The following is a 72,089-nucleotide window of genomic DNA, read 5'->3' on the forward strand; positions in this document are numbered from 1 at the left end:
TCGCACTTCATTAGTCTCACAGGAGGAGTGCAACAGTCTCAGAAGCAGCAGATCCTAACTGCAGTAATTTGATGCCACCTAGTGTCATCAGGAAATTACACAGGAAATTACCTGATATACTTGATTTATGTGGCTTTAGGAGATAAATCTACCATATTTCCAATTAACTGTCCTCAACTTGCATGTTATTTAACTTTTTCATCAAACATATATTGTCATTATGTTTAACTCACTTCTCCACTCACCTCTCTCTTGCAGTATATCAACCATAACTGTACTTTTATTTGTTTAATTGGACTTTTCTCAGTATGTTTAAAACAAATGTTCTACATCCTTTTATAGGGTTTTCATAACATTTCCTTTTAGAATAACTGACCACAAGTGAAGCCACTCAAACTGTGACCTGTCAGTTAAGAGGGGAGAAATAATATATTTGTCTCTGTTGGTCAATTTGTTGGTCTGATTAATAAGGTTAATACGTTTTTTGTGTTTTATATTAAGGATGTAATTGGAACATAGTCCAGTTTTCATTTTGCATGTAAAATATTATATTTCACAATGTGTAGATGAATTTAAAAATCTGAAAAAGAGATACGTCAATGGGACCTTCCTGGCTAAATGAAGGATAGAAAAAAAAAAAAAAAAACCCACACATTTTACATCTACTTAAAAAAGAACAAAAAAAAACAACTTCTGCAGGATATTGTGTTATTGTTTTGCCTCTACTACAGTTAAAAAGATTTTGATAATCCCCAAATAAAGACCAACAATAATCAATGTTTTGCATTTTCACGTGTTGTACAATCAATATGAAATCCAAACATCAGTCTGATTTGATCCATAATCTAGTTTAATAATATAGACAGTATAACACAACTGTACCAACTTACATATGCAACCTAATGCACGTCACAATACATGATGTCCAGTGTTGTCCTCTAGTGCCATCTGTGTCACACTGTGCTACTTATAGCTCCTGATGTGTTTCTGCATCAGTGTCGCTAAGGTTGATTCCTGTCCATTTTTCTCTATTCAGATGTGATTAAATTATCTCAATGTTCATGGTGGCTCTTGGAAGCAAGTCATCGCCATGTGAAAATGTCTCCCCGGCCATCTCACTGTTGACTCATGCTCCATGAGTCCCGAGGCCGAGTGTGCCGGCCCGTTGTTCCAGACGGCCAGCTTTGCAGTCATCCAGTGACTGCTCAGACACAAAACAAGCTCTGCTCTGACTGTTAACAAAACACACGGCTGACGTCCAAGACTAATCAACAGTGGAAGGTCAAGGCTAAAGGCTGATGCATTCCTCCATGTTTAATTCACTGAACTCTCCCCTATGTAGTGACAAGTCCGGTTAACATTAATCACAGATTTGGGTGTTTAAAGATGATAAACCCCCCTTGTTTTTGGTGATCCGGTGCCCTCTATGACTTAGCACATGCAGGGAGCTGAAAGCTAGCCAATTGGAGACAAATTGCGGGAGAGTATGGCCAGGAGAGACCTGCTGTGTGTGCAAAACCACCAGGATGTGACTGTTGACAGCACAGTGGGATGGAGCGGCTGGCTAGCTGCTCAGAGATCTGCAGCATTTTTTTAGATTTCAAGGTGGCTACGTAAATAAAATTCGTTGAATTACAGCTCTCAGCTAAACTCTTTACCTCCTCTAACCTATGGCACTGTATGGTTATCTTTTAAATCCACCAGGTGTAAACGGTAGTACGACAGGTCTGCTCAATGTGGGCGAGATAGGGCAATGATGATGTCTTCTAGGAAAATGCAGTATTACCCTTGGCATTTCGAGTCAATTGGTGTAATGTAAGCTCATTATGCTAATGAGATAAATGGTTGTGATCTAAAAGTACACCTCAGTGAGCTTGCAGATCAGGGAATGTCACAACCCGGCTTGCAGGCCACAACAACAGCATGTGAATATATGTAATGGTTATTGATTGTAGTATTTATTTATAGATTTGTGAATATTCTGTGTTGTATAGTGTAAAACCATTAACCAGCACCAAATGTGTAGAGCATGGTTCTTCAACAAGGGGTGCTTGACCCCTAGGGGGTCCTCAGAATTACTGTAGGGGGGCAGCCAAATTATTGTTTGATAATGTTTAGGTTGTTTAAAAAATTAAAAAATTATACATAATATGTCTGAAAATTCAAATGTCATACAAAACGTCATACTATACTATGCCATTAAAACGTTCAATAAAAATGTCATAGTATAGTATATCATAAAAAGTTCATAGTATAGTAGTTTGTGAAAAATGTCATAGTATAGTAGTTTGTGAAAAATGTCATAGTATAGTAGTTTGTGAAAAATGTCATAGTATAGTAAGCTATTAAACCTTTCATAAAGAAAGTCATAAAACAATTAGTATGTCATAAAATCTCATAAAATCATAGTATAGTATGTAATGAAAAATGTCAAAAGAAAGTCATTGTTTGCCACAGAAAAGTATTTAAAAAAGTCCTAATATATTACGCCAACTTTCATAATATGGTGTCTTACCTGGTAGAGTGGGTGCTCTCTCTCCCCCTGTCCTGCCTATCTTCAGTTGGCCTATCAAATAAATGCAAAAAATGCCCAAAAAAGTATGTTATAAAAAATGTCATAGACTAGTAACTTATAAAAAAGTATTGCACAGTCTGGTCATGTAGGTCCAAAAATTATAGTATGTCATAAAAAAGTCATCAAAAATGTACAACACACACAAGCACACAACCTACAGTCTGAGCAAAGCCAGTTTCAGATACCCCTTGAAAACAGGATGGGAAACCCCAAAACCTACTTAGGGTAAGTTTATCAAATAAGATCATACTAGTTAAGATAAAATAAATAAACAATTGGCTTTCGAAAGTGATGATAACTAAGTTAAATAGAGTCACTTGTTGGTTGTTCAAAATGCTTCACGGCCCAAACCATTAAAAGACAAATGACACTCAGAATCATCACAGATGACGTTAATAAATGTTTGACATTAAATTGTGGGATTGAGTTCTAACAATGATAATCTCTTTCACCCCACAGACATACATCTAAGTATTTAAGTTTGTATTCATTAATTTTTTTATTTGTTTATAGTGTAATGCAAGTGGCCAACAAGAATACACATGAGATACATATACCCATAGTGTAATACGTGTGAAGATCAGTTTATGTGTGTTTATGTGTTCTGTAAAAGACATAGAGGGGAGAGGTAGTGCAAAGGGAGAAAGAAGGAAAGAACAGGAGTAAAATAAATCATAGCTACAATCCTCTCTGAGTTGCATCTTTGGATGGGCCCTAAGGACAGTGTGCATTTCCTGTTTCAGTGCAGGTCAGGTTTTTTAAATATCCCTATATTTAGAACATTATCACACTACACACACACACACACACACACACACACACACACACACACACACACACACACACACACACACACACACACACACACACACACACACACACACAGACTACAAATTGTAGAGTCGTTCTCATACAATGTTTACAAGCTGTGATCGTTTTTCGGAGCAGAATGCAGGAAAATATATTAAAACGGAAAAGTAGTGTGACCATGCTTAAACAGAGTGAGCTTTCCTGCTCTAACAGGTGCATCAAAACGAACAGGAGAGTGAGGAAGAGTCAATCAGCTGTTGTTTGTTGCCGTCCACACGGTCCTACAGGTAAGATCAGGCAAGATAAGTGAAAACATACTATGGGCTTTAAGATTACAGCTAATTTTGAAAGTTATAGTTTGATATCAAAGAGATTAATGTTTTATATGTGGAAAGTAATTAAGCAGTACTGTATTTAAGAACAATGTAGAGCTACTTTTGACTTCTACTCCTCTATGAGGCAAATACTGTTCTTTGTACTCCACTACATTTATTCAACAGCTTTAGTTCATTTTCAGAAGTAGATTATTAATACAAAATATAAATCGACTGATCAATTCTAATATAATACATTACAATACAAAATTACTAATACAAACCAATGATTATTACAGTAATTAAAACCCAGTGATATACGTGATATATGAATCTAAAATGTGCCATACCCCATAACGAATACTTTTTTGGTACTTTAAGTATGTTGTGACGCTAATACTTTTGTACTTTTACTAATGCAGGACTTGTACATTGAACAGAGTATTTTTACAGTTACAACTTTTGTTTAAGTACTTCCTTCTCCTCTGATGTAGAGTAATAGTGACGTTAAACAAAATGTCATTTGAAATGAACGTAACAACAGACTCTATAATCTAAAATCTGACAATACATGCTGTACAGTACGCAGAGCAGTTAGATTGTTTCATTGCAATTGTTTTCATTAACCTTAGCAGATATTGAAACAAAGCTGGGATCTCTTAGGCTGCTCAATAGGGTCATGCCAACAATAACTTGTCTGTTAGATTACCGCACTTCAGCCGCTGCTTCACCTGTGACCGCTAGACCGCCTCTCTCCGTTCATTAACCCCCGACCGCTGACCTCTGACTCCTCCAGGGCCGCTGCACCATTCACCATGAGGTGGATTACATGCCTGATAGGCACATTGTGCTACAGGTCAGTGTCCAATGATATCACAACGCCAACGGCCTTCACAGTTGTGAGCGCAGCCATCCTGACGAAGAGCAGGGATCCTTCATCATGACTTGTACAAAGCCCTACTTAAACTTTGACCTCACCCAGACCAGAACATTATCTGGCACAAGATTAACCCACATAGCTGAGTACATTATCAAAAAACATACAACGCAACTCTGAACTGAGACACAATCTTGACAGTGAAATAAACTAGAATCTTAATGACAAAGACTTGTTGCTTTCTAATGAAGCAGCTTCAGTACTTATAATATGTTTTGCTAATTTTAACAGCTGAACAAAGTTCTGGAGTGTTGCATGCATGAATACAATACTGTGGAAAGTGTGTTAAATGTATCTATGATACGAGTGTTTTGGTAGTGTGTTGTATTGTGTGCTCTTTTGCTGACTGATATAGACATTAACAGCTTTACATTTCTTTAACCTTTCGATGCACTAGTGGATACCCACTTTTTTTGGGGGGATGAATTTTCTCAGGAAATTGATAAGAAACTTTCCTTATTAGTTGCTTTTGTCAGGAATATACAGTGTTTGCTTATGATTTATAACTTATTATTACCTCAGAAAGAAATACCACTAAGTTGATAGATGCTTCACACAACATTTACAGTTATGGGAACAAGTATCTGCTATTAAATTCAAACTTACAACTAACTAGCATTAGCTTACCTGCTCATATTACTGTAGATTTGGATGAATTGTTTCCATAACTAAGTAGTTTAGTAGCTTAGTTTAGCTAGCTTAGTAGCTAAGTAGCACTAAAAGATAGACCCAAGCTAAATAGATATATTGAACTTTATATTATGCTGGTGCCAAATTCAAAAAAGTTATTCTGATTAATCATATAATATATTATAATATAATACGTGTCATTTTTGAGCAACCTAATGAAGAGTGGAGGTTCCATTGATCGGTGCATCTTGAGGTTAATGCAGTGTTTCCACAATACTAAGTGATATTTATTCAAGTGTTTTTTCTTGGCCTGGTTGTTGAGCAACAGTGAAACAAAGTGAGGAGGGCAGCATTTGGTGCTCCCAGGAAGTTACCTTGTCCCTGAGCTGCTGTTCTGTGGCCACCGCAGGGAGGTGATGCTGGGACGTTGTGATGTACTGGATGCTACATCGGTTCAGACGGCTGTGTGAAGGCCAGGAGGGACACAGACAGTTGGAGACTCGTCTGAATGACACAGAATCTCTAAAAACACAAGTTTTTCCTGGTAGTTTTCAAGGTCAGGTGGCATAAATGACTGTAATTCAAAGAAACTGTCCCTTTGCATCTCACTGCAATTGGAAAACAGTTTTGGTTTTCTAAGTCAATGGGAGGCAGACTGCATACTCCTTTAAAACAGGCATTGTGCACGGAACATTGGAGTATAATGGTTTTAATTTGGCATTTAAAGGATGAAATGGTGAGATTTTTCAACCACTTTTATCTCTGAGCACTGACTTGCTTCTACATTTTCGCAGCCAATAACACAAGAAACACACAAATCCTCCCCAAATGTCATTCAAAGCAAAGACACTTCTTTTGTCCTTCACAGTGGCACATTTCCTCAGACTGAGCACGCTGTCCGGTATTTTTGATTGATCATGTATTTGTATCTATTCATAGAGGCCAGATTCATCATTCCAATTTGTCAAGTTGCTGGAGTTAATTATGTGCAGGAGAGCCAGGGAAAGAGGACAGCCTCGTGTTTGGACTCATCTGAGGTTTCCCTTTCTCACCTCGGCTCCAAACGAGCAGCCAAAGCTTCACCGGGCGACAGGAGCTGCTTGGCACCATGGGTAATTAGTGTGATGAATGCTTTAGCGGAACAAATAGTGGCAGTCGCCTGTCTCGCTCATCGTGTGGCTGTGCTGTCTTAGCTCAGGGGCTGTGGGCTCATCAGGGTAATGGATGATTCTGCAACAGAACCATCCCTCAACCAACAGCGCCACTGCTGCTCAGCAGGAAACACAGAGTTTTACAGGTTTTCTTTCTGCCTGCAATGATGCTTCTTACTCTCCTGAAGGCATCTATGCTGGTTGTGGATGTCAAATGCATGTTTGGAAGGTTATCGTCAACAAATACATGTGGAAATATGTAATGAAGTCTTTTTTAAAGTCCTGAACACAAGAAAATGCAAAGGGATGACACATTATTATAGATATGCTTTTGTGATATTCTTTTTTTCCACACAGCCTCTCAGGACTGTATATATGGATATGCAAACATCTTCATACTAATCCTCTGTGGGATTATTTTCCATGCCTGGGGTGTAGAGCTGTCACAGCTGAAATGATGGATCACATTATTAGATTAGAGGAGAGCAGGGACAGCCAGCAGCTGGATTTGCAATTCACAGCCTCTTTTGTATATATGGACCTTTTCTGCATGAAAGCGATAATTGGGCCGTTGTCACTGAGTCAGAGATTGTTTTTTTAACAATGCAGGGAACCTTGCAATAAATCAGGTCAGCTGTCAGAGCCATATCACAAGACAAGGCATTAGTCGAATATGCAGAATATCCTTTTGCATACAATGTAAAGAGGAATACATCATCATTTATTCACAGCGAGGCATGTCCAGATATCCTCATTTGTCCAACAAATGAAGGGCATATGGTGATTTTGTCTTGTGGATGAACCTGAAGGCAGAGGCAGCCATGAAGGTCTGGCTCTTTGAGCTGTCATTTCAGTACCAGATAATGGCCTGTGCTTACTCTGTGCCTTGACTCTCGAACCCACTGTGACAGTGAATAATGTGCAGCATGTAAGGCTGAATTCTCAGCCATGTCATCCGTGTAGCGGAAGCTGAATAGGTTGACTGCCACAGACAGGTAATCCATAGCTATATCAGTAAAAAAAACACAAGTTCAGTGAAATGTTTCGAGAGCACGCCAGAGTCACGGCTAACAGAGCGTGAAAGACAGGCAAGGTTGTGGAAAGGTTACTTCTGGGTCCAGGAGGTGAGACTTTGGGGATGCGGACACGTCAGTTCAGCAGAGTCCTCGGGTCAATGTGAAGACAAGTGGAAGACACATTTCTCTGTCAGCACGCAGAGAGCCCGCATGGGTTCAGGCTTTCGACGTGAAGTCCTAAGTCATTGAGTCAATAGCCAAGGAACATGACACAACCTCTCACAGTCACTCGGCATCAAGCGGAACAGGGAATGGCATGCTTTCCATTTCACCGCACCGTGGCCTCGGCAAGACCCCGTCTGCACTCGTGAAACAGGAGCGCTCTGAGCCCTGGCTCTCGCATAAAAGCAACGCTGAGACCTGGCCCCGAACACGTACATCGCTCCCTCAAAGCAGCGGTACAAGGTGATCCACTGGTCAATCCATAACCCCGGTTTTTATCTCCACTGGCTGCCGTATAGCGCTGTAGGGAGGCCCGTAGATAACCACAGGGCTTGGATGACAGGGAATTAGATCATGGCAAAGCACAAGCACATTTCAAATAAACTGATGTCAGGGTTTATCTTCTTCTGTTAGTGCGTTTAGACGAGAAAATAAAATAACCTTTCATCCTATCTGACCAAGCATTAGCAGCCCTTTATCACAAGCATGTCTCGACATGTTATACATTAAACTACAACTCATTGTTTCGGCATGGAAAAAATGTTTAAACAAATAATAATGTAGGGGTTCCGAAACCTTTTGCTCGTGACTCCTGTAGGCAACAAATTTGTACGGATGATCAATGCCAAAGATGAATGTTCCCTTTTTGAATTTTTTTGTTGAAAACATTTTTAGTGTTCCGAGGAGGTAAAACTGGTGTTTCACTGGATAAAAGCAGATTTGAAAAGGCTTGTTAATCATCAGACCCCTCAGATAATTCAATTCAATAAAAAAGTGTAAGAAACAAACAGAGGGAGGCAAATTCATTAGCCTCAGGCTAAATACTGTTTTTTGGCTCACATGCTTTTAGCCATGGTGGCTGGTTGGTCCACCACTTTTGTCCAGATTGAAACATCTCAACAACTATTAGATGGATGGCCATTACATTTTGTTCAGACATTCAAAGTGCCCAGAGGATCAATTCCAATGATTTTGGTGATCCCCTGACTTTTCCTCTAGCACTGCCATGAGGTTCACATCATGGTTTTGAACAACTATGGGATGGATTGTCATGAAATTTGGTACAAATATTCATGCCCCCCTCAGGATGAATTGAAAACACTTTGACCAACCCTTAACTTTCCATCTGGCACCATTATAAGGTGTATTACCTGTGCTAATCCTCTTCCTGTTTTACTTGCACAATGGTTTACGCACTTCATACAGGCCTTCATTTTCCTGGGAGATCGTACCTGGTGGCACACAGAATTGCAATGTAAAAGCGAATGCTTATAAGGAACCATTCTAAACGCTGATGGTGTCATTATTCTGTAGCCTTGTGCAATCAACATTTACTTCGTAATAAGTTGAAGCAAAAATTGTCTACTGCCACTTTACCATAAGCATGTTAACTGTCACTGTGTAAATAGAGCCTCAAAGAACCGCTAGCATGGCTGCAGACTCTTGTTCTGCACAGCTAACCATTTTGTTGTGTAAACATCAGGATCTTTCACATGTGGTGAAAGATATTTCTGGCTGGTTTAACGGTGCAGGTACTCGGTGAACAGTTGATATGATTATTGCATATTCAATATGAAAACTGATATTTCAATAGTTTGATCTGATAGATCTGATGAACCAGGAAAACATCATTGGTTTGTTGATAGCCAAAAAAGGTCATAGTAAAAACAAAAATAGTATATTTAATGTATTTACAATAAACATACAATCATGTAATCTTTTCCAAGAAATATACAGAACAAAAAGCTTTTAAATATAAATTCATATAATCTAAAGAAAAAAGAAAAAAGAATCCAAAGAAGCAAAAGAGCATATCTAAAAATCTTTAGTGATGCTTTGAAAATATAGGTGATATTTTCTTATTTCAATGCCCTTTTCTTTTCAAAGGTCACCTGCAAAGAGCCATGAAATTCACACATTGAATACCACCCACAACATAAGCAAACACATCACTCTAAAACCGTCACTAACATGGTTAGCACATGGTTTCACTTTAATCAAAGGCAACATGCTGCCTAAAGGCTCAAACCAAAGGATTATCTATCTGCATATGAAGAGTTTGCTTCCAAATCATGATCATTTACAAAAAGTGACTAATAATTAATCGCAGCAAAAACAAATTATTGGCCTATTTACAGGATAACTGTCCATTGATGTTAAAATGTCTCTTGAATGATAAACCTCAGGACTTTTTTGCCCAGAAATGTCGTATTTTGGAAGTAAACTCTTCATATGTCCATACTTCTGTCACTAAAGATTCCGCTATAAAAGTCAACCTGTTACCATAAGGCAAGGTCATCAAAGGAGAATAATGAGAAAAATAGGATGTAAAAAAACATTTATGCTCCAAAGTTATTTTCTCATCACAAGGCAAAACAGTCCTGTCGCCGCAGGTGAATACAAGGTCAAGCGAGCGCTGTCACACTGGCCAGCGCATTAGACAGACCTAGAATATGTTGGCTTCTTCTTTGCGAGTGTTGAATGTTACAGTGCACAGGTTGATATGGCACAACATCAGGAAGTCTCAGAGTAGAACTTACTATCCAGGCACAGGTGCAAGACTGCTATCAGTGAAGTTTGGCTGATTTTCTACAGTCAACCTCATCTACTGTTAAATGTCAGGCAGTAGCTCAACATTGGTGCCACTTGTTTCAAGCAAAGTATTGTTTTTATTTGGACCAAAGCAACAAACAGTTATCAGCTTTGCCACTGATGGAAAGAGAGATTAATCTAAATTAGACAATACCTTCACTAGTAGAAAAGTCCTACATATTAACAGTTATTACATCCTAAATAATACTGTTTTCTAGACCCATATACAATATTTTATAGGCAATATGTTTTTGGGACACTTTTGTATGATATGGTGAAAGTAAGTGGAGGGATATCACAGAAAGGCTACATACAGCTGGAGGATCTGCTCTGAGCTCCAGCGTGGTGAGACAAAGTTCTCTGCAGGACATTACAGAAACACTTCTATGGTGTCACTTTGGCACTTGTATGGCACTATTATATACAGAGGAGTCAGCACTATGACACACTGGACGTTACGGATATCAAAGACAGCGCCACCTGTTGGGGTTTACTGAGGAGGAAATGGTGGCCAGCTGGTAATGTTAACACCCCCCTCCTCGTTAGAAACTTCCTTTTCAATTGTTTGTACATCTTAGCATAATGTCCGGCTGTCCTGTATGTCCTGCTAGGAGCCAATCTTCCCATCAGTCAAATTTTGAGCTGGGTTTCAAACACTAATCAGTGCCCAAAGATTCTTCCATGATAAGAATTGAAGTCTCACTGCTGTGCTAAAAATCTGTACGTATACTCTCTTAGTTCACATGAAACCAGGCAGACATTAGTCTGGTCTGGCATAGCACTGTGTTGAATGTAGGTCCATTGTTGATCTCCAACATTCTCTAACAACTGTCTGTTTGCCCCCATTTGATATAATATTTATTATTTATGATGCTGAAGCATCATCAACTTATAGTTTAAATCTTATACTATTAGTTCATTGAAGTGCTAAACTAAATACAGCATACAACTAGTGTGGATCCAAGATAAATTCCACCATTTGCAAAATAATGTACTCATAAAACTTGAGCGCCAGCATAAAATGAGTATGAATCATGGAACTTTAAATTGAAAGAATAGTTTGACATTTGAGCAATTATGCCCTTTAGCTTTCTTGCTGAGAGCTATATACAAAGATTGACACCACTCTCGTGTCTGTACGGTAAATATGAAGCTACAACCAGCAGCTGGTTAGCTTAGCTTAGCACAAAGACAAAAAAACAGTAGCTTGCTTGACTATTGTAACAAAATCCACCAACGAGCATATTTAAAGCTAATCTATTAACATCTTATGTCTAATTTGTTTAACCTGTACAAAAAACAACTGACAAGTTTCATTTTAACGAGGGGTTATGTGCATGACTTAATGGAGGCTTGTCGTCATGTGAGGTTGCCCCCCAAGGCAACAACTTGTTTTTACACTTTTTGTATGGATTAAAGAAACAAGATATAATACGTTAATAAATTTGCTTTTGAGGTGGTTAGTATGTGGATTTTCTAACTTTTAAACAAAGCAGGCTAGCAGTTTCCCCTTATTCCAGTCGTTATGCTAACCTAAGCTAACCTGCACTAGGTTCTAGCTTACCGTAATTTCTACCGTACAAACATGAGATTGGTATCAATGTTCTTGTCTTATTCTCTGCAAAAAGGTGACTAATCTTATTTCCCAAAATGTTGAACTACTCCTTTAACCCCCATCTTAACGTCAAAGGGATGAAATCTCTTGTGATGGTGAGTGGCTGGACAAAGGTCCATATTTTTGATGCAAAACATATTAAATACTTACAAAGTAAGCCAAGAAAACCAATATATTCTCTATATAAACTGGATATGTCAGAAATCAGAATCCCATAGAATTCCTCCAAAAGAAATTATCATTTGAAAAAAAGAATCTGTGTTTAGACAATCACTTCAGTGTGAGTGATTATGAGTCAGCTGAGGTTTGCTAAAAATTGTCAACATCACAATGCAGTATGCATTATAAAGCTTTTCCATGGTCTAAAATAGATTTTGGAGGCCATTGGAGTTAAATGTATATTTAACCATAACCATGGCCGCCAAACCACAGAGTCTGTGCAGCTTAGTGCCATACTGAATATTTATTTTGTATCATTGCATGCATTACCAGCATGCTTTAAATGAACTAATTCTGGCTGGACACTGTGCGTCATGCTATGCTGTGTCTGCTGACAGCTAGCCCATCACAATCATCACGTCTCAGTGCCTTGACTTGGCGTTCTCCTTAAATGCCTTCACACTCTCAGTCTGTACGCTCGTGTGAGCTCTGCTGCTGTTACTGATTCTATTAGTGAAGGCCTCCTCCCCCACAGCCTCCACCTGCTTTGACCCTACTACATCCATGTACCCTGGAGAATCTTATATGCAATGTTCCCTGCTTGTTATTTATCATGTTGCTGTGTATTCCATGCATTGCTGCTGCAGGGGGCACCACCAAGTCAAACTGTATTTCTGTGTCTCCATTTGACATGAGTGTTCCTGGCAGAATTATAAATCAGATCAAATCAGTTAGAGAGATAGTTGTGTAACTGAAATGTCACAGGTTCAGTCACTGAATCAGCTCATATGTCTTTTCCAACTATTCATAGGTGGGCCACCAAACTCCTTCATCCTCTCTCATAGTCCGTTGCTTTTTAGATCATCAGCTAAACACCTAGAATACCTTTTTTATTAATTATTCATTTTTGGACGTTGCACCTAATTTCTATTAATGTCAAATAGAAAAGACTGACTATCAATAAAATGGTGTGAAGTAAAAGGAAAAAACTGTGTCAGAGTCTCGTCCAGCATTCATAGCAAAACTCCACACACATACCAGCTCTGCTCTACCTTCAACAAATGTCTAAGAATACCCTCTAGAACAATACGGCCAATTACATTGAAAGCTATTGAAAAAGACTCAGTTCCTTCATAATTTTCTTTTTTTTTTATCTGAACAATATGTGCAACTTTAACTCAAACTGAAGAGTTTTGTTTCAAAATGGGATATCCACCCTTCGAGGCACAGTGACCTCTCCCCTTTCAAAATGACTGGTGGAACAAAACAAAAAAAGGTTTCTGTAACAAATGTTGTTGTAATCTTCATTTATGGGCAATTTAAGATATGTTACCCATTACTTTATTCCCTTTATTAATATTTTCAATAACTGGGATTATGCCTGTTTCTGTACTACTAGTTCTTGTTGTTGCTGATGTGTTGGTTTTCCTTTGCTTCTTGTGTGCTGTGCCTACATGGGCCTCTGTAGTCAATGCATATCTGTTTTCCCCTATTTCTTATGTTAGAATTGAGTGAGTTCTGTATGTGTGGAAAAAGTACTCCAACCATGACCTAAAATATGCATCAGCTAAAGATGAACAACCATGCTAACTGTCATCCTGTATATCTGGCATCCGGACCTGAGAAGTACTTCCTTCTGAAAGGAAAATAAACTGTCTAATAAAGACAGATTTCAGATTTCTGCTTCTCAAAGAGCTCTGGTCTCCTAATAAATCTAAACCTATTATGAGCTGTTAATGAAGTCGAACAAAGAAGTTCGTTTGAGGGGCGTCCTGGCGGATGAGTGGTATGATGCATTAACTGCTGAGTCATTCCTTGTTTCTATTCCCCATGTCAATCTCTATTCTGCTGTCAAATTAACGAAATGTCAAAAACAAAACAAAAATTTGAATGTCAGCTTATGATTTTGTCTGACAAAAATGGACCAGATCGTCTGTATTTTAGTAAAAAGTGCAATGTGGATATAGAGCATTTTGGGAAACATCTCTTCAAATTTTTTCATTATGTCTGATGTTTTAGGTGAGAAGAAGATAAGACCCTTACTGAGAACATTCTTCTACACTGATACGACACCAAAGAAACATCAGATCAGTTGCACATTAACAGCCTCAGCTCCAGTCTGCAGTCCCGGTGCAGACCACCACTATAAAACTGACTCCATGTTGTCACACATGTCTTGGTCCTCCAGGTTGTAAATGAACTTTGTCCTGTTGGCTGGGTTCTGGGTGATCTCCTTGCCCAAATTGTCCAGAGTCACATTGGAGGCAAAGAGTTCGGTGGGTGTGAGGTAGCCCTCGCTGTTCTTGATGTATTTCCTGTAGTTCTTTCTCAAACACTGCCACGTGGTGGCGTACAGGATGAAGGCAGACGACTTGAGGACGATGGCGATGCTGACGTACAGATGCCTGTAGGCCACGTTGTCGTACAGCATGCAGGCGCCCTTCTCGCCGCAGACGGAGCTCCAGAACAGACATGTGGAGTCGATGCCCATGCCGAAAATCAGAGGGGGTGGGATGAAGCCTGGAGCAGGAGGGGATTATAGACAGACATCAGGTCAGAAGTTCAACAAGCATACCAATTAGATTCCTTTTTATCTGCAGACAGATAAGGTTCAGTTCAACCAAGGTGAACAATTGCAGAATGAAGAATAGTTTTTCTGTGGATATAAATGCATGACTGATGATGATTATTTTCTTTTTACACACAAAGCTTATATTGAGGTTTCCGAATGAAGCTTCTCGTTTTCTGTCTCATGACGTCAACACCATGAAAAATAATCCTCAATTTGATGAAATCATTCATCGGATTCAACTTTTGTTTTTATTATTTCAACTTTCTTTAATGAATATAATTCATCAGTACGTGCCTCCCTTTTTGTGCGGCAAGAGGGAAATCAAAAATGTATTTGGACGGTAGTAAAAATGTTGATTTGAAAGGCTAAACACCAACAAATATGGACTAAAGCAGAATATTTTGTGCGATAAAAACATGTTGTGAATTTTTGAAAACGATTACATCCATCCTTTTTCAATACATTTTTACTTTTTGACTTAACAACACTCTGAAGTTATTTGAAACTCGGATCAGACAAATGGGAAAGAATCCGAGGCAGCCACCACTGGAATCTGATTCTACAAAGAGTATAATACTAATAGTATTAGTGTAGCCTCATCTTCATCTACAACTGTGAACTGTAACTAAACCGAAAGAACAGACGTGAAAACAAAGTACAAAGTGAACATATTAAATGTCTTACCTATCAGTCTCAGGAGGAGGAACAGAACTCCAAGGGCATAAGACTTCAGCTCTGGACTTACAGTTCTGAAAATAGAGACAGAGTTGGCATAAACGCTTCATACTGATTCGTCTTCTTATTCTGCTTGAGTATCTTAACCTATAATAATATATCATTATTTATTAGTTGATTATATATGTATTTTAGAAATGTAATCTACATGGCAAAGAAACTAGTAACTAAAGTTATCAAATGAATGTAGTGGAGTAAAAAGTATCATATTTGCCTCTGAGATATAGTGGAGTAGAAATAGAAAGTATCATACAATGGAAATACTCAAGTACCTCAAATGTGTACTTAAGTGCAGTACTTGAGTAAATGTATGTTACTTTCCACAACTAGATGATTGAAGTGATTCAGTCAGTTTGCCTCTGAGCAGCCATAAATGTCAACAGCTCCCTCTTGTGGGCAGTCTATATCTAGCAACAGGTCTCCTCACCTGATGAGGATGATGACAGAGGGGGTCTGGGCCATAGCACCGATCATGCTGCACACACAGATAACACACAGGAAGGTGAGGAAGGCCTGCTGACAGCCTGGACTGGGACACTTCCCTGGTATAGCCACCGCCTCTTCACTGGTGCTGGATATACACGTGCAGCTGGTCAGGTTCTGACACAAAGACAAGAAAAGAGATAGAAATGTTGTCATCCCACTCTCAATATGCATATCTGCCGCACTGTGTGTGTATGCTTCTTGTCTCTGCCATTTAGTTTGAGCTCTCCAGTGTCCAAGGTGGTCGTGACACAGCTCATTTCAGTTAGTGTTGACTTCTTCACTCACCGGTTTGGTGCAGCCAGCGAAGCAGGCTGAGAGGTAGGTGATTCCATTGGAACCACAGACGGGGCTCACTGACGCTGTATAGCAGTTACAGTTATTGATGCACGCTGACTCAGGTCGCTGCCAGGACCGCAACGTCCTACGGAGGAGATCAAAGGTCACGTTAGAGAGCATATATATGTAAGATGATGTTAACATCAAATGGAAACAACCACAGGAAGTTTCTGTCAGCTGTCAAATGCATAACACTCCTTCAACGTTTCAACCCTGTAAGTGCAGTGCAGAAACAGTTTAATGCCGTGGGGTTCAGTGTGGATTTATATTCTATTGCACAGTAAACACTGAGAATGCATTGGCCTGTTAGCTGTCATTTGAGACATCATATTAAAGATACAAAGCATTGCTGTCATCTTACTGTTTGTACACAGTTATGGAGAGAAGCTCCCAGCTTGATCATCATGTCTCTCATAGTGACAATATTGGCAGTTTTTGGCTAACTTGAAGTCTCTCACTCAAAACTTGAATTCTACATTAAGACATAAAAGGTATTAACGTAAACGGAAATAAGAAAAGTAGAAATCCATCGCATTATGTTTAATATTTTAACATATTTTTAGCATCTAGCATGTCATCTAGTTGTTGTAACACTCATTTCGGCCACTACCCCATATCCTAAATAGGACTAAAAATAAGTTTTCTTCCAGGTGATTTTAAATGTGTCCATGCATTTACATGACAGTAATGCTTCTCACTTGCCTCTCAGGGTTTCTGTATACAAGTCATGCGTAACTAGAATATATTTCTTGAAAAAAATGTATGAGTAGGTTTCCCCTGCTTACTCGTTTCCGTAGGCTACCGTAACCCCAGCGACAGGTCCGGTGTCACAGCCCAAGAAGAGAAAAGAGACGTAGCAGGCAGTGGACACCAGGTTGACCAGCATGGCCATGCGGACAGCGCCCAGAGCCGACAGGTTCAGCTTCTTCACCAGCAGCCCCCCGAGGAAGATACCCAGACAGGCACAGGGGATGGCTGTCATACCTGGGGAGGAAGAGACAGGGATGTCAAGGTTTCTGCACAGCACAAATGTAGTCTATATATTTATATCTTAATTCTTTCTGTTTGATTGTAAAGATTATGACCTACCTAGCAGCTGATTGGCTGAGGAGGTGGTAAGGTTAAACTGCTGCTCAAGGTATTTTCCCAGGAAGGCAGCAAAGCCAGCAACCACGGCGATCTCCATGCAGGCCGCCAGCGTGATGCAGCTGAACACCGGATTGGAGAGAAGGTGCCTGGTCACCCGGGGGATTACTGGGTCCATTGAGAAGAAAAGGGAGAAAAGGGAGAGGAAGGAGAAAATTGATCATTTCTGAGATTTTGCATCTCATTTTAAATCTAATGTTATATTGTGCCTTAGTCCTTCCTCCCACTTACCTCTCAGATGCTCACAAACTGAAAGTCCGCTGTTCATGTCAAAGCCATGAATAGCGCCATTGGGTTTGGAGCCCTGGTACTCCAGGGTCAGGGAAGAAGGCAGCATGGCCTGCTCACTCTCCCCTCCACCATCCATGTCCTGCTCGCCCAGCGCCTGGGGGAAGCCGAACATGAAGAGGGCCGACAGGAAGAGTAAGGCACCGCAGAGGAGGAAGCCACCCCACCACGCCCCGATCCAGCGAGGGTCATCTGGGGTGATGTCCAGTTTACCTGGACAAGAGGTTTGGAAATGTACCATAATGGATGGATGTTGAATGATGAAGAGTTTTACAAATGTTACAGATAAATGCTCAAGATGCAATACATTTATTTTGTAATGTTTCTATTGTGGTATTCTTCATTTCCCCAGTAGGGTCAACAGAAATATAACTATTGCAATTAAATTGAACACAATTCAAGGATGCATCTAAAGAAATACAAAAAAAAGCAAGTGCCCACTCACTGGTGTCGATGAAGACAGCATCAACGTAGACTTTGGTACAGACAGAACCTAAGATGAAGCCGCAGGCCGGGCCGAACACTAATGTTGAAAATAAAATACCTGCAGGACAAAGACAGAATTATTTATTTAGTTAATTTGAGCTTAGATTAGTTGTTTATTGATAAGGATACTTCTAAAATAAAACCAGTTTAGTTTCCTTTATTTGTCTCATTAGTTTTGAAATAGTGACAAACCAAAGCAAGTGTATACTGACTGAAAAGGTGTAGGCTGAGGCCTTAGCTTATGACACCTTCCCTTTATACATTCATTATTTTGTACAATTCTCATTGAATTTTCACACTGACAAATGAAAAAGAGAAATACAATATTATATATTATATATTCCCAAAAAGAACATGTACACATTTGTACATGTTCATAGTTCAGTTTTAAATGTGTTAATCATATTAACTTGAAATACTTTATTCTTTGTTTTGCATTGTTTTAATCTTTGTTTTTGTAAGAAATACTGAGTCACTGTAACGTGATACAGTCTGGAAGCGTCTGATTTACTTACTATACATTAATTGTGCAGTTTTAACGTCTACTGATCTCTACATTTGAGAGCATGTACATAATATGTTGGTTTGGTTATAATAATTCTTAAAGCTCTCTTTTGTTGATTGTTTTGTATGTATTTCCCCTCCACACAGTTGGTAATGTATGGAACTATACAAGATTGGTACAATATATGTAACCAGAAGCTAAAAGCCAAGAAATAGGCTTCAGAATAAATACAGTCAGCATTTCCCCTCATCTTTCAGCAGAGGGCAGCATTGCATCACACCTGTGAAGAGTCTTTACTGTCTCCTTTTTATTAAATGTGTGGAAACATGCTTCCTACCACCCTTCTGTTGTTAAAACCACTGACGAGAATGAAATTAATTCTGCTCAAGGAAAGATGGAATTCATGCCAAGGGACTTTAAATTTCATCAGATGTCTCCCCCTGACAGATTTATTCACTGACAGCGTAATATGCAGCTCATAGGTTGCACAGCGTAATTGATCTAAGACTAGATTATCCAGCAGCGGGATCATAAATAATCAGGCAGGAAATGGGTTCTTTGTGTAAGAGAAGCGGGGAACCAGAGGCTGAGAGCTTTCCAGTAAGCAACGGCCGACTGTGCAGAACTGTGTGTGCGTGTGTGTGTGTGTGTGTGTGTGTGTGTGTGTGTGTGTGTGTGTGTGTGTGTGCGCGCGCGCGTGTGTGTGTGTGTGTGTATCCAAGCTGGTGGTAAGTGGAACAATAGAAGCCTGACTGCTAATAAAAGAGCCCAGAGCAGAAGAGGCCGCTCCCTGCTGATAGAATAAGAAGGACAGTCATTTTTTGAGGGATGTAATGATTGGAGCTATGGTTATCACCAGTGATAAATCTGAGAGCGGAACGGAAGCTCAACTGTGTTATCAATGCATTTCCATGCTAACATTTGATAATCAGCTCTAAACACAGTACAGCTGAAGCCGATTGAAATGTCTTTAGTTTTGCAGATATTTGGTCATAAATCAAATTATGGGACAAATTGAAAGTTTAAAATTGATGATGGCGCAAGATGAAAAGTTATTACAATTCCTCCTCTGGGGAACATTAGTGTCTGTATAGAATTCCATGTCAATTCATCCAATACTTAGTAGTTATATTATAGTAGTTGAGCTATTGCAGTCTGGAATAAAGAGGTGGTCAGCCACTTCCAGCAGAGCTACAGACAATAGTTTCCAAACAGAACAGCAGTAGATACTGACACAAAAGGTATAGAGCAGGGTGAAGAGACAATTCTTATAATCAAAAATAATAAATCAATAAATATATATATATGGATATATATACTGTATATATGCTTTACATTGTATTCCCATTGAGCTGTGCTGTACTAAGTTAAAGTAAACGGTGACACCAGACTGGTACACCCTCTCTCTCTCTGTCGGACTTTCTGGCGGCTGGATGCATTATGTCCATTTCAACAGAGTCACAGATGCCAGCAAGGCTGAAGTCAGGTGACAGAGGAGGTCTGGGGTTACAGCAGCTCAACTCCACAATGAACAACCTCCCATCTCCAACTCTGCCTTCCACTGGGATGAAATCACAGACAAACACAGGACAATACCACTAATCCATAATATATGTGATGCAGGGAGGCTGGCAAATACACAAAAACAAACACAAAACAATGTTGAATCCCATTCAACCAGGCTCTTTATCCTCTAAACCTCCCTGTGACCCCTATACATGGGAATAAGGTTAGAGCCTGGAGTGGCCTTCAGAGTAAAACAGCTGATGACAATAGTAGCAATAAGCTAATGACGGAGAATTACCGGTAAGCTTTTTTATGGCGTGAGAAAAGACAGAGAGCTCATGATCGTGTAGCAACAGCTGCTCGATACCATCAGGAGAAGCATTCAGGACTGATGCCAGTCTGTTGTCTGCACTTAGCGGTCAGAACATCTAAGACCATTTCCTAAGAGACAGCACTGAAGGATCATGGGAGTCAAATAATGTAGTGAGGTACTGGAGCCGTACAGCACAAATTCTATTACTATATAGTACAAACTATACTATTTACACTGTTCCAATATTGGAAGTGTGTTTAACTTTTGCACGTCTCCTGCTCAATATGTTGCACATTCCTTCACAAAACTGTACAGTTCCACCTTTCAAAAAATAGATATGTTTTTATGTATTTCTGTTTTCAGGTTTTTTGTAAATGTTTCTATCTCGAGTTTATTGTTATTCACCAAAACTCCAAGATAAATGTGCAATCCTGCTGGGCAATAATGATTCTGAAGTGACTTACTGCTGAAAAGAAAAAATGTATACTGTTTACAAATTAAATATTAAAAGAATGTGAAATTATAATAAAGTATGTAATTTAAATGATTATACTGGACTGGTGGAATAGAATTATAGAAATTATAAATTAATAAATTGTAATACATTTTAGAGATTGTGATTTTAGAGATTAAAATGTACAAATTGGATGGTAGTACATTCTTTATGTGATTTTACAGTGGTAGGTTCATGTAGAAGGTATCATCTCTTTACTGAAATTGTCTGGTAAAATGATAGAACATTTTAACAAACCGATAAAGAAAAAAGTCTTAAGTATGAGTTTAAGACAGAAAATATAATCTGTATTGTGCTGTTGAAATCATTTGACAAAAATTGTGCAAACAACAACAACCACTCCAACAATTTGGGAATTATGATGAACAAACATTTTTAAATACATTAATTATAAAAATCAATTGTTAATTTTCAAAGGATTGGTTTAACATTTGATTGTTCATTAGAGGCAGAATGTAAATCCTTCTGGATTTATTGACTTTGCAATAATTGCAGCTCTGCTTCAGTGTAGCCGTGCTGGATGAGAGCTGTAGATGGAGGAAAGAACACCTAAATATATATATATATATATATATATATATATACTGTATATATATATATATATGTATATGTATACTGTATATATATATATATATATATATATGTATATATATATATATATATATATATATATGTATATATATATATATATATATATATATATATATATATATATATATATAAGACATTTCTAAATTTTCTTTTAATTTTAAACTACAAGATGGATTTTGAGAACAAAAAACATTATTCCATTATTCTCGTCTAGTCTGTAAAACACATATTTTTAATTATCCTTTCAAAATCCTGTATCAGTTGAAACATAGTGCTGTCAATATAGTCATTTTTAAACCAAATTCCTAACTTGTGATTGCAAGTAGTTCAAATCCCCAAAGCCAATAAAACACGAGGAAAATCTATTTCAAAATGTACTTTCTAAAGGTCTAAAAGGGTGAGATGAGTGTTGGTTGACATGTAGGAATTAAATCTCACACCCAACTCAAACACACGCTGTGGGCTGTTTTATCCCTGGAGACGCCGGGCACTATGAAATATTTCCAGACAGAACCTTAATGGATTTCCAGTGTTTCTATGCAACAACAAAAAAATAACAGTATGCGGTTGTATCCTTTTTGACACTATTTTCTACCTGCTGTGTCTGGGGCTGTGGCAATGAGCACGCACAAGATAAAGGTCAAGATACAGTAACAGTCTTTCTGCACAACAAACTAGTGGAAGATTAGTTTAATTTGATTCCTCTGCGCCACAGTATGTTTGTGTCACATGAACCTAGATGACTGGAACTAACTGTAAGTGAAAATGAACTATTCCCAGGATCATTTATTAAAGTACAGACACTCTGGGAAGGCTTCAAGCTTTCGACTTACATATCCATGTAAAGCTCTGGCAGTTCATCTGACCCAGCCATTTGGAAATGGCAGGTAGAGACACTCCACTTAAGCTGAGAGCTTGTAGAGGATTTGACAGCTCCTCCTTGCTGTGAGATTGTATAGCTAGATGATTTTAATACTATTAGGGCTGTTGAATTAACGCGTTAATTTCTATTAATTAATCACAGAAAAAATAACGCGTTAAAATATTAACGCAGATTAATCGCACTCCTAGATGCCCCTGACTTTTGATCCGACAGCACGGAGCATGGACCCCCCCCCCACCCCCTAATTAATTAGATTCATTTTTTTAATAACAGCCATAAATACTATATATAAAATAGTCTGCAAATTGGTGGAAGAAGTCTTCAGATCCTCTACTTATGTAAAAATACTATTACTACAATGTGAAAATACTCCACTACAAGTAAAGTTCCTGCATCCAAAACCTTAAGTTAAAGTATGTAAGTATTATCAGCAACATGTACTACAAGTATTCAAAGTGAAAGTATTCATTTTGCAGTTGAATGTTCGCTGTCAGTGTTTTTTATATATGATGTTTCTGGATTAATATTACTGCTGCATTAATGTGTCTGTTGCTTTTTACTGCTGTAGATGTTTAATGTTGTGTTGTGTAGTTTACTCTACAGCAAAGCGTCATATTGTGTAAGATCATCATGTATCTGTAGCTTTGTGTCCTGTGAGAACCACGTATCTGTAAAACAGACGAGCAGCCTGCTCTCAGCTTTGTGACCAAGCTTTTTACTGCTGATACAGCAGGATTGTGGGAGAATTACCTCAACACATAAAGCAACACTTCATCCTTCAGTTCATCACAAACATTAAAAATCAACACATCTGGAGACACATGGTTTTCACTGGACAGGAAGGGGAAGAAAAACTGTAATCTGAAAAGTAACTAAAGCTGTCAGACAAATGTAGTGAAGTAAAAACTACAATGTTTACCTCTGAGATGTAGTGGAGTAGAAGTATAAAGTTGATTACCTCAAAGTTGTACTTATAGTACTTGAGTAAATGTACTTAGTTACATTCCGCCACTGATTAATATAAGTATTATTTTGTCTCAAATTGCCTGAAAATATTACTTTCAATGCCAAAAGTAAAATTATACATTACAGCACAAACACATGCGCATGTACAAACAAGCACAAGGAGTGATATCAAGCCAACAGCGATCAACAGAAATATCAATTCAACACCTCTTGGACACAGTGCAAAACAATTTAAGGTTTCACAAGTGAACAATCTATTACAGGACCGGTATATTAGATTGTATTACAACCAGGGCCGTAGAAAGACTGAGGTCATGAGTCCCCAATGCATTTTCACTAGACACCAAAAAGAAGGTCTCAATCATTTCTTAGTTTGTTCTTGTTCTTCTTGTTCTCCTCATTATTATTATTATTATTTTACATAATTTATTTCTTAGTTTAATTGATACATTATAATTCCTATCTTCTCAGTGTGAAGTTCTAAATGCTGCAATTTAAAGCCTTCTTATCACTAAAATACATTTTGGCTAATTCTTGATATTCTATAATCTTCGTTGGGCTTAAAATACTATAAACAGCCTATAAAATACTACCCTGTGTATGTTTTGATTATAGAACGTACAGTGAACTCCTCCCTATTTTTGCTCATCTCTTAGGTAAGAGAGCATTTTGGTCGAGAGTACTAAGAAAAAAACATTTCCTTTTCAAACAAGATGTTTTATTTTTAAATTGGAGAAACGTAAAAGTAACTCATGAATATCATATAATCAAATTAAGATAATTATATGTTGAATTATTACATTTGTGGGCTTGATAAATATAATTGGTCCATTGATCCTCCAAGACTATAACAACCCTTGCGTTCATCTTCTGAATGGCTTACATGCTGCTATTAGATGCTTTTTGATTTTCCTGTAACACCAGTACTGACGCTTTGGAAAATCACATGTTTACTTTGTTTAAGTTTATTTAAATATATTGCTTATCTAGTGTTTAGCTTATGCTAACAATAAACAATATAAGATATATAAGGGCAGATTTGGATGGTTATGAACATTTGGTGCATCTTGAGTTGACTGAGAAAACATAGGAATGTTGCTGCATGAGGCCCATTGTTCTTGGCTTAACATGATGGTAATGCTCTGCGTTCTGTATCCAGCTGCAATGAATGCAGCAGAAGCAAGGTCATACTGTATGAGACAGGGCTCCTCCACCTGCTCACACTGCCAACACATGAATAATTTCTCACTCAGACTCACATTATGGCACGGTTCAATCACTGGCACTTTGTATCTTGGCAAAGGTGCTCCTAAAAGGTGCACACATAAAACAACCTGCGCCGGTCTGAACAGACAGTGTGTGCTGAGTCAGCGTCCATTCCTTCCTCTGCTGTCCTACAGTAGAAGAGTAATAACTCCACTGGAGTAAAAACATTTTTGCTGCAGTGGACTCTCAGCCTCGCAGCGCTTCATTACACGCATTACAACGATGAATAGGGGCTAAGATATGAGGCAGGAAGAGAGAAGCTGACCCAGCCGCTGCAGAGCTGGACCCCTCTGGCTCCGACTTTACTGTACTGTTTACTATGTGCTATAGGTCAGTCCTGCACTGTAATATGCTGCCTTTTATCACTCTGCTGCAGACCCTAAACATGCTTGTTGTTGTCCAGCCTAGTCTGAGGTACTTCCTTTAAATCAATGTTAGAAAAGGTATGATGGTTAGTCGGACTAACTACAAACATTTGGCAAAGCAGTGCTTTGAGCAAAATACTAAAGTGAGCATGCTCACAATGACAATGCTAACATGCTGATATTTAGCTGGTAGGCTACTATGTTTAATATCTTAGTTAAGCGTGTTAGCATGCTAACAATTGTGTTTTATTGGATTTGAGCTTGTTGCAATCACATGTTAAGAATTTGGTTTCAAAATAATATTACCATTGCTTTTAAAAAGTATTATATTGACAGCACTATATTTGAACTGATAGAGGATTTTGAAAGGCTAATTAGGTTAGTCATTTCTGAGAAGCTAGCAAGAGTACGGTAGAGTTTGAGGGTATCCAACAGAAAATCCAGCCCAGTGTTGCCAACACTTTTCCAATGAAATAGCTAGTGTCATAGTGCTATAGTCCAAAAGTCGCTAAATTGGCAACACAGGCATCTCTTCAGGCTACATCCTCGGTACACCATCTGTACAAAATGTCATGGCAATCCATCATATCATGAGATATTTGGACCAAAGTGGTGGTGGAGTGACAGAGGCATGTTGCTAACAATTAATGTGTCCAAGTGTTTTTGTAAAGCTTCATTTTGACTTTATTTAAAGGAGAAAATGTGCTTTTCTGACACAGCAGTCAAATGTGAATGCATTGAAACCGAGAAAGACTGGAGACATTTGAGTCGCGTGCTGAGTCTATACACTGTAGTGTTACTGTGGTGCTCACATAGACTGACTGTATACTGTAAAAGATTTACATCTTCCATTAGCAAGGTACAAACATTTACACAGCAGCACATACTGAACCTCATAAGGATGTAAAGAAGTAACTATTTGGGGCTACATTATTGTAAAAAAAATTTTAAAGGCACAGAGCATGAACACTGTAATTGAATAGCTTCTTTTCTGTTGGAGGCTCTGTGAGCGATACAATAGATAGGAGGATTAGTTGCCTTCGTCTGGGGTATCAATCAAGCTGTAGACAGCAATCAATAATCCAATTACAATCCAGCTCGGACATTATCCTGTAGTCAACAGAGCTCAGGAGCAGTTTAGTCTTTCTGTGGGAAGCCATTTTCTGGTCATATAAGCCGCAGGTCAAGACTTTAAATATTAAATATACATGGACACACTGTAACTTTAATGTGGATGGGTACAAAATCACACAAGTGTGGCTCGAATGTTGGTCAATCAGTCGGTTCACCACTTTCATCTTCACTGAAATATCTGAACAGCTATTGGTTGGATTGCCATGAAATTTGGCACACATATCCTAATGCCCAGAGGATGAATCCCAATGACTCTGGTGATCCCCTGAGGTATCCTCCAAAGCCACCATGAGGTTGTTTTTTGTGGTTATTAGTGAAATGAGTGACACTAGTATTGGATGGACCACGAAATGTGGCTTTCATGTTCTGCACAGCATTAATCTAAATAGCTTTGGTGATCCCCTTGACCCCATTAAATATGGTGTCATCATGAGGTCACAATTTGTCCAAACCTGCATCCTCAGCTTTACTTTTAGCAAAAGGTTTTTTCATATATTGTTTTATGGTAATATCGTACACTCCATACAAACCTCTACACACGCACACATATGGACTACAGACAAAGTGTAATAACAATAGTAATGTAAAATAGGATACAAAATAGTCTCAATTCAATTTGAAAAATGTAAAAAGGCCATAGCCCATGTTATCTATAATATTAACTGGATCAAAATAAAATCCAGTCTCCCTTCTTGATATCTGTTATGTTGTTTGTATTATTTTGAATATGCTAGCATATTCCATATAGGTTTTACATCTGGAAAATGTGCACTGCTAAATCTATCCACTACAGACTTTATAATTCAGTGAAACAACCTTCATCTCTAATTAACAATATTTGACATCAGTCATTCCAGATTATGACATATATATATTGGTTTAGCAATGTTACCATGTTGTCATGCTAAACTAAGACGGTGAACGCTATAAACATTATAGCTGCTTAATATTTATAGCTGCTAAACATCAGTAAGGTGACACCGTCTTTGTGCTCATGTTAGCAAGCTGACGTTGGCATTTAGATCAAAGCACTGCTGCCTGTGCCTCACAGAGGCATGGGTGTAGACTCTGGACACACAGATCCCTCTCTTTATTGCTTGTGCTGCAGTGTATCACTGCTGCATTACTACCATCTTCAAATCTATGTTTGTCTTCCTCTCATCTGCCAGGAGGCACAATGATCTGATGGCCAGCTAACTGAAGAAAAATAAATAGTCTCTGTTTAGTTTTACCAGCCAGCTGCCGCCTCTCAGATTGATAAGGACTAACACACACAAAGAGGAAAACACAGAGAGAAGTAGCCTACTACTGGACACTAAGTGAAAGCCTACTGAGAAAGAACAGGCTGAAGATACAGGACATGGTGCATGCTGGGGGACATGTGCCATGACAACTGGGAAATGTTTCCAGGTTTTTCTTCTTAATATTCCCAGTGTCCTCAATCTCTCATTCAGGCAGTATTGATCCATGTGGGGTGAAGATGTGTCCACAATAGAGCGACCTGTCCTTCTACCATCTGGTTTGTTAGCGAGCCCCGTGGAGAGCTGCTGCTTTAATATTTAATCATTTGGTTAGATGTTTGCTAAACAACTCCTAACTGCTTCTCTGTCACGCTGCATTATTCAGGGTTTTCTTACAATGTTAGTGTCTCCACACGTCAAGCTCGTCAAACGACACCAGCGCCAGGAGACGGGGGGAAAGGAAGCAGCAGAAACACTTAAGCAGCACACAACATTCATGTACTGTATAAAGACCGGGATCCATGCAATTACCGAGCCACAACAGACGATGCAGCAGTCACATTGTAGGAGGTAACCATGGCAATCAATATGCCTGGATTGTAAAAAAAAAGACAACTGAGAACAGAGAGGAGGTGGTGTAGAGAAACGAATAATAGACTATCTGTAAGTGTCAAAGGAAGAAGCTTGGGAGATGTTATGAGAGAGACAGTTCCTGATGGAGGGGCAAAGGCCGCGCTGCAGAGACATAGAACAGTGGTGATGATACCAAATCAGAATCAAGATTTCACTCCAAAATGCAAAAGAAAAAAGCAAGGACAAGGATATCAGTTAAGAGACGTCCTTGGTTGACTGCCTGAACTGTCAGATCCCGTCCATTATAGGGCTAACATAAACAGACACAATCAGACTCAAACTTACAGGCAATTCTGACTGAAGTCATTGAGCACTTTTATAGAGTAGTCATTTTGCAATGTTGGTTGATGACAATTTGATGGATTACCATGGTTGATAGCAATGATTGTCATTTTGTGATCCCTTGATCTTGATCTAGGTTGATTTCCGTGGCTTTGAGTGAAATGTTCCGCTCAAGATGAAATTTAATATATATATGTATATATATATATATAATAACAAGCGTCATCATGAGGTCAAAATTTCAGTTGGTCCACTACTTTTTATGACAAAATACCTGCAAATCTATTGAAATTCACATCAATCTTGGCTGAATTGTATGTATAGCACAGGTTAGCATGGTGCTAGACTCTTAGTCTTGCTTTAATTTACATTTAATTTAAATATATCATATTTCTTTCTCAAAAGAGAGCAGGACATATCATTTACAAAACATGTGTGCTGTAAAAATAAAGATAAACTAATGTCGTGTTGGAAGAATAATCTCCAAATAGAGAGCATGAAGGAAATTCAAACCCAGGAACTTCCTGGTGAAGCAACACTGATAACCACTGAATCACTGTGCTCCCCAACTGATGGATTTAATGTATTCTAAAATGTTAAGGAGATCATGTTTTGAGTTCGGTTTGTTAGCTTGGGCCAAGTCAAGTAAAATACATTACATTATATTTAGCTGACGCTTTTGTCCAAAGCGACTTACAATCAGCGCAAACAACCATGAGGATACAAACTCATAACAGCAAGAATCCTGCAAGAACAGCAAGAATAAATGTATATAGTGCCAAATCACAACAGAAGTTATCTCATGGCACTTTTCATATAGAGCAGGTCTAGACAATACTCTTTAATTGGAAGAACCCATTAAATCTTGGAGCGGATCCAAATCACAGGGCGGATACACAAATTATTTTTCACTTATGGAAACAGCCTTGGCGGAGGTCTGCGCTCTTCGGGTTCCCTTCTAGTTTTACAAAAGAAAGAAACAGGAACAATTTTAGAGATGTTAAATGTGTAGTTTTGCTAATGTCTTATTATCACATTATAACTGGGCCATGTAGGATTAGCGCATCATAATTAGTAAAGTGCATGAATTCCATTCAATATTCTAATATAGCAAAGAAATGTTGGTGTAATGTCTAACATCAGGCATCTGGTATGAGTTGGGCTCTAGCCAAGCTGGGGGATAGGGTGGGTTGTTAGGTGCTCTGGTAGCCTTGTTTGCCCTCCTTCCTCTCCTCCATCCTCTGTCCCTCCCTCCCTCCCCCACTCTGAGGGCTGCTGACAGAGCCTGTACAGATCAAAGCGTGCACAGACCAAACCGCAGGCCTTCTCACCCTGCAAGAGGTCTGAAACGCAAACAGGGACACCGCAACTAGCCAAGGACTAGCAGAGAAGCCTGTGAGGAGGAGCAACTAGCCACATGGTAGCCAACAGTACTCTGTTTTTTATTTTCATTTAGTGTCTTTTTTCCTCCCATAAGGGCAAACTGATGAATCCACAACAAGAGGAGCTTAAAGTAATTCTTCATTTGTATATCAATTACTCACCCTGTTTCTCCTTGAAATCTTTGCATTTTTAGCAAAAATGCATGTGTCGGGGAAGTAATGTTCCTTCAACTGGATAAATGAGACTAGGAATTGTACTGCAGGAGTTGTGTAAGAGTTTGTAAACGGATATTTTGATATAGTATTGCTGTTGTTAAACCCCATTTAATTTAATGCATCAAGACCTTTATCCATTTTTAGATCTTCGCTCATCTTGGAGGCATGTGAGAAAAACTACGTTTTCTCCAAGAATTCAGGGTAACACAGGTGAGTGATTGATATCTAAATGATCATTTTGTGAGTGAAGAATTCCTTTAAGGACAGCACAAGAGTTCCTACACAATAACATAAACTAAAGCTGTGCTTTGACTTCTAGCTGCATCAGCACTTTTATGTGATGCTGATTTTACTAGTATAAATTATCACACAATAATTAAATGTCATTACACAGCTGTAGCAATTGGGTGTGAACCACAATAAGAAGAGATGCACGGATCTGTAATTGTATGGTCGATTACAATGACCGATATTTACCGATACAATACTAATAACGTTATTCTTGCACTGCCTTACGCAAAACTGTCTACCAACCGAATTGAAAATGCAACACAATTTGTTTTTAATAGAGGTTTTGAATCATGGCTAAAAGAGAGACAACATTGTCCTCACACCTGATACCTCTGTAGACACACCTGTATTTTGTAATTTTGTGGATGTATTTGTGTATTATATTTCTTTCTTTATATTTTACCAGCAAAGGTTTTTTCAGGTCCTTGTGCATGAATGTATGTTACAATTCTAACGCTACTGTGAAGTCCATATCAAATAAAACTAACTAACTATGTAAAATGTGAAGAGGACAATTAAGGATCACTTTTTAGATTGACCTGTGTATTTTCCCATTGCTGACAATTTTTGTAAATAAATTGTGGTTAATCCACCACAGTTGCATGTTATTTGCAAACGTTAGCAGTCTGGTATTACTTATCACAGAGGAACCAGAGCTTAAGAAACGGCTCAACATTATCAGATTAATTACTGGCTGAAATTCTATTGTTGAAACAAAAACAACAATTACATTTTTATGTTTAGATTTTCCTATTTTGGTAATAATGGGAATCTCCATCTCTTTCTGTCCATCTCCCCAGATGGAGCTCTGCTACAGCAGGTCGCTGAGCGTAGAGATGAACAGGAACGGCACACTCAGCCTCGTAGCCTGTCTCTGTACTGTTGCCTTGGCAACTTTGGCAGGCTGTAATGTGTGTTATGTCAACCTCTTGGTTTCTGCTGTAAGTTTAACTGCAGTCCTCTGCTGCTGGCCACTTAACATTTGCTGAAGTTACGCATAAAGTAATTTGCTCAAGGGCACTTAGGTAATAGAGGACAGGACCAGACAATTGGCCTGTTGACCACAGGAGAGCACATAGGGATAAAAAATGTAAACTAATAGATATCACCATACATTAAGACAAGTATTTGTTGTCTTACAAGTTTTCTGAAATGTTATGTTTGAATATGAAATTAGGCATTATGTTTCTAAATATGTGCTACTTTGCCTACATTTCCAGAACAGAAATCTGAACATTTAAAATCATTCTTTCATTATGTTGACATATTAGAGTCAAAGGTTTTTACAGAGGGGCCAGAATACAGATATTAATATAACTGGAGAGTTTGGTGTATTTAAGTGCTGCTGAAGTGGACCTTCAGGCTCAGAGTGTGAGAAAAAACTAATTTTGAGAAAATGTCCTTTAAAGATATGTATTGTAAAATGATATACATTTTGCAAGACACTAACGTTGAAAAGGGTAAAAACATTTAACTAATAGGTATCACCATAAAACATAAAACCAGATGATTACTTATATTACGACAAACTTTCTGAAATGTTATGTTTAAATATGCAAATGAGGCATTCTCTATTGCTAACTTTTTGTGAATTTAGGAGAAATCTAAAGACGCGAATGGACAAAGTTAATTAAATTAACACCTAAATGTGAATTTTGGATGTTTTCTTTTCACTGAAAGAGTAGCCCAAATTCTCAAAATCGCCCAGTGCATGAAAAAACAATGTTTTTTCAGAACCTTTTTCTGTTCACCAGCCTGCTTTTCTAACCTTAAACACACAGTTTTTGTTGTGTATTACCCACAATATCCACTAAATACTTTAAATGGTAGTGTATGACACCATTCAGTAAAGAACAGCATGCAATTGCACTCGTATTGATGGGCTTATTCATCCTCTAACACATAACTAACATGTTTAATAGCCAATTTCCAGCCACTGGCCAAACTCATTATCCCGGGCAGGACGAAGTCAATACTGTGCAGTGCAGTATCACAGAAACATTTTTCTGGGCATGTCTCATCTCATATAATGACATACGGTCATAGTATCTAAAGTTGTGTGCACTTGTAGTTGGACAATTAGAATTGAATTGTTTTAGGTCCACAAAAATGTAAATACATAATTTGGTATGTGAGATGTTTATGTGCATCACAGTGACAAGTATGTATTATGTTGCAGAGATATCTACTGAAATCCTGTCTTGTAATACCACTTGTATCTCGAGAGGCGATATTGAGTCGCTGTAGTGTCCAGTCTGCCCCCAACATGAGAGGACAAGAAGTAGATTGACTACTTCCAACTCAGGGTGCTAAACAACAATGCGCATATTGTGAACAACAAATTGTGTTGAAACTGGCAGGAGAATAGCTGATAACGTTAGCTGTTAGCAGCCGATGGGCTACACAGTCCTGCTTGGCTAAAGAAAGGAGCTAGAGGGCGTCCCGGTAGCTCACTCGGTAGCACAGGCAACCCATTTATAAAGGCTGCGTCCTTGCGTCCTTGCCACAGCAAGTTAGCCTTGAAACCCAGAATGTGATACGGTACCTAAATGCACTAAATAGGTTTAGTTTTGACGGATACTATTAATGCAATTTAAGCAATTAATACAAATGTTTACTTTTCTAATAAGGAAACCCATTAGTTGTTCAGTATAATATTTTTATTTTTATATTTCTTAATGCTCCTTTTTTAAGCAAAGGTTTTTATCCGATGACTTGATCAATCGATGGAATAATCAGTAGAACACTCGATTACTAAAACCTGGCTTAGCTCCGAACCACTGCTTTCTCTTTTGCTGCATGTGCACCTGTCATTAACTGTCTAACTTATCATGACTAATTATGATTCAGTGAAGATTATATCGGTGATAAGATTTGGTTTAACATAATATTGTAATCTGGTAATTCGAAAATGAGCCTGTGTTAATTAAGGATAGTTGATCATTTAGAGCACAGGATTAATGTCACATGTCATGTTTTAATTATGCCAACATAATCATCCCATTTACTTTGCTAGATATTGTGATTGTACAGATTTTATTATTCCATTAGCCTTTGTTTCTTATTACTTCCAGCTAACTGGAATGCAAGTCAGCCAAATGCAAGAGCTTGAGCAATCAAGCTAGTTGTTGCTTGATTCGGAAATCAAGAATTTTAGTTTATTGCTAGGCCTGGTTCTAAATAATATTCTTCATTGATTATAGTTATCTTAGCATTTTAGCTTAGCCAGAACCAGTGTTGTGGTAGTTTTGGATGTCACAGTCAATATTATTTTCTGTATCATTTACTTCACTCAACCTGTGGAAGGACATCTGGTGTCACTGAGTGTACTGGCATTTGCACCCAGCACCATATTCAACAGCCTTTGAGACATCCAAATGTGATTTCAATAACAGTAAATTGGAGCCTAATAGGTGATTCAGGCTTGGGTCACTGGCCAAACGCACATCATTAAAGAAATAGTTTGACATTTTAAATGTCAAACTATTCAAAACTCACTTCTTCACTTTCAAGCCGAGATTTAGATGAGAAGATTAATACCACAGTCATGTCTGCGCGCTAAATATGGAGCTTAATTTAGCATAAAGACTGGAAACAAGGGGAAACAGCTAGCCTTGCTTTTTCCAAAGTTTAAAAATCTTTTAACGAGTCTAAATGTGACTAATTAACACATTATATTTTCTTTGTTTAATCTTTACAATAATCTTTATTAACAGATGTCCACATATAAATGCAGAATATGTAGACAACAGACGGAAAGATTGGTATCAGAAACGTTCTGCTTTCCGTTTAAGTTGGATTGACCAATCAAGTTACAGCGGACTTTGGTTGAATGCAGATGAACAGTCCATGTGGATAGCAAAAGAGGCATTGGCCGAAATGCAATCTCGCATGGTCTAAATCCTCGTCACACCGATAGCCTATGGGTTCTAAGATTGTCCTTACATATATACATACATACATACAGAAATGTAAAATCGGCAAGTTGTGGTTTTACGGGGAGTTACATGTTGGAGCTAGGTTAGCTCTTTGCCCCTGCTTCTAGTCTTTATGCTGCTTGCTGGCTCCAGCTTCATAGGGCTTCTTAGTGTACAAACATAAGAGCGGTATCAATCTCCTCATCCTACTCTCAGCAAGAAAACCAAGCGTTTTCCCTATTTCTTTAAGCGCTTCAGTTAAACTGTTGTCACTGTTTATGATGTTGTGAAATGAAGCCGTTGTTTTAAGTCTCTGATTCTGAATTTGTTAAAGTCTTGTTTCCTTCCTATATATTGTTGAAAATGTTAATAGCTCAGCAACCACAATTTATCACATCATAATTGTTTCTGCGGCTTTCGTGGTGTTTGACTCAGCTTTTAAGCAGGAAGGAACATACTGTATATCACGGCTGAGCTGACAACAGTGTTTTCAGTCGCAACAGAGCAAAAAGCTTTTGATTTATTGGCGCTAGTGTTTCAGTATGTTCTGTTAAGGTTGAAGATTCACTGATTTGTTGAACACTTCTAAACAAGAACTACCATAAACACACACCTGTGTTACTCACCTATATACAGCGAGGAGTCCTTCCTGTGGACATGGTCGTCAATGTAGGACACTCCCAGAGGCTGGACGGGTGTGGCTCCGATGCCCAGCAGAACCTGGGCTCCGATCAGCAGAAGGTACATCATGTTGGTGTTGGCTCTGTTGCCACATTTAAACCCAGAGTCTCGGTTTTCTGACCTGGAGTTGTTGGAGCAGACGTCCCTGCCGTCCTCAGCGTGCCACGAGTCCCCGGCCTCGTACTCATACTGATGAGTCAAGAACTCTGGTAGGGCTGACAGCAATGCCCCCAACGCCATGACAATCCCGCCGCAACCAATCAGGCGGGGTCTGTGGGCCTTGGCGCCAAAGTAGCTGACAAACAGGATGAGGGCCAAGTTGCCGATTTCGAAACTGCTGGCAATGACGCCCACATCGGCACTCTGGAGGTTGAAGCGTCTCTCCAGAGTGGTCAGAACACTTACCTGGCAGAAAGAGAAAGCAAGTGTTATAGTGTTTTACAACTAGCAGCCATCTGGGACTCACGAATCATAGCCAACCCACAAACTTTTTAATACAGGTTTACACACTTAATGTTTTATTCATCATTTCTACACGATTAATTACTGTTCCAACCTGTCAGAAGCATGGGCGGATTATGATACAATTGGCCCCTGGGCACAGACACAGACTTTATAGTTGTTTAGCTTTTTCTGTTGTTGTTGCGTCTCTTTTCAGTCATTATGCATCTCTTTGTGGTTTTGTGTCTCTTTGTGGTTTTGTGGTTTTGTGTCTCTTTGTGGTTTTGTGGTTTTGTGTCTCTTTGTGGTTTTGTGGTTTTGTGTCTCTTTGTGGTTTTGTGTCTCTTTGTAGTTGTTTTGTTTGTCTTTGTAATTGTTTTGGTCTTTTTGTAATTATTCTTTGTCAGTAGTTGTTTTCCACCTTTTAGTAGTCATTTTGCATTTCTTGGTAGTTGCTTTGTGCCTCTTTGTGGTCATTTTGCATCTCATTCTGAGTCTCATACTGGTTGGTAGGTGTCTCTTTGAGTGACATTTTGTAGGTAATGTCCAGCAGGGCCCCTGACACTTTGGGCCCCTGGGCCTGTGCCTGGGTCAGAAGTATAAAATATGATATATTTTGTGTTCCATTTAAATGTTTGTGTCAAACCAAGGCATTAAGCTTCAGGTGCTATTCACTAACAGCATGTATGAACTCTGCCACTCGAACCAACAACAGCAACCTGTTGATAACACACAGAAGCTGAGCTGCTCTTCTTCCAACATCTTCATCCCCACAATCCTCCTACTCCGCTCAAAACAACCCCCTGAGGCTAGCCTGATGCCAACCTGGGAATAAGGGATACGTGCATAAGTGTGGCTTCAGGCAAAAAACCTCACGCAAGCTGTTCTAATTATGAAACGGACACAAACACATTGTACCAACTGTGTTCTGGGTGAGTACAAGTGATGAAGTGGCTTCTTGCATCAAATGTGCGCCGGATCATCTTTCAACAGGACTGATAGTAAAGGGTTGGTCACAAGTTATTTTAAACTTGTTTCAATCACTCTAACAAAGCAAAAGGTACAGTAAATGCCCCGAGACTTTCTGAAGCAAATCCAGATGAAAAGGAGAATTTAACCATGACTGTGAAGGTGAAATCAGACGGATCACGTTCATTCCATCCATTCATCTTTTTTCTATATTGCTTATCCTGTCAGGCCAAACTCCATTGCAAAATCAGACAATTTCTTGTTTTCTTTTTTATGACCAAGTAGTGCTGCAACTAGAAAAATGTTTCATTATCGATTAATCTGCCACTTAACTGATGAATTGTTTCCTCTTTAAAATGTCTGAAAATTGTGAAAAGTGTCCGTCACAATTTCCTAAAGCCCAAGATAACAACTTTAATATTCTTTTTTTCACCACCAACAGTCCAGAAAGAGCACCAATGATATTCAAATGACTGTTACATGAAAACAGAAGAACAGTTTCAAATCTACTAAGCAATGTTTGGCATTTGTATTTCAAAAATGACTTGAACAATTATTTGTTCAACAGTTGATAAAAAATAGTTTTTACGTCGATCAACTGTTTAATGAGGACCATTTCTAATATGTTTGGGTCCAGTTGACAAAAAAGGTATCTTAATCTTTCTTAATCAGACCTTCAAAGGAGTATTGTGGTAGAAGAGGACTGCTTCTGGGTAAACCACCACAACTAAATCTTTGTTGTATGTTGAAGGAGGAATAACTGTACCATGCCCTCAGTCTAGACATGTTGTACTGTGCCTGTCCTTGGTGAACCCCCATACACACACACACACACACACACACACACACACACACACACACACACACACACACACACACAAAAGGATGACAAATCTGTATGTCGCTTCTAAAACAAACTGTCACAGGTCTGTTATTTTAACTGTGGAACACTAACCTAGTTCTGTCACATACAGTACACGTGTGGAACTGACGGTACAGCTGACAGCCTGACAATAAGTTCAAATTACTTAACGTTGACTGTACATCCAGCGCACACACTGCGTCCACTGTTCACTTAAAATTATCACAAAGTTGTAATTCATAGTTCCCTGACATTACAAGCTGGGCGGACACAGTTAAGAGGTCACTGAGTCTAAACGACAGCGTTTGAGATTTACTCTTGTAGTCCTACAAGATTTATGTATGGCCTCATACTGGCTGCTGATGGAGAACAGCCGCTTTACACCTTTTATACTCCATATTTTAAAATGTTAGTCCAATCCACTCAAATGTTTACAGACAAAACTAATTGTTGTAGAGCTTTAGAGACCAGAGAAAAGAGAAAACCTGCCTATTCCAGTTTTATGAATATAGACTACGCTGTGATGCAGGTGCTGCTGTTCTGACAGTGATGATCTTCAGTCATTATAGCGTTGTCGTCTTCCAAAGGTCTAGTGTAATTTTTTTGTGAAGAAAAATGTGCTACTGAAAAAAAGAAGAGAAAATAAAGCACACTTTGAACCAAGAAAGAGGCTGAATTAAAAAGAGACAGAGAATAAAAAATGATGACAAACAATATTTTCTACATAGATCGGCAGTGTTTCTACAGTGCTTTTGTCTGCAGCGGGATTTGCTAAAGGTGCACTTTTGGTTTGGGATGCTGGTTTAAAGGAGGAAGATCCACTGCAGCCTTCAAGGTAAACACTAATGCACTTTAAATTTGTGACTGGTGCAAAACACATTAACACGCTTGTTTGTGCCAAGCTGCAGTCTTCACCAAACACCAAAACATAATGGAAGAACTTTACTTTAAGCCTCCTTTTCAACATCTCTACTGGGATCCTGGAGATCAGCTCATGTTCTTACAATACAATCGGGCCTTCTCTCAGATGTGGGACCAAGTCATTGTTTTGCAAGTCACAAGTCTCAAGTCTTTGCACTCAAGTCCCAAGTCCAGACAGGCAAGTCTAAAGTCTTTGAGTTACAAGTCCTAAACGAGTCATAATGTGCTTCTCACAAGATGTAATACCATTTTCGACATGTTGCATACTGCAATTCATTTCTTATTGACCACCTCTCAGTTTTTGTAGGCTACAGGAACAAAACTATCTTTGGTAAATAAAATTACAACTGGTGCTCAGTAACATAACCTTAGTTATTCATGGTTCTCTCGTGCAACTTGATTGGATGCTGCCAGTTCAGACAAAGTGAATCTGAGGATTTTAAGCAGACTTGCTGGAAATTAATAGCTTTAACGTTGATTCAGAAAATGAAGGGAGTTTAATTGACTTCTTAAATAACTTGCATTCTAATCTTTGGGCTTGGTAGACGGTATCAAGTATTTTCAATGTAAAAGGCTCATGTCCAAGTGAACTCATGATTCATTGGAGCTTAAGTCTAAGTTGAGTTGAAAGTCTGACTCGTGTTCAAGTCATGTGACTCGAGTCCACACCTCTGGCTTTTGTTGCTTTTCTCATCTAAACCAGACAATACTTTAATTTAAATAAATGCAACATTCCCTCATGACCAGGTATTTGGGCAACAGTGGCAAGGAAAAACTCCTCTTTAACAGGAAGAAACCTCGAGCAGAACACCGGTTGGATATACTCTATGTATGGTCTGATCTAATGAGAGTCAAGAAACTGACTTTTGACCTTGCCTCTTTTTAAAATGCCTTCCTGGACTGAGAATGAAGATGGGTAATTTATTAACTAAGGGTTCTGTCAACATGAAGAATGAAATGAACCTCCAACCGTCATGTGCAATTATTTATAGTATCAAGACTTTGTTGCTGACGTCTTTCAGGGGCTTTGGCTGTGATCAGGCAAATAATAATCCATGACTAAATTGGCAACTTTCATATTTATACAGATTTACAGTAAGTGGTTGGGCCAACTATTGTAGGTAGACCACACTATTAATGACAGCTGTGGTTGGCTTTGGCCACACAATAAACAGCCGCCATTACACATCAAAATTCATTCATCACATATGTACATTTTTAGTACTGGGTTTTTGAATTAGGGGAGTTGCACCTCTGAATCAATGATAATGCATGACATCTTTAATGTTATAATGTTTCCTTTTGGCTCCTAAATTAATTTTCTGTTCATCTATTGAATAGATCTTATCTGTTACAATGTAGACTAACGCTCATGCAATTTTGTCAATGAATCGATTTGTTGATTTAATCAACAGATCATGCAAAAGCACCACTTTAAATCTTGTGTTTACCAGAGATGTTTTTTGGGAATAAATTGTTTTACTGATTAATCGACTAAAGTAATCATAGTTAACTACGACCATTTAGTCAACTAATGGACTAAGAGGGGGCAGCCCTGGGATATTTACATCAATCTAAAGATATCGATGCATGAAATGGCACATTATTTGAATCAAACTGTCAGTGGGAATGCAGTGAGAGTAAATATCAAAGAAAGGGGAGCTTTTCTGAAAACACAATATAAGATATTGTGGCTTCTGTTGTGGTGATCACGTCATCTCCTAGGCCTAAATCCTCCAGTGTCAAAGGCCTCCTACATTACTGAGGCGTACGGCTGCAGAGTGTAGCAGAGCCGGCAGGTTGGATGGACCTCCTGACCACTGTTTTGTAACCTGCTCTCCAACAGACCGTCCATATACGCATAAGAAATTCTCCAACAACAACGTGGAGCCTATACGGCCGCTGTGACGCGCTTTGTGTCATGCAGATGGTGCATAGGCCTGATGGATAATACGCAGCAAGTCATCAATCAGTGAAAGCACCGCGGTCCCATGGCTGCTGGAGGATGTGATTATTCTAATGTGATCAGAATAATATGATTATTAGCGGAAGCGCCGCATCGTTACTCACTGTCTGTCTGCCTGTGCCGGTTTGAAGGGCGCTGCGTTAACCCGACGTTACCTGAGATACACTGACAGAGATACGACGTTCCCTCACACCAACACTTTGTCCGTGGTAGCTCACTGATCTGTGGAAACTCACCAGATAGGCGCCCACGGTTCCCTGTGCCAACATGAGCGCACATTCCGACACCAGGAAAATCTTAATGTTGGAAAAACACGAGGTCTTCTTCTTGTTGTCATCCTGCTCCGGGTCGTCGGTGCTGCTCCGCTCGGTGCAGATCTGGTTTTTAACCTGCATCCTTCGGCTCAGGCTCCGGTCGGCTTGGACGGCATGAAACTGAACGGGTCCGGTCCGGCGGAGAGCATCTGGTTACAATGACGAGCTGCACTGCAGAGCAAGTGTGAATCTCTTGTCAATAGCCCGTCTAGGCTAGAATACACAGCGAGAAATACTGCTGTCCACTCAGCATTACGCGCAGTCCGTCAGCGACCTCTCTTCTCTTCACCTCCTGTCCTGTCCAGCCAGTGCGTATCGGCTACATCATATTTAAATACGTAGGTTACGCATGTATATGTATGACGGCTTAATACACGACGTAGAACTACAGGACGCTACTTCCCCACATCCGGGAAGTTACATCTCCACCCAGGACCGGTACCGACTGGATTTTGGTTTTTCAGCCCGGTTCCGAACCGCAGCCCTGCGTCCTTCAATCGGAGTTATGATGCCCCTCCTCCCAACCATAGACCAGAGTACAACGAAGGAGGTGTAATCTCTCCGTCTCTGTTCCTCCCCCTCTCCGTCAACGTGTTTTCCCACATCATCATTTTACCTGAGCAGACTTTAATCATCGCCACATAAAATGCAACATTTCATCACAACACTCACTGAAGGGTCCCCATAAGAACACACTGATAAATCAACTGGGTGTAAAATGACACAGCATAACAAATGTTGCGTTCTGATATTACTTTAGATTGATTCATACCGTAACAATAAAGCAATATGATTGTGAGATGGGTTTACATTTAAAAGTGTACCTACATACGACATTATCTTTGTATGACTTCTTTAGATCAGAGCAGTAATTAAATCTAGAATCTAGAATTCATAATGAATTATTTTTAATTATATTTATATATATATATATATATATATATATATATATATATATATATATATATATATATATATATTTGTTTACCCTATTCACCTGTAGTGTCTTGCAAAATGTATTGAATTTTACAATACATATCTTTAATGGCCGTTTTTTCCCTCAAAATGAGTGAGAAATATCCACTTTAGCAGCTCTTACAAACACCAAACTCTCCAGTTTTATTCCTCTCGATATTATTTAAGGTTTTACCGAGGGGTTTATATATATAATTCAGAGCCTGATTTATATAACATTGTATTCCTAAAAAGATGGCAAATGTTTTTTTTTTCATGGCTTTTGATAGTATTTTCTGATTCATGGAGTGAAGAAGAGATATCTAAAATTCTCTCTGTAAAATCCTTTGACTTTAATATGACAACAAAATGAAACAGGAATTGGGAACCTGTCATTATCTAATAATCAGATTTCTGTTCCAGAAATGTATGGAAATATAATAAGTTAATGCCTCATTTGCAAAAAATAATTGTCTCAATGTAGGTAATCAACTGGAGAAGTTTCATGGTGATGTCTATTAGATTAAAATGTTAACACTATTCACCTGTAGTGTCTCCCCTTAATGTTTTCACACTCACACTATTCCAGCCTCCTGCTGCACAATTCTGCTGTTTTCTTTTTCCTCTTTTTTTTATTATAATGTAATTCACCATAAGAAAAGGTCACCACTGTCCTCTCTAATTCTTCATCAATGTCTAGTGAGGTGCAGTGAGACACTGAACCGCAGAGCTTCTCTAAAAGAGCTGCCAGGAGTAGTGGACTGAGGTTGCATGAGGCAGCTTTATAGTGTGAATGTAGAGCGGGAAGTTACTGTGACGCTCAGGGATGTTGATGAAGATGCTCAGTCACCAAGGATATGATGTCTGGAAGTAAGACGAGACCTGATTTGCTGACAGTAGAGCGCGTTTTCAGTATGACCAAGAAGATTCGCCGGAAAGAGAAAAATCAGGCAGATGGGTGGTACTACTGCTGTATTACTGCTCTGTTGTGTTACCATGGTATTCCCCTGTTATTAAAACTGTTAGTGCCTATTATGGCTTTATTATTAGAATCAGAATCAGTAAGTTTTCACATACAAATTTGTAGAAGCACATTGAATAGTACAGTAACAGTAACAGTTCATATTATGATAATGATATGAAAAAGGATCTTAGTGCAAAAAATAACTTCACACTTTATGATAATTATGATAATGGTGCATAACATAAATATAGTAAGAGAAAATAAATAAATGTAAGTATTGCAAAAATCAAGAAAGATACATATATAATAAAAGAAAATTGTTCAAATACTATTCAAACTATTCAAATACTGTATGTGCAATATATCTGAACCAAAATGAAAGGGATGTGCGTTAGTCTCTGCATATACTAAATGTTGAAGTTTTCTTTTAATTACAATATTTCTGATTGCTTTAAAGAATTTCATTTTCAAATATCCTAAATATCTTGAATGACATTTTCATGGTTCAACATTTAAACCTGTTTCTATTTTCACTCCCTGTCACTTTCACGTCATGTCCTGGTTGGGTCCAATGGAAAGAAAGTCACACTGACATGACATTAGAGAGAGCTGCAGTGGATGTTTATCATCAACACCATGTACAACATACTTAAAAGCTGTTATGAGAGCTAAAAATGTGCCCTCTATAACCATGCATGCCAAAAGTTTACAACTGCCATGATGCTCTTGTCCAGTAAATGCATTGATAGTGCTTCGTCAAAAAATAAATTGCCAGGACTGGAATTGCTGGTGCAGTGCAAGCTATCCAGCTACCAGTCACGCGGATAATGTAACACTTCATTATGCTATTTAAAGTTAATGCCTCCTGAAAATGTGGATTTGATGGTTGATTTAGAGTTAGACCAACTGCACCTCCAAAAGGGCTCCCGTCTGTAATACCTCTATCTGATGTACTATGATCTTTGGTTTTATGTTACCATATGTAATATCCTATAGACTGGTTACGATTTAAGTTTTGAGTCCTATAGTATAAAATGTCTTTTCTTTTCCTTTTTTAACTAAATATATACTGTATATAAGCGTTTGTCTGGTTTGTATCAGGGATTAGAATGATGGCGTTCATGCACAGTCAAGTTTGCCATGCAGAAGAAATTAAAAGTGACAGCAGAGTGGCAGGACAGAGTGCCACAGAGACAGTAATAAAAAGAAAAACACAGGGCAAAAATTCCTCCATCATAAACCGTGAAATAAGAGAGCGCTGAGTGCCAAGGTCACTTACCACTCACCCCGCAGCTTTTGGCTTACGATATTCCTCAGACCATTCAGATGCTCTATCAGGACCAATTCAATAGCATCTGAAGCAGCACAATCTATCAGGCAAACTGTGGACTCAGCAGGAAGAGCGTCCATTTCTCATGGAGTCACTCAGAGTACTCGGGGTGATTTAAGATCAACCACAATGCCTGCTGATGCAGTGCAAGCCAACTGAAGACATTATTTTAGGATGCCTCTTAATCACAAGGTCCACAGAAAGAAGAATGCAGTCATGCGTTTATCCTGAAACAAACAAATAAATTACCGGAACACAAATGCAAATGATGTCAGAGTTTATATAAAGCCTACAAAAATACCATATGCAATATGATGTATTGTGTATATTATGTATCTTTTCTGTGATTGTTAAATATCTGCAATGACTCCAGGAACCTCTGAAAAACCATATAGAAGCTGGACTGAAAATATATGCATTTTTCCAGTTGTCCAAAGTAATGAGGAAATTACACCATGGAGTACTACAGAAATAATATTTGTGTATTATGTTAAAATTATCCCCGAAATGGTAATAGCTAGAAGGTTGCTTGACCAAATGTCTTATCACACTATGTACTACAACAAAAGTGAACAATAATACGTCCGCCCCGTGATTTGGACTGACTCCAAATTTTGATTAGTTCTTCCTTGGCCCATGTTCTTCCTTGTTTCACCCTTTCGCCAAGTTTCATGAAAATCTGGTCAGTATTTTGTCCGTAATCCTGTTTAGAAACAGACAAACAAACTAAACCGTAAACATAACTTCCTTAGTGGAGGTAAAAATGTAAGTGATCCAAAGAAAAAGAGTCATAAAATGTAAAACACATGAGAAGTGAAATATTCACATCTGTAATACATTCTACAATGTGAAAAAAAAGATATTCATGTAAAGTAAAAGTAATTTACCCAAAAAGCAGATTTGCTATCACTTCTCTGATGGTCTTATTTCAGTATAACTAGAAAAATAAATGCAAAGTACATAGTCAGTAATACGTTGTTGGGTACATCAGAACTCTGTGAGCTGTAGAACATGGTGTAGACAGATGTTGTGTCTCTGAGTGTGACCTTCTGACTCTTGGCTGACATGTAGGTGATAAAGCGACTTTCTTCGCTTGACCTCTCTGGACATTTCAAAGATTAAAAGCATCATTAAAATGACTTCAGTGAGGTAATATTCTATGAGATAGATTTGACATTTACTACAAAATATGTATACTGAACCAGTATACATGAGATGTTTTAAACAGCTACATGATTGTCTATGAGAGCAGTGGGTTGTAAAACAACTCCCAAGAGATCCGTAGCCAAAAGCTGTTATTTTAACCATAGTGCGCACAAGTTATTGCAATATCTCTAATAAATGAAAACGATAATAGCCTTAAAATATAGTTCAGACCTCACATACAAAGTTTTTTTAATGTAATGTAACATGTCAAAAAAAATTAAATAATTAAAGGCCCAAGTAACATCCATCCATCCATCCATCCATCCATCGTCTACCGCTTATCCGGGATCGGGTCGCGGGGGCAGCAGCTCCAGTAAGGAACCCCAATCTTCCCTTCTCCGGGCCACATCCTCCAGCTCCGACTGGGGGATCCCGAGGTGTTCCCAGGCCAGTGAGGAGATATAATCTCTCCACCGAGTCCTGGGTCTTCCCCGGGGTCTCCTCCCAGCTGGACGTGCCTGGAACACCTCCCTAGGGAGGCGCCCAGGTGGCATCCTTACTAGATGCCCGAACCACCTCAACTGGCTCCTTTCAACGTAAAGGAGCAGCGGCTCTACTCCGAGTCTCTCATGGATGGCTGAGCTTCTCACCCTATCTCTAAGGGAGACGCCAGCCACCCGTCTGAGAAAACCCATTTCGGCCGCTTGTACCCGTGATCTCGTTCTTTCGGTCATGACCCAGCCTTCATGACCATAGGTGAGGGTAGGAACGAAGATCGACCGGTATATTGAGAGCTTTGCCTTCTGGCTCAGCTCTCTTTTCGTCACAACGGTGCGGTAAAGTGACTGTAATACCGCCCCCGCTGCGCCGATTCTCCGGCCAATCTCTCGCGCCATTGTCCCCTCACTCGCGAACAAGACCCCGAGGTACTTGAACTCCTTCACTTGGGGTAATGGCTCATTCCCTACCCGGAGTAGGCAATCCACCGGTTTCCTGCTGAGAGCCATGGCCTCAGATTTGGAGGTGCTGATCCTCATCCCAACCGCTGCACACTCGGCTGCGAACCGATCCAGTGAGTGTTGAAGGTCACAGACCGATGATGCCATAAGGACCACATCATCTGCAAAGAGCAGCGATGAGATCCTCAGGTCACCGAACTGCAACCCCTCTCCTCCACGACTACGCCTCGATATCCTATCCATGAAAATCACGTACAGGATTGGTGATAAAGCGCAGCCCTGGCGGAGGCCAACATTCACGGGAAACGAGTCCGACTTACTGCCGAGTATCCGGACACAACTCTCGCTTTGGGCGTACAGGGATTGGATGGCCCTCAAAAGTGACCCCCTCACCCCATACTCCCGCAGCACCTCCCACAGTATCACCCGGGGGACCCGGTCATACGCCTTCTCCAGATCCACAAAACACATGTAGACCGGATGGGCGTACTCCCAGGCCCCCTCCAGGATCCTTGCAAGAGTAAAGAGTTGGTCTGTTGTTCCACGACCAGGACGGAATCCGCATTGTTCCTCTTCAATCAGAGGTTCGACTACCGGCCGAACCCTCCTTTCCAGTACCTTGGAGTAGACTTTACCAGGGAGGCTGAGAAGTGTGATACCCCTGTAGTTGGCACACACTCTCTGGTCCCCCTTTTTAAATAGGGGAACCACCACCCCGGTCTGCCAACCCCTAGGCACTGTCCCAGACTTCCACGCAATGTTGACGAGGCGTGTCAACCAAGACAGCCCCTCAACACCCAAAGCCTTCAGCATTTCTGGACGGATCTCATCAACCCCTGCGGCTTTGCCACTGTGGAGTTGTTTGACTACCTCAGTGACTTCCATCAGGGAAATTGACGATGATCCCCCATCAGCTTCCAGCTCTGCCTCAACCATAGAGGGCGTGTTAGTCGGATTCAGGAGTTCCTCAAAGTGCTCCTTCCAGCGGCCGATAACCTTCTCAGTTGAAGTCAGCAGGGTCCCACCCTTGCTGTACACAGCTTGGATGGTTCCTCGCTTCCCCCTCCTGAGGTGCCGGATGGTTTTCCAGAAGCACCTTGGTGCCGACCGAAAGTCCTTCTCCATAGCTTCTCCGAACTTCTCCCACACCCGCTGCTTTGCCTCTGACACGGCAGAAGCTGCCGCCCTTCTAGTCCTTCGATACCCTGCAACTGTTTCCGGAGTCCTCCCGGATAACATAACCCGGAAGGACTCCTTCTTCAGTCGGACGGCTTCCCTGACCACCGGGGTCCACCACGGTGTTCGAGGGTTACCGCCCCTTGAGGCACCTAAGACCTTGAGACCACAGCTCATCACCGCAGCTTCAGCAATAGAGGTTTTGAACATCGCCCACTCAGGTTCAATGCCCCCAACCTCCACAGGGATGGCTGAAAAGCTCCGCCGGAGGTGTGAGTTAAAGATCCCCAGGACAGGGGCTTCCTCCAGACGTTCCCAGTTCACCCGCACTACCCGTTTGGGTTTACCAGGTCTGTCCAGAGTCTTCCCCCACCCCTTGATCCAACTCACCACCAGATGGTGATCAGTCGACAGCTCCGCCCCTCTCTTCACCCGAGTGTCCAAAACATGCGGCCTCAGATCAGATGATACGATTACGAAATCGATCATTGACCTTTGGCCTAGGGTGCTCTGGTACCATGTGCACTTATGAGCATCCTTATGTTCGAACATGGTGTTTGTTATGGCCATTCCATGACTAGCACAGAAGTCCAACAACAAACGACCGTTCGGGTTTAGATCAGGGAGGCCCTTCCTCCCAATCACGCCTCTCCAGGTGTCTCCATCGTTTCCCACGTGTGCGTTGAAGTCTCCCAGCATGACTACGGAGTCCCCTACTGGAGCCACCTGCAGGGCTCCATTCAGGGTCTCCAAGAAGGCCGAATACTCAGAACTGTGGTTTGGGGCATAGGCACAAACAACAGTCAGAGTTTTCCCCCCCATAACCCGAAGGCGTAGGGAGGCGACCCTCTCGTCCACCGGGATAAACTCCAACGTGGCGGCGCTCAGCCGGGGGCTAGTGAGTATCCCCACCCCGGCCCGAGGCCTCACACCTTGGGCAACTCCGGAGAAGAATAGAGTCCAACCCCTATCCAGGAGTACGGTTCCAGAGCCAAGACTGTGCGTGGAGGTAAGCCCCACCAGATCCAACTGGTAGCGATCCACCTCCCGCACTAGTTCCGGCTCCTTCCCCCACAGAGAGGTGACGTTCCACGTCCCCAGAGCCAGCCTCTGCTGCCCGGGTCTGGTCCGTCGAGGTCCCTGACCATCACTGCCACCCATGTGACAGCGCACCCGACCCCAGCGGTTTTTCCCATGAGTGGTGGGCCCACAGGATGGATGGATGGGAGGCACCACGTAGCTTCTTCGGGCTGTGCCCGACCGGGCTCCGTGGCAAACCCGGCCACCAGGCGCTCGCTGTCGGGCCCTCCCTCTGGGCCTGGCTCCAGACGGGGGCCCCGGGCTTCCTCCGGGCAGGGTCTCTCCTTTCCTTTCCCTTTCTTTCATGAAGTCGTTTTTGAACCATTCTTAGTCTGGCCCCTCGCCTGAGACCAATTTGCCTTGGGAGACCCTACCAGGAGCACTAGGCTCCAGACAACACAGCTCTCAGGTTCATAGGGACACACAAACCTCTCCACCACGATAAGGTGATGGTTCCCAGAGAGGTTCCCAAGTAACATTGATATTTTAATTAAAAACCAGAATATACTAAAGAAAATACCAATTTTCCTTAATCCCAAAGTTGCTTGTTTTTTCCAACCAAAGAGGCTGAAAACTTTGATACATTTGTTTGAAAAATTAATTAAACTACAATTAAATTGTTTGTGGATTCTTTTCAGAATAATCATTTCACTATTGAATATTTGATTGATTATTTCAGTTCTAAATAGGTAAGTGATAAATATATATTAAAGGCACAATCAGCGCCACCATGGCGTTAACATTTTTACGTTTTTGATTATTGGATTGAAGTTTAAATTTGGTCCAGATATTTATGTTCGCCTCAGGATTAATTGTAATCACTTTGGTTATCCCGAGATTTAAAGAAAAATCTAGGACCTAGGTTTTTATTTTATTTTAATCTAGGACCAAAGTTTGTTCAATATTTTTGCTTTATGACCAAATATCTGCAAAACTAATAACAGTCCCATCAGCCTCAGCTGTACTTTGTGTTAAGTGATAATTTAACAAATGTTAGCATGGTAACACACTAAACTAAGATGGTGTACGTGAGAATATTATACCTGTTAAACATCATCATATCAATGTTAGTATTTCAGCAATGCTTGGACTGCTATGCCTAAGGAAAGCTTTGCAGAGCTAATTTCAAAGCTTTAGGCTCTTAGTCTTTTTATTGAATTTTTCATGGTTTGATTGAATACAGGCAATGAGTAAACAATTTAATCATTAAAATTCTATTCTTAAGAGTCATAAATAGATATATAAAATGTTGCTCTAAAGTTAGATTAACATGGGTGATTTGCATTCTTAATGGTTGAATGCAATATGAGATGTTTAGTTGAATATGTCCCATGTAGTGACCATTTAATGTGTTTAACTCAACAAATAGGGTTAGGGTTAGGCGTGAAGCTGTGTCCATCCATATAATGACCAGAGATGACAAACCATGTTTAAAAAGCAGGTGTGTCCTTGGAGTCCTCCCTTCAGAGGTTTACTCAGGCCTAGAAGTTTAGACCCCAACCCATAATCCTCCTGCAGACACACCTGTAGAGGAGACTATAAAGACCCTGGACTGAACTGAGTCCAACATCACGTTTCAAAGAGTCTCTCCACAGCAGCTCCACAGCCTCCAGACCGACCCTGAAGATGACTCCCTCTGCCAGCCTCCTGCTGCTGCTCCTGCTCGGCCTCTCGCAGGCACTTCCTCTCCAGGAGGAAGGAAACACAGAAGAAGAAGAAGAAGAAGTCACAGACACCGTCGACATCACCACCAGGATTCTGACCTCCAACAACAACACCGATGAGCTCCTGCTGGAAGGAGACCTGATGGTTCCCACAACCAGAAACGCCATGAAGTGCTGGTCTCAGAAGTGCCTGTGGAAGAAAGCCTCCAACAGGATGGTGACGATCCCCTTCACCGTGAGCAGTCAGTTCACCAGATCGGAGAATCAGAAGATCATCAACGCCCTGAATTCCTTCCAGAGCAGATCCTGCATCCGCTTCGTGCCCCGTCAGAACCAGAACGACTACATCAGCATCGAGAACAGAGGCGGGTGTTTCTCCGCTATGGGCAGGACGGGAGGCAAACAGGTGCTCTCTCTCAACAGGCAGGGCTGCATCTACCACGGCGTCATCCAGCACGAGACCCTCCACGCTCTGGGCTTCCACCATGAACAGACCAGGAGCGACCGCGACAGCTACGTCAGGATCAACTGGCAAAACATCAACCCGCAGATGGCCTACAACTTCAAAAAGCATTCCACCAACAATCTGAACACTCCCTACGACTACTCCTCCATCATGCACTATGGAAGAACAGCCTTCTCCATCCAGCAGGGAAGGGACTCCATCACCCCCATCCCCAACCCCAACGTCCAGATCGGCCAGAGAACGGGAATGTCCTCCTTGGATGTCAGGAGGATCAACGCGCTCTACAGCTGTTAATTACATTACTGAAGCTAAATGCAATCAATTCCACTTTTCTGTTTCTTTTTTTCTGTTATTAATCAAAAGCTACTGTTACCTATGGAATCAACACCAAATATTTCACTTTCTGTCAAATGATCATACAACGGAACATATGACTCTCCACACGCCTAAATTATCTGTAATAAAGGTAATGAAAAATGACGGTTTGTTGTCTAGTTACTTTTCCTCATTTGTGTTCCTTCAAAAAGAAATTCACACATCCACACCTTAGCACCAACGTGTAGACACTGACCAATGGGATTGCTCAATGATGAATATTTGTGTAAAATGTGGGCAGTACAAATCTCTTCCTAAAAAATGCACTCAGGACGACAATACAAGAATAATGTTATACAAAAAGCAAAACAAATAATGTTCAAAATAGTATCGTAAATGACATGAGACGTGTTAGCATTGAAATTGAGTTTTCACATCTGCAATAAATACTGGAATGCAATACTATGTATACATGTATACAATATAACCGATAGTGAACCAGCTCTTAGATATTATTAACAGGTAAATGATTCTTAATGAACGTAGTGGGCTGTAATAATCCCAGGAGATCTGTAGCTTAAATCAGTTTTAAACACAAGCTTTTAAAACATCTGTAATGAATGAAAACAACTCACCAGCCAAATTGTTTATGAAATCTTAGATCAATGTACAAACAGGACCCTCTGCTAAAGTAGCGTATCTAGGGTACATTAACAAGGTCTTCTAATAAACTCTGCTTTGTATTGATGTCTAACTCTAGATTTTTTTGTTATATGTCTGATAGTTTAATTGAATATAGGCTATAAATACATTATTTAACTGGGGAAAAGGAACACTGCCATTTCTGATACTGTAACTATGATGACAATAAAGTTGGTTTGAAGTGTTTATTAAAAAAACAGGAAGCTATCGACAAAATCTGAATAGGTCCCTTGGCAATTATGCATGCTCTTTTGAGATGGTCCCTTACTTCAGTTTATCATTTTTCAGTCTACTGTTAAGTCACACAGGGTTCAGGCTTCAGTATTCTATCGTGAGGTAAAAAAAACACCAGTGTAACATCAATCATGCTTTATTCTGCACCAAACTAATATGTTGAAAACTGAAATAAGTTATTGAGGACGAACCTCACTGAACGTTAGCGCCAGTGTGTGCCTCTCATGTATAACCAATATATTTGAGCCACAGCGCTATGTTTGAAAAACACCCAGTGATCTTTTTACTTGCAACAAACAGACATTTACTTTTTCATCCAGTTGGTTAGAAGACTCTTTGAGGTCCCTGTAAATACCTCGAGAACAGCATTAAGGGACGTTATATGAACTTCTGGATTTGTAAGCCATGTCAGCACCGTGGCTTTAGGTATGACAATGTCAGCAGCCTCATAGATATGGGTTAAAACGTGCCTGCTACACCTTCTAGTAGGTCAGAAGGCCGTTATCATATATTCATATGTTTGATCACCGATACAAATACAGGACGATGTAGACCTCTAGTGGCCATAATAATTATAACAGAAGCGAAGGAGGAAGTCAGGTAGGCTATCGTAGTATAAGGAAAGGCAAGAGCAAGTAGGTAGGGGGTGGATAGGTGTTTTTTGCTCAATGGATGGATGAATGGGTGAATAAACACAAGACTGCCTGCTCTCCATATCCTGTTTGAAACCAGAACTCAACACGCTGGCTTATTTTAAGTTATGCAACACGTAACAAACATACTTATTTTAACACATACCATGATCCTTTCCTAAATTTAACCAAGTATTTTTCTGTGTAAACATAAACCAAGTTGTTTTGTTTTAAATCACAACGTTAATCAGGTGTTTACAACTGCAACTTTGAAGGTTCACCTTCACTTTTGCAATGTTTGGGTAGGTGCAGTTTTCCCATTTTGCCCCATCTGAAGCACTAGAATGGTAGTCGTAAGACATTTATGGTCCCAAGAAGATGAATCCTACTGACTTTGTTGATCCCCAGACCTTTCCTCTAGAGTAGAGTTCTTCTACAGGGGGTCCGCAACACCTAGGGGGTTCACCGAGGTACTGCAGGGGGGTCGCGGAATTCTTTGGTTGATTAGGCTATTTATTTTTCAAACACATTTTTTTTCAACAAATTTAAATGTCTTTAAATACACATGGACATGAATCCAACATATTGTAGTGAACAGATAAATGAAGGCAGAAGCAGTTATCTTTCAGTTAGCAATACACACATTTAGTATTAATTGAATAGCTTAGTATTGAATGCACAATAACAGGGTAGCTATGTTTATAGATGGCACTAGGCCCAGATTAATATAAAACACAATGTTATACAATATATATAGTAGGGGGTCCCTGCTCCATCTCTCCATCAGCTTGGGAGTCCTTGGCCTGAAAAACGTTGAAGACCCGTGCTCTAGAGCCATCATGAGGTTGAAATCTATGGTTTTGAGGAACATTTCTTAACACCTATTGGATGTATTGCCATGAAATTTGAAACACACATTCATGTCTCCCTCACGATGAATTGTAATCAATTTCATGGTGCTCTGACTTTTCATCTACACCACCATCAGACCGAAGTTTTGATAAGTCTTATAACGTAGTCTTATATGTTTTATAGCCCATGACCTCAAAAACTAATGACATTCCCATCTGCCTCAGCTTGACTTTATGCTTTTTGCTAATTAGCAAATGTTATAATGCTAACATGTTAAGCTATGATTGCAGACATGTCAAACATAAGACAAGAGCTGAAGGTATGAGGAACTTCTTTATTCTATTATTCTAAACTCATGCTCACTTGACATCAGATATCCTGCCACCACTATAAAAGGGTAATTATTTTGATTGTAGCAGTGTAAGTATGATGTCTGTGTGTTTTGGATTTTACTGAGTAATGATCCTGAGAAGAAGTGGTGTTACGTTTATGGGGGGAGCTAATATTATTTCAAATATTCAGATGCTGTTCATATGCGTTTGGAGCCCATTATCTGTTCCTATCCGAATAATGTATTTGTAGTTGTTTAAATCGACACATTTTAATTATACAAGCAATCCAATTGTATGGAATAAGATATCAACAGGAAGTTTAAAAGGGACGTTACTCTGCTTGAATTAAGGTTGTTTTGACAAAGAGACTCTAATGTGAGGTCTTATTGGCTGAAGACCATATAATTTGTTTAACTCAACAAATCCAACATGAAGCTGTGTCCATCCATATAATGACCAGAGATGACAAACCATGTTTAAAAAGCAGGTGTGTCCTTGGAGTCCTCCCTTCAGAGGTTTACTCAGGCCTAGAAGTTTAGACCCCAACCCATAATCCTCCTGCAGACACACCTGTAGAGGAGACTATAAAGACCCTGGACTGAACTGAGTCCAACATCACGTTTCAAAGAGTCTCTCCACAGCAGCTCCACAGCCTCCAGACCGACCCTGAAGATGACTCCCTCTGCCAGCCTCCTGCTGCTGCTCCTGCTCGGCCTCTCGCAGGCACTTCCTCTCCAGGAGGAAGGAAACACAGAAGAAGAAGAAGAAGAAGAAGTCACAGACACCGTCGACATCACCACCAGGATTCTGACCTCCAACAACAACACCGATGAGCTCCTGCTGGAAGGAGACCTGATGGTTCCCACAACCAGAAACGCCATGACGTGCTGGTCTCAGAAGTGCCTGTGGAAGAAAGCCTCCAACAGGATGGTGACGATCCCCTTCACCGTGAGCAGTCAGTTCACCAGATCGGAGAATCAGAAGATCATCAACGCCCTGAATTCCTTCCAGAGCAGATCCTGCATCCGCTTCGTGCCCCGTCAGAACCAGAACGACTACATCAGCATCGAGAACAGAGGCGGGTGTTTCTCCGCTATGGGCAGGACGGGAGGCAAACAGGTGCTCTCTCTCAACAGGCAGGGCTGCATCTACCACGGCGTCATCCAGCACGAGACCCTCCACGCTCTGGGCTTCCATCATGAACAGACCAGGAGCGACCGCGACAGCTACGTCAGGATCAACTGGCAAAACATCAACCCGCAGATGGCCTACAACTTCAAAAAGCATTCCACCAACAACCTGAACACTCCCTACGACTACTCCTCCATCATGCACTATGGAAGAACAGCCTTCTCCATCCAGCAGGGAAGGGACTCCATCACCCCCATCCCCAACCCCAACGTCCAGATCGGCCAGAGAACGGGAATGTCCTCCTTGGATGTCAGGAGGATCAACGCGCTCTACAGCTGTTAATTACATTACTGAAGCTAAATGCAATCAATTCCACTTTTCTGTTTCTTTTTTTCTGTTATTAATCAAAAGCTACTGTTACCTATGGAATCAACACCAAATATTTCACTTTCTGTCAAATGATCATACAACGGAACATATGACTCTCCACACGCCTAAATTATCTGTAATAAAGGTAATGAAAAATGACGGTTTGTTGTCTAGTTGCTTTTCCTCATTTGTGTTCCTTCAAAAAGAAATTCACACATACACACCTTAGCACCAACGTGTAGACACTGACCAATGGGATTGCTCAATGATGAATATTTGTGTAAAATGTGGGCAGTACAAATCTCTTCCTAAAAAATGCACTCAGGACGACAATACAAGAATAATGTTATACAAAAAGCAAAACAAATAATGTTCAAAATAGTATCGTAAATGACATGAGACGTGTTAGCATTGAAATTGAGTTTTCACATCTGCAATAAATACTGGAATGCAATACTATGTATACATGTATACAATATAACCGATAGTGAACCAGCTCTTAGATATTATTAACAGGTAAATGATTCTTAATGAACGTAGTGGGCTGTAATAATCCCAGGAGATCTGTAGCTTAAATCAGTTTTAAACACAAGCTTTTAAAACATCTGTAATGAATGAAAACAACTCACCAGCCAAATTGTTTATGAAATCTTAGATCAATGTACAAACAGGACCCTCTGCTAAAGTAGCGTATCTAGGGTACATTAACAAGGTCTTCTAATAAACTCTGCTTTGTATTGATGTCTAACTCTAGATTTTTTTGTTATATGTCTGATAGTTTAATTGAATATAGGCTATAAATACATTATTTAACTGGGGAAAAGGAACACTGCCATTTCTGATACTGTAACTATGATGACAATAAAGTTGGTTTGAAGTGTTTATTAAAAAAACAGGAAGCTATCGACAAAATCTGAATAGGTCCCTTGGCAATTATGCATGCTCTTTTGAGATGGTCCCTTACTTCAGTTTATCATTTTTCAGTCTACTGTTAAGTCACACAGGGTTCAGGCTTCAGTATTCTATCGTGAGGTAAAAAAAACACCAGTGTAACATCAATCATGCTTTATTCTGCACCAAACTAATATGTTGAAAACTGAAATAAGTTATTGAGGACGAACCTCACTGAACGTTAGCGCCAGTGTGTGCCTCTCATGTATAACCAATATATTTGAGCCACAGCGCTATGTTTGAAAAACACCCAGTGATCTTTTTACTTGCAACAAACAGACATTTACTTTTTCATCCAGTTGGTTAGAAGACTCTTTGAGGTCCCTGTAACTACCTCGAGAACAGCATTAAGGGACGTTATATGAACTTCTGGATTTGTAAGCCATGTCAGCACCGTGGCTTTAGGTATGACAATGTCAGCAGCCTCATAGATATGGGTTAAAACGTGCCTGCTACACCTTCTAGTAGGTCAGAAGGCCGTTATCATATATTCATATGTTTGATCACCGATACAAATACAGGACGATGTAGACCTCTAGTGGCCATAATAATTATAACAGAAGCGAAGGAGGAAGTCAGGTAGGCTATCGTAGTATAAGGAAAGGCAAGAGCAAGTAGGTAGGGGGTGGATAGGTGTTTTTTGCTCAATGGATGGATGAATGGGTGAATAAACACAAGACTGCCTGCTCTCCATATCCTGTTTGAAACCAGAACTCAACACGCTGGCTTATTTTAAGTTATGCAACACGTAACAAACATACTTATTTTAACACATACCATGATCCTTTCCTAAATTTAACCAAGTATTTTTCTGTGTAAACATAAACCAAGTTGTTTTGTTTTAAATCACAACGTTAATCAGGTGTTTACAACTGCAACTTTGAAGGTTCACCTTCACTTTTGCAATGTTTGGGTAGGTGCAGTTTTCCCATTTTGCCCCATCTGAAGCACTAGAATGGTAGTCGTAAGACATTTATGGTCCCAAGAAGATGAATCCTACTGACTTTGTTGATCCCCAGACCTTTCCTCTAGAGTAGAGTTCTTCTACAGGGGGTCCGCAACACCTAGGGGGTTCACCGAGGTACTGCAGGGGGGTCGCGGAATTCTTTGGTTGATTAGGCTATTTATTTTTCAAACACATTTTTTTTCAACAAATTTAAATGTCTTTAAATACACATGGACATGAATCCAACATATTGTAGTGAACAGATAAATGAAGGCAGAAGCAGTTATCTTTCAGTTAGCAATACACACATTTAGTATTAATTGAATAGCTTAGTATTGAATGCACAATAACAGGGTAGCTATGTTTATAGATGGCACTAGGCCCAGATTAATATAAAACACAATGTTATACAATATATATAGTAGGGGGTCCCTGCTCCATCTCTCCATCAGCTTGGGAGTCCTTGGCCTGAAAAACGTTGAAGACCCGTGCTCTAGAGCCATCATGAGGTTGAAATCTATGGTTTTGAGGAACATTTCTTAACACCTATTGGATGTATTGCCATGAAATTTGAAACACACATTCATGTCTCCCTCACGATGAATTGTAATCAATTTCATGGTGCTCTGACTTTTCATCTACACCACCATCAGACCGAAGTTTTGATAAGTCTTATAACGTAGTCTTATATGTTTTATAGCCCATGACCTCAAAAACTAATGACATTCCCATCTGCCTCAGCTTGACTTTATGCTTTTTGCTAATTAGCAAATGTTATAATGCTAACATGTTAAGCTATGATTGCAGACATGTCAAACATAAGACAAGAGCTGAAGGTATGAGGAACTTCTTTATTCTATTATTCTAAACTCATGCTCACTTGACATCAGATATCCTGCCACCACTATAAAAGGGTAATTATTTTGATTGTAGCAGTGTAAGTATGATGTCTGTGTGTTTTGGATTTTACTGAGTAATGATCCTGAGAAGAAGTGGTGTTACGTTTATGGGGGGAGCTAATATTATTTCAAATATTCAGATGCTGTTCATATGCGTTTGGAGCCCATTATCTGTTCCTATCCGAATAATGTATTTGTAGTTGTTTAAATCGACACATTTTAATTATACAAGCAATCCAATTGTATGGAATAAGATATCAACAGGAAGTTTAAAAGGGACGTTACTCTGCTTGAATTAAGGTTGTTTTGACAAAGAGACTCTAATGTGAGGTCTTATTGGCTGAAGACCATATAATTTGTTTAACTCAACAAATCCAACATGAAGCTGTGTCCATCCATATAATGACCAGAGATGAAAAACCATGTTTAAAAAGCAGGTGTGTCCTTGGAGTCCTCCCTTCAGAGGTTTACTCAGGCCTAGAAGTTTAGACCCCAACCCATAATCCTCCTGCAGACACACCTGTAGAGGAGACTATAAAGACCCTGGACTGAACTGAGTCCAACATCACGTTTCAAAGAGTCTCTCCACAGCAGCTCCACAGCCTCCAGACCGACCCTGAAGATGACTCCCTCTGCCAGCCTCCTGCTGCTGCTCCTGCTCGGCCTCTCGCAGGCACTTCCTCTCCAGGAGGAAGGAAACACAGAAGAAGAAGAAGAAGAAGAAGAAGTCACAGACACCGTCGACATCACCACCAGGATTCTGACCTCCAACAACAACACCGATGAGCTCCTGCTGGAAGGAGACCTGATGGTTCCCACAACCAGAAACGCCATGACGTGCTGGTCTCAGAAGTGCCTGTGGAAGAAAGCCTCCAACAGGATGGTGACGATCCCCTTCACCGTGAGCAGTCAGTTCACCAGATCGGAGAATCAGAAGATCATCAACGCCCTGAATTCCTTCCAGAGCAGATCCTGCATCCGCTTCGTGCCCCGTCAGAACCAGAACGACTACATCAGCATCGAGAACAGAGGCGGGTGTTTCTCCGCTATGGGCAGGACGGGAGGCAAACAGGTGCTCTCTCTCAACAGGCAGGGCTGCATCTACCACGGCGTCATCCAGCACGAGACCCTCCACGCTCTGGGCTTCCATCATGAACAGACCAGGAGCGACCGCGACAGCTACGTCAGGATCAACTGGCAAAACATCAACCCGCAGATGGCCTACAACTTCAAAAAGCATTCCACCAACAACCTGAACACTCCCTACGACTACTCCTCCATCATGCACTATGGAAGAACAGCCTTCTCCATCCAGCAGGGAAGGGACTCCATCACCCCCATCCCCAACCCCAACGTCCAGATCGGCCAGAGAACGGGAATGTCCTCCTTGGATGTCAGGAGGATCAACGCGCTCTACAGCTGTTAATTACATTACTGAAGCTAAATGCAATCAATTCCACTTTTCTGTTTCTTTTTTTCTGTTATTAATCAAAAGCTACTGTTACCTATGGAATCAACACCAAATATTTCACTTTCTGTCAAATGATCATACAACGGAACATATGACTCTCCACACGCCTAAATTATCTGTAATAAAGGTAATGAAAAATGACGGTTTGTTGTCTAGTTACTTTTCCTCATTTGTGTTCCTTCAAAAAGAAATTCACACATACACACCTTAGCACCAACGTGTAGACACTGACCAATGGGATTGCTCAATGATGAATATTTGTGTAAAATGTGGGCAGTACAAATCTCTTCCTAAAAAATGCACTCAGGACGACAATACAAGAATAATGTTATACAAAAAGCAAAACAAATAATGTTCAAAATAGTATCGTAAATGACATGAGACGTGTTAGCATTGAAATTGAGTTTTCACATCTGCAATAAATACTGGAATGCAATACTATGTATACATGTATACAATATAACCGATAGTGAACCAGCTCTTAGATATTATTAACAGGTAAATGATTCTTAATGAACGTAGTGGGCTGTAATAATCCCAGGAGATCTGTAGCTTAAATCAGTTTTAAACACAAGCTTTTAAAACATCTGTAATGAATGAAAACAACTCACCAGCCAAATTGTTTATGAAATCTTAGATCAATGTACAAACAGGACCCTCTGCTAAAGTAGCGTATCTAGGGTACATTAACAAGGTCTTCTAATAAACTCTGCTTTGTATTGATGTCTAACTCTAGATTTTTTTGTTATATGTCTGATAGTTTAATTGAATATAGGCTATAAATACATTATTTAACTGGGGAAAAGGAACACTGCCATTTCTGATACTGTAACTATGATGACAATAAAGTTGGTTTGAAGTGTTTATTAAAAAAACAGGAAGCTATCGACAAAATCTGAATAGGTCCCTTGGCAATTATGCATGCTCTTTTGAGATGGTCCCTTACTTCAGTTTATCATTTTTCAGTCTACTGTTAAGTCACACAGGGTTCAGGCTTCAGTATTCTATCGTGAGGTAAAAAAAACACCAGTGTAACATCAATCATGCTTTATTCTGCACCAAACTAATATGTTGAAAACTGAAATAAGTTATTGAGGACGAACCTCACTGAACGTTAGCGCCAGTGTGTGCCTCTCATGTATAACCAATATATTTGAGCCACAGCGCTATGTTTGAAAAACACCCAGTGATCTTTTTACTTGCAACAAACAGACATTTACTTTTTCATCCAGTTGGTTAGAAGACTCTTTGAGGTCCCTGTAACTACCTCGAGAACAGCATTAAGGGACGTTATATGAACTTCTGGATTTGTAAGCCATGTCAGCACCGTGGCTTTAGGTATGACAATGTCAGCAGCCTCATAGATATGGGTTAAAACGTGCCTGCTACACCTTCTAGTAGGTCAGAAGGCCGTTATCATATATTCATATGTTTGATCACCGATACAAATACAGGACGATGTAGACCTCTAGTGGCCATAATAATTATAACAGAAGCGAAGGAGGAAGTCAGGTAGGCTATCGTAGTATAAGGAAAGGCAAGAGCAAGTAGGTAGGGGGTGGATAGGTGTTTTTTGCTCAATGGATGGATGAATGGGTGAATAAACACAAGACTGCCTGCTCTCCATATCCTGTTTGAAACCAGAACTCAACACGCTGGCTTATTTTAAGTTATGCAACACGTAACAAACATACTTATTTTAACACATACCATGATCCTTTCCTAAATTTAACCAAGTATTTTTCTGTGTAAACATAAACCAAGTTGTTTTGTTTTAAATCACAACGTTAATCAGGTGTTTACAACTGCAACTTTGAAGGTTCACCTTCACTTTTGCAATGTTTGGGTAGGTGCAGTTTTCCCATTTTGCCCCATCTGAAGCACTAGAATGGTAGTCGTAAGACATTTATGGTCCCAAGAAGATGAATCCTACTGACTTTGTTGATCCCCAGACCTTTCCTCTAGAGTAGAGTTCTTCTACAGGGGGTCCGCAACACCTAGGGGGTTCACCGAGGTACTGCAGGGGGGTCGCGGAATTCTTTGGTTGATTAGGCTATTTATTTTTCAAACACATTTTTTTTCAACAAATTTAAATGTCTTTAAATACACATGGACATGAATCCAACATATTGTAGTGAACAGATAAATGAAGGCAGAAGCAGTTATCTTTCAGTTAGCAATACACACATTTAGTATTAATTGAATAGCTTAGTATTGAATGCACAATAACAGGGTAGCTATGTTTATAGATGGCACTAGGCCCAGATTAATATAAAACACAATGTTATACAATATATATAGTAGGGGGTCCCTGCTCCATCTCTCCATCAGCTTGGGAGTCCTTGGCCTGAAAAACGTTGAAGACCCGTGCTCTAGAGCCATCATGAGGTTGAAATCTATGGTTTTGAGGAACATTTCTTAACACCTATTGGATGTATTGCCGTGAAATTTGAAACACACATTCATGTCTCCCTCACGATGAATTGTAATCAATTTCATGGTGCTCTGACTTTTCATCTACACCACCATCAGACCGAAGTTTTGATAAGTCTTATAACGTAGTCTTATATGTTTTATAGCCCATGACCTCAAACACTAATGACATTCCCATCTGCCTCAGCTTGACTTTATGCTTTTTGCTAATTAGCAAATGTTATAATGCTAACATGTTAAGCTATGATTGCAGACATGTCAAACATAAGACAAGAGCTGAAGGTATGAGGAACTTCTTTATTCTATTATTCTAAACTCATGCTCACTTGACATCAGATATCCTGCCACCACTATAAAAGGGTAATTATTTTGATTGTAGCAGTGTAAGTATGATGTCTGTGTGTTTTGGATTTTACTGAGTAATGATCCTGAGAAGAAGTGGTGTTACGTTTATGGGGGGAGCTAATATTATTTCAAATATTCAGATGCTGTTCATATGCGTTTGGAGCCCATTATCTGTTCCTATCCGAATAATGTATTTGTAGTTGTTTAAATCGACACATTTTAATTATACAAGCAATCCAATTGTATGGAATAAGATATCAACAGGAAGTTTAAAAGGGACGTTACTCTGCTTGAATTAAGGTTGTTTTGACAAAGAGACTCTAATGTGAGGTCTTATTGGCTGAAGACCATATAATTTGTTTAACTCAACAAATCCAACATGAAGCTGTGTCCATCCATATAATGACCAGAGATGAAAAACCATGTTTAAAAAGCAGGTGTGTCCTTGGAGTCCTCCCTTCAGAGGTTTACTCAGGCCTAGAAGTTTAGACCCCAACCCATAATCCTCCTGCAGACACACCTGTAGAGGAGACTATAAAGACCCTGGACTGAACTGAGTCCAACATCACGTTTCAAAGAGTCTCTCCACAGCAGCTCCACAGCCTCCAGACCGACCCTGAAGATGACTCCCTCTGCCAGCCTCCTGCTGCTGCTCCTGCTCGGCCTCTCGCAGGCACTTCCTCTCCAGGAGGAAGGAAACACAGAAGAAGAAGAAGAAGAAGAAGTCACAGACACCGTCGACATCACCACCAGGATTCTGACCTCCAACAACAACACCGATGAGCTCCTGCTGGAAGGAGACCTGATGGTTCCCACAACCAGAAACGCCATGAAGTGCTGGTCTCAGAAGTGCCTGTGGAAGAAAGCCTCCAACAGGATGGTGACGATCCCCTTCACCGTGAGCAGTCAGTTCACCAGATCGGAGAATCAGAAGATCATCAACGCCCTGAATTCCTTCCAGAGCAGATCCTGCATCCGCTTCGTGCCCCGTCAGAACCAGAACGACTACATCAGCATCGAGAACAGAGGCGGGTGTTTCTCCGCTATGGGCAGGACGGGAGGCAAACAGGTGCTCTCTCTCAACAGGCGGGGCTGCATCTACCACGGCGTCATCCAGCACGAGACCCTCCACGCTCTGGGCTTCCATCATGAACAGACCAGGAGCGACCGCGACAGCTACGTCAGGATCAACTGGGAAAACATCAACCCGCAGATGGCCTACAACTTCAAAAAGCATTCCACCAACAACCTGAACACTCCCTACGACTACTCCTTCCATCATGCACTATGGAAGAACAGCCTTCTCCATCCAGCAGGGAAGGGACTCCATCACCCCCATCCCCAACCCCAACGTCCAGATCGGCCAGAGAACGGGAATGTCCTCCTTGGATGTCAGGAGGATCAACGCGCTCTACAGCTGTTAATTACATTACTGAAGCTAAATGCAATCAATTCCACTTTTCTGTTTCTTTTTTTCTGTTATTAATCAAAAGCTACTGTTACCTATGGAATCAACACCAAATATTTCACTTTCTGTCAAATGATCATACAACGGAACATATGACTCTCCACACGCCTAAATTATCTGTAATAAAGGTAATGAAAAATGACGGTTTGTTGTCTAGTTGCTTTTCCTCATTTGTGTTCCTTCAAAAAGAAATTCACACATACACACCTTAGCACCAACGTGTAGACACTGACCAATGGGATTGCTCAATGATGAATATTTGTGTAAAATGTGGGCAGTACAAATCTCTTCCTAAAAAATGCCTTGGCAATTATGCATGCTCTTTTGAGATGGTCCCTTACTTCAGTTTATCATTTTTCAGTCTACTGTTAAGTCACACAGCGTTCAGGCTTCAGTATTCTATTCGTGAGGTAAAAAAAACACCAGTGTAACATCAATCATGCTTTATTCTGCACCAAACTAATATGTTGAAAACTGAAATAAGTTATTGAGGACGAACCTCACTGAACGTTAGCGCCAGTGTGTGCCTCTCATGTATAACCAATATATTTGAGCCACAGCGCTATGTTTGAAAAACACCCAGTGATCTTTTTACTTGCAACAAACAGACATTTACTTTTTCATCCAGTTGGTTAGAAGACTCTTTGAGGTCCCTGTAAATACCTCGAGAACAGCATTAAGGGACGTTATATGAACTTCTGGATTTGTAAGCCATGTCAGCACCGTGGCTTTAGGTATGACAATGTCAGCAGCCTCATAGATATGGGTTAAAACGTGCCTGCTACACCTTCTAGTAGGTCAGAAGGCCGTTATCATATATTCATATGGTTGATCAACGATACAAATACAGGACGATGTAGACCTCTAGTGGCCATAATAATTATAACAGAAGCGAAGGAGGAAGTCAGGTAGGCTATCGTAGTATAAGGAAAGGCAAGAGCAAGTAGGTAGGGGGTGGATAGGTGTTTTTTGCTCAATGTATGGATGAATGGGTGAATAAACACAAGACTGCCTGCTCTCCATATCCTGTTTGAAACCAGAACTCAACACGCTGGCTTATTTTAAGTTATGCAACACGTAACAAACATACTTATTTTAACACATACCATGACCCTTTCCTAAATTTAACCAAGTATTTTTCTGTGTAAACATAAACCAAGTTGTTTTGTTTTAAATCACAACGTTAATCAGGTGTTTACAACTGCAACTTTGAAGGTTCACCTTCACTTTTGCAATGTTTGGGTAGGTGCAGTTTTCCCATTTTGCCCCATCTATTTCTAACATTCACTTAAATGAGTTCCAGAGGGCACTACAGTTACACTACCAATTAAACAGCTGTAAAACCGAAGTCCTTCTAGTTGGCACTCCACATCAGGTCCAGTCCTCCTCCATAACCTGCATCACCTTTTTCGGTCAGAACATTCCACTCTCATCAACAGTCACCAATCTGGGTGTTAAAATGGATCCTCACCTGACCTTTGAGGCCCACATCAGAGCATTCCACAGTCTGGGAGCCGCAGAGCAGAAGTCGCGATCTCGTATGGTTTTGTGCTTGGTCCTGGGGGGAAGGAGGAGGTTAGCCTTTACAGGTTTCTTGTGGAGGTTTGTGGGGTGAGCAGTTCTCTGAGGTAGGATGGAGCATTTCCGTGAATGCACTGATGGGTGTAAAGGGAGATTTTATAATCAATCCTCCTGAGTGAGACCGGAAGCCAGTGCAGTGATTTGAGTATGGGTGTGATATGTTCGTACTTTCGCACTCTCATCAGGATCCTAACAGCGCTGTTATGGATGTATTGCAGCTTCTGGATGTTTTTGCTAGGAATCCCGATGAGAAGTGCGTTGCAGTAGTCAAGTCTGGAGGAGACAAAGGCATGGACAAGCTTTTCAGCATCTGACAGAGAGAGTGTGGGGCGGAGTTTGGCAATATTTTTGAGGTGGTAGAAGGAGTTCTTGCATGTTTGTCTGATGTGGGCCTCAAAGGTCAGGTGAGGATCCATTTTAACATCCAGATTGGTGACTGTTGATGAGAGTGGAATGTTCTGACCGGAGAAGGTGATGCAGGTTATGGAGGAGGACTGGACCTGTTGTGGGGTGCCAACTAGAAGGGCTTCGGTTTTAGAGCTGTTTAATTGGTAGTGTGACTGTAGTACCCTCTGGAGCTCATTTAAGTGAACGTTATAAATAATTCAATTCATCCATCATTCATCCATTCACCCGCTCATCATTGAGGGGTTCGGGAGGTTGAAACCAATCCCAGCTGACATAGGTCGAGAGGCGGGTTACACTCTGATCAGGTCGCCCATCAATCACAGGGCTGACACATAGAGACAGTCCAATCAGTTCAATTCAATACAGTTCAAATCAATTGATCAGTTGATATTGGTGATCCATCAATGTGTGAATTTTAATTTGAATATACTTTATTCCAAACATAAGAAATGTAATTATTTTTTGCAAAATGCAGTAGGAAGAAGCAACATGCTAATCCATCAACACTCATAACACAAACCAACATAAACCAACTCTCCTCCCCAGCATTTATCCCCACAACTAAACCACTATGTCAGTGGTATAGTTGTGGGGCTATTTTATTCAGGAGTGTTAAACAAATGCAACGGTAAGAAGTTTGAGATTCAAACTTTATTCGGTGTCAAAGACTAAAGCCAATCAGAAACGGGTCAGACATTCAAAGTTTAATTGGTGTTAAACACAGCAGCCTCAGAAATGCGAAACAATTTGCACTCTTAAGTGTTCCAACGATAAACGAGCACAAAAAGAAGAAGTCTGAGGTGCTGCCCCCCCCCCCCCCCCCCCCCCCAACGGAACCCCGTTTTTAGTTTTTTATATATATAGTGCCAAATCACAAGTCACTTTTCACATTGAACAGGTGCTCTTTTTTTCAATAAACTAAATACTTATGTTATTTATCTGATTTATGTGCACGTTTCAGTGTCTACTGCGTTGCTGCTTTACGCATTCACATTCTCTCCTTTGCTCTGTTTCGCGAAGGGCGGGGCTCCGCTCCCGACACACACACACATGCGTGCACACCTCCAGTCAGAGACAGAGCGGAGGTAAGGAGGAGAGAACTACAACGTGCAAAACATCCAGCACCAGTGATGCAAATGTTAGCTCTGCTACTATGAGCAGCCAGAGTGCAGCTCGTCAGCTGCTGGTCCAAGTCCCGACCAGAGCGTTAGTTTTTTTTACCATTAATTACGATTAGTTTTAACAATTAGAAAAACAACTGTAATTATTGTAATTATTGTTATAAAATAAAATCTGTGAACACTTATAAATATGACTCCTAACTGTTTGATCAGGTCCAAATGCTCTGTAAAAGGCTCACGCCCCACGCCAAGCCCGTCAGCGGAACACCCCTGTTGTAAATCTGTAACCACGTCAATAACACGCCGTTCGTTCCGTGGTGTATCCTTGGAAAAACATTCATGCTTTCGATCATAAAGTACCAACATTAATATTAAAGTAAACATTTTAAAGTAAAGATTGGCGGGGTTGTTGTTTTTTAAGCAGCACTTTATCGCTCATCAAAATAAAAGTCTAAAAAGAACACAAAGTTGCCTGAACACTGGTCAGAATCAATTCAGAATTTGATTTATTGGCAAGTAAATTTACACTTACAAGGTCTTTGCCTCGCTCTTTTTTTCAAATCTCAGATTTAACAACATAGTAGAGCCTATAAAGTAAACGCCCCCCAAAAACACATGAACGCCCCCTTTCAAAAATATTGCTCTCAGCGCCACCTCCCCCGTTGAGAACCCCTGCACTATGTTCATCCTCGTTATACGTATTAACAACGCTGCCCACTCAAGAATGTGAAAAAAAAAGACAAGGAACCAATAACAACAATATCAACATTTGCGTGATTCCCCTTCCTCATTTCTGTACCTTCCAGAAGTAACTTTTTGTACTTCTTTTGAAACTTTTAGGTTTGGTATGAACACCAGTGAGCCTACAATGCTTAATGATCCACAATGTGTGTCGATCCGGAATTAGCTCGCTCCTTGACAACTTTGCTCGCACATATGTTATATGAGGTTTCCAGCATATTAGGTGCTCTAGTATCACACTCAGAAATTTCTTATAGAAAATACTTTTTCTATAATAACATTGACCATCATAACTTGTACTTGTACTTATTTTACAATTTCCAAGCAGCATACGTTCGGTTTTGTTCAAATTCAATGATTTGTTTTAGTGATTTGGTGATGGAAGAAGTATTCCCTTGCTTAATATCACAATGTAGAAATATCCCATTTCAAGTAAAAGCCCCGCATTTAAAATCTTAACTTTAAAAAAGTACATAAGTATTATCCTCTAAATGCACTTAAATGATCAAGTACTCATTGTACAGAACAAATGCCCCTGAGTGTAATTGTAATATTGGATTCTACTGTTAACTACTTTATATGCCCTTGCATTATTTAATCTATCATTGCATGATATTTTAGATGCTGATCATATGTTTCATTATTCACGTGTTGTTCATTCATAAATACTTAGAATCATCATTCTCCCACTGAATTAAATTCAATATACAATTGAGTCATTTTAGAATTTAAAGTATTATACAGTATTGAGTGTGCAAACAGTACCTAATAACAAGCCACACAGTACATATTTAGAAGAAAATACACACTTGTCTATTTGTAAAATCGCGTCTATCCGGTTTCCAAGCCAATTTTCCACACACTGAGCTACTGCCGCCTTGTTTAGTATTTACCAGTAATGACATAATTGTATCAAAGCCTTGTGTAAGTGTTTTACTGTCTGTGGAATTCATGTCACTAGATGGCAGCAAAGCACCTAATAATGTAGTTACTCAGTAGCACATTTCTGCCACCAAACTTCTCACATCTGCACTGCATTTGTCATTCATGTAAGGCGCATGTATTGTCTTTTTTCCTTTCCTGCTCCTACTACTACCTCCTTCTACTTTGGCAAAATCCCCTCACAGCGATCATTAAAGTTTTATGTTGTGTTCTTGTCATGAGAGTAGGTCACAGATTCAACCCCCCTGAGAGACTGGAAAAGGAAATGAGAAACTCATCCCTCTCATCCCTCAACATACACAGTACTATAGTCTACCATATTGCAGTATCATATCATCTATACAGTGCCTTCACAGATACAGTTGACTGCTTTTATGAGCATCTGCCAGATGTCCCCCTGCAACAGTCTCTGCAGACATGAATGCTTAACACACAGAGCCAGGTTCCTATAATAGAAGGTTTGAGCAGGTTGGATGCATTGTTCAAGGAAATCTAACTAATAGTTGAATGCATTCACATCCACATTTTACAAAATGTCCTCTCTGACCTTTGGCATCTCCATCTCCACAAATAAACATTTCTTCTTCTTCTTCTGTGTGTTTTCAAAGTTGACATTTTATGTAAGCATGGTGCAGCATCTACTTTTTCAAAGCTTCCTTTGATCCTACACAGCCCTTTCATCTATAGACAGAAATGAAACGGTAATAAGGAATATTAGAGGTGCAGAACTCAACAGCATACCTGTTGTATGTAGACCCTGCCTCATCTACCTTATTCTCTTGCACGCACACGCACACACACACACACACACACACACACTTTCATTTTAAAAGCCAGTACATACGGTCTCATCTTGCCACCTATTATACTTGAAATCCCCAATAAGCCTTCTCCTCTGATAGCACTCCATTGTTAAGCAACAATATAGACTTACCATGTTGAATAAGGAAGTAATCCAACCAGCAAAGTGTCATATGTTGCTTTTCTGAAATGGACTCTGTTAAACTACAAAGCATCTGAATCTCTAAAGCTGAGACATTTTCAGTCACTGTGTGCATGTTTTTAATCAGTGCTCCTTTTTTCAATGCTTTCAGTAAATATTACCCACTGTTACTGTATGTGTTGTTTAGTGTAAGCCTTGAAACATCAGATATACTATAAATACTTTGCAGGAAAATCAGGAGTTCTCCTGTCAGTGTGTGTTTCTTTAGAGACACAGTTACTAAACTTTACAGCTGTGTTGAGACCAAAGTGAAGGTCGAGTTTGAAGATGGCCACAGTTAAAAGCTAGGACAACTTTACTCACATTACAGATTACATTACAGTTCATTTAGCTGACGCTTTTGTCCAAAGCGACTTACAATAAGTGCAAACAGAATCTTGCCGAACAGTAGCTTCAAATAAGACAAACAAAAGTGCAACATACAGAAACAATAGAATATGAGTTCAACCATTAGCTACAAATAAGCCAAACCAATATAAGTGCAACATATATATATTTTTTTTTTCTTACATTGAGGTGCAGTCGGCCCACTTTGGTGTTTCGGCTGTGATCCCACCGCCAAATGGTTTCTAGTTATATTATGATCACAATCAGCTGCTGTTCATCACTAACACAAATGCTAAATGTATTTATTAGGTAGAGTAGCCTCCCAGGTAAGATCACAGTAAGAAGATCAGAAACATGTTGGCATCACATCAATGTCTATTTAAAACTACTAGGCTTGTTCTTTATCAAATGGAAAGTTGTTACAGTTGAATGCGCTGTATACCATTAGTATATTGTTATTCCAAATAAAAATAAAAGGTATTATTTGTAGAAAACATAACATTTATGAGAATGTGAAGACATTAATTAAATCTATATTTAGCTGGCAGCCAAAAAGTAACATTTTAACAATGTTTTTTATTGTTAGAATATAAGCATCATACTAGCTGTTCTACCATGTGCCGGTTTATTTAGTGTACCGTTTGGGTTTTCAAAACATAATTAATACTTTTAAATTATGGGGTACATGACTAAGTGTTATGTAAAAGGAGTCAATTGTAATGATGAACCCATAAATATTTATCACCCTACTCTGCAGTTGCCCTCAGCTTTATGGAACTTTGCAACATATTTTAAGTAGTTCTAGTTACTTAAGTAGTTCTCATTTTACAGCCTGTAACTTTACTATTTTGGTTGAGTCTCACTGCTCTCATCAAACTTGTTTGCAGCGATTTCCAGCTAAATATTTCTGATATACCCACGATAAGCTACATGTGGTTTGTTATTTGTCATTTCAACCACGTGGCATAACAATAAAAACCCTTATAACAGTTTAAATGGACTGCACTGTGTATGATTGTGTATTTAACCCTGTGTATTACTACTAAGGAAAACGTGTTCTTGATTTAAGTTTCCTTGAACTGACGTGAAATGCAATGTTAATCATTTTAAGAACAGTTAATACCTTCAATGTAGAGCAGATGATCTCACCGGTAGCTCAGTACTGATGTATGGTGCTACCTTACAGGGGTACTGAACTGCATGTGACAGATGTTGTCCACAGCATCATCTGTCAGCTTGGTCTCCGTGTAGCACATGAATGAGAAGAAGAGTGAAGGATGCAGTTCCAGGGAGTTGACTAAATCAAGCATTGCTCGTCCCTCCTAACCTACATAACTACGGGGTTCCGGAGTTTCCTGATGTGTCGTCCTCCATGTTGTGTCATTCTGCACGACGTGTCGTCCTCCTGTGTTGTTATAAATGTCATCCTGATGTGTCATTGTCCCTGTTGTTTGACTGTGTCATCCCCGACCCCAGATCAAGTTCATCTGAGGACAACTGCTATTTAATTTTACTTTGTGACTTTGCAATTTCTTTTTGTGCTTGAATGTTACTTGATTTTTCTGAAAGTAACTACAACCAGTTAACTTAACATTAACCCATTTCATAATTACTTGTATGTATTCCCTCAAATTATAGAGAATAGGCCACTACGTCATGGCGCATTGCATTATGGGTAGTGGTAGCCATTGTTTAGCATACACCTCTCTGAATTGGCAGGCTAATAATAAGCAAATGCAATGATAAAATAAAACGTATATATTTTAGCTAATTTTTAAACAGCACTGGCGGATAGCAGAACTCAATAACTTCATAAGCCACAAACCGTGGCAACAAGTGTGTCTCAGTTGTGTGCATCACTTTTTAGTGACCCCTCGAAACGTACATCATTGTGTTGGGAGCAAAACATTTCTGGGTTTAGTTGTGTTTTCTCTTTGCAGTGCTATTTCTAAATGCTGCATGTGTTGTCAAATTTGTGAAGATGTTTTCTTGATTTGCAGTGCATTGAGCTCTCAGGGCCACCGTAGATTAAGTATTTTTCACAAAATAAACTATCCTATTACTTACTTAAAACAAGTAAAAGTTCTGCCAAATGGACAAATTTAGTGTAGGTCTAAGTTGATGTACTTTGTATATTATATATCAAGGGTTTGTTTGTGACAGGACTTTCTTTCATTTCAAACATCATGATGGCTGGGAGTCCCTCTGAATCAAAGAAAAAGATCTTCTATATGTATCTAGTGCCGGTCAAACACTAGAACGTCCACTACTTGCAGACACTGAAAGGACCTTGACTTTCATCTTTGTTTTAATCGAAAGCAGTCTTGCTGTTAACGATTCATTACAAAATAACTAATTTAAGGAACTGAACATCATAACAGTAACAGTACTTTAACTTATCACATTCATTGTTCAGAATTGAAATCTAAGCCACTGAGCATCAACATCAGAAAATGTGCAAAGGATTTGTATGCACCACATGATCTCCAGGATGCAGCCTCTTAAAATGCAACAGTGTAGTGTTTTGTGCAAGTATGCAAGAAAAAAAACGATAAAACTGTTCAAGCTAAGCCGTGCTAAACAATAGAATATGTTTATCCTTTCCCACACCCAACTGGCTCAACAGAAGTTGAATAAATCGTCTCATGAGTTTTAAAAATGTAAAACCAACAGAGTTAAATTGAATAAAAAAAGTTAACTGCTTGTTAAATTAAATGTTATTTTATCTATTATAAGTATTGTGGTTTGCATTGTTTTCTTCATTTTGAAAGGAAACAACCATGACTACAAACAATAATAATACATTTTATTTGTAAAGCGCCTTTTATGGCTAAAAGCAATCCCAAGGTGCTACAGAGAAGACAAGAACACAAGGTAAAGGTAAAGAGAAGGCTTTTGTTAAAAGAAAGTGTTTTTGC

General features: G+C 39.9%; 5 protein-coding genes across 5 annotated transcripts; 4 read left to right on the top strand and 1 right to left on the bottom strand.

The window, feature by feature from the left end:
- Positions 1-9,311: 9,311 nt before the first annotated feature.
- LOC115026309 (solute carrier organic anion transporter family member 3A1-like) lies at positions 9,312-40,310 on the bottom strand. The gene is made up of 10 exons (XM_029459090.1): positions 40,152-40,310; positions 34,702-35,161; positions 18,030-18,128; positions 17,528-17,797; positions 17,240-17,404; positions 16,936-17,134; positions 16,100-16,235; positions 15,756-15,928; positions 15,278-15,342; positions 9,312-14,541 (listed from the first exon to the last, which is right to left on the bottom strand). The coding sequence occupies exons 1-10, from the start codon at positions 40,308-40,310 to the stop codon at positions 14,165-14,167; spliced, it is 2,103 nt and encodes a 700-aa protein (XP_029314950.1). The 3' UTR covers positions 9,312-14,164.
- A 9,154-nt stretch (positions 40,311-49,464) lies between these two features.
- On the top strand, positions 49,465-50,262 carry LOC115026318 (high choriolytic enzyme 2-like). The gene has a single exon (XM_029459102.1). The coding sequence runs from the start codon at positions 49,465-49,467 to the stop codon at positions 50,260-50,262; it is 798 nt and encodes a 265-aa protein (XP_029314962.1).
- Positions 50,263-53,707: 3,445 nt separating this feature from the next.
- On the top strand, positions 53,708-54,508 carry LOC115026787 (high choriolytic enzyme 1-like). The gene has a single exon (XM_029459757.1). It carries the CDS (start codon positions 53,708-53,710, stop codon positions 54,506-54,508), a length of 801 nt encoding a protein of 266 aa, XP_029315617.1.
- Positions 54,509-57,953: 3,445 nt separating this feature from the next.
- LOC115026796 (high choriolytic enzyme 1-like) lies at positions 57,954-58,757 on the top strand. Its single transcript, XM_029459767.1, has one exon. It carries the CDS (start codon positions 57,954-57,956, stop codon positions 58,755-58,757), a length of 804 nt encoding a protein of 267 aa, XP_029315627.1.
- Positions 58,758-62,202: 3,445 nt separating this feature from the next.
- Positions 62,203-63,004, top strand: LOC115026711 (high choriolytic enzyme 1-like). The gene is given in 2 exon segments (XM_029459643.1): positions 62,203-62,853; positions 62,855-63,004. Coding segments are annotated over 2 exon segments (801 nt in total).
- The last annotated feature ends 9,085 nt before the right edge of the window (positions 63,005-72,089 follow it).

This window comes from Cottoperca gobio, chromosome 3 (assembly GCF_900634415.1).
Source record: "Cottoperca gobio chromosome 3, fCotGob3.1, whole genome shotgun sequence".
In the NCBI taxonomy this organism is placed as follows: domain Eukaryota; kingdom Metazoa; phylum Chordata; class Actinopteri; order Perciformes; family Bovichtidae; genus Cottoperca; species Cottoperca gobio.

Coding starts and splice junctions, on each gene's coding strand:
- LOC115026796 (XM_029459767.1), top strand. CDS start 57,954: ATGACTCCCTCTGCCAGCCTCCTGCTGCTGCTCCTGCTCGGCCTCTCG.
- LOC115026309 (XM_029459090.1), bottom strand. CDS start 40,310: ATGCAGGTTAAAAACCAGATCTGCACCGAGCGGAGCAGCACCGACGAC. Junction 17,405..17,527: donor AGTTTGTGAGCATCTGAGAG/GTAAGTGGGAGG, acceptor CAATGGACCCAG/TAATCCCCCGGGTGACCAGG. Junction 17,135..17,239: donor CTCAGCCAATCAGCTGCTAG/GTAGGTCATAAT, acceptor CTTCCTCCCCAG/GTATGACAGCCATCCCCTGT.
- LOC115026787 (XM_029459757.1), top strand. CDS start 53,708: ATGACTCCCTCTGCCAGCCTCCTGCTGCTGCTCCTGCTCGGCCTCTCG.
- LOC115026318 (XM_029459102.1), top strand. CDS start 49,465: ATGACTCCCTCTGCCAGCCTCCTGCTGCTGCTCCTGCTCGGCCTCTCG.